Raw genomic sequence first — 72,089 nt, 5'->3', positions numbered from 1 at the left:
ACCATGCGCGACTAACTCCCGGACGAAAGGGCTGCCGATTGAGGAAGGCAGTCAAAACCATGTCAGTGCTCCCACAAACCAGATTCTCTAATCATCACATCTAAGAATATAAATATTGCTGCCTGCACCTTGCAGCTTAGAAATATTTCTCCCCACATAGCCATATCAATCATGTTCAAGCGTCGTAATATTTTCAGCTCCCAATCCTCTTCTCCCTCTGCGCACCCCAAGGCAGCCTCATAATCACCTAAAAAATAATTGAATACTGGGATTGCAGGGGAATGACAGAGGGAATCGCTCAGCAGAATTATGACTCATAGGCACCCCGAGTCCTGGATGCCTGGATACAAGATATCTATTTTTATTTTTATTTTGCAAGAAATAATAATCAATATCTTTGTTGTCTCCCAACAGGTATTATTTTACAGGGCTGCTATTGAGGATTTTCCTCTAATGAGGATTAATAATAATTCTTGCTGTTCTTTTGGTAAGTTTACTTCTTTGCAGTCTTGCCTTGCCATAGTGTTCAGCCAACAGATCTCATGGGTCAATCCTTTCTCATCAAGAGCCACATATTCCTTGCATTAGAGTTTATGTTTTATTCTGAGTTACTGAGTACCATTGAACCCTTCATTTCTTGCCCCAAATACCTTTCATTTCTTGCCCCAAATTCTTGCCTGCTTTTGACCTCTCTCTTGCCATATAGCCCAATTTCAGCACCATGATCCCACTTTGCACAATTTCAGCACCATGATCCCACTTTTATGGAATACCTGAGGTCCACTGTTCAGGAAAGTGTACTTAGGACATCTTGCTGAAGACTCAGAGTTTAATGTATTGTTGAAGGCTTTCATGGCCAGAACCACTGGGTTGCTGTAGGTTTTTCCGGGCTATATGGCCATATGGCCATGTTCTAGAGGCATTTTCTCCTGACATTTCACCTGCATCTACCTCTGAGGATGCTTGCCATAGATGCAGGTGAAAAGTCAGGAGAAAATGCCTCTAGAACATGGCCGTATAGCCTGGAAAAACCTACAACAACCCAACTCAGAGTTTAGATAACGGGGCCCGTGAGTAACATAAGGACAATGCTCTCCTAAATAACAGCATTTTTGCCCAATTATATATCCTTTCAGTCCCCAAATTTCTCATACCGGGATTGAGAAATTCAAAATCATTCTCACAAAGAGCTCTTAAGGTCAGAGAATCTGCTTTCGGTTTTATAACAGCTGCTGTGGTTCTGCTTGTTCTATCCAAGGTGCTGGACTCATTTCAGCACATTGGACAGTTCCCATGCTGTCCAATGGAGTGTCTGTGAATATGCCACCTAGTCGCCTGTTGACTTATGGCAAGCTCATGATTTCACGGGGTTTTCATATGTAATTGAATCCAGACAAGACAGAGGCACTCCTGGTCAGTCGTAAGGCTCAACAGGGTATAGGATTACAGCCTGTGTTGGATGGGGTTACACTCCCCCTGAAGACGCAGGTTCACAGCTTGGGAGTGATCCTGGACTCATCACTGAGCATGGAATCCCAGGTTTCAGCAGTAACCAGGGGAGCTTTTTCACAACTAAAGCTTGTGCGCCAGTTGCGCCCGTACCTTGGGAAGTCAGACTTGGTCATGGTAGTCCATGCTCTGGTTACATCTTGTATAGACTACTGCAATGCACTCTACATGGGGTTGCCTGTGAAGACTGTTCAGAAGCTTCAGTTGGTCCAACAAGTAGCAGCCATATTACTCATACAACCCCCTGTTACGCCAGCTCTACTGGCTGCCAGTTTGCTAAAAGCACAATTCAAAGTGCTGGCTTTAACCTATAAAGCCCTAAACTGTTCTGGCCTGGCTTACCTGTCTGAACATAGCTCCCTCCATGAACCATCTTGGAGATTAAGAACATCTGGGGAGACTCTGCTCTCGGTTCCACCTCCCTTGCAAGTGCGATTTGTGGGGACGAAAGACAGGGCCTTCTCGGTGGTGGCCCCTTGGCTATGGAACTCCCTCCTCAACGAAATTAGATCAGTGCCCTCCCTCCTGGCCTTCAGAAGGAAAGTAAAAACTTGGCTATAGGACCAAGACTTTGGGCAGTAAGCAGTACAAGGAATGATCAGGGATTATGTACAATGGTTATGATATTTGGAATGGCCTGGACTACGATTGTTAGATTGTGTGATTTTAATGTTTATATTGATATGTTATTAATGTTAAATTATGTTGTGTTTGATTATTTAATTGATAATTGCACCTTATTATTGTTATGTTAGGTTTATGTATGTGAGGCATTAACTATGCCATAATTATGAATGGAAACAATAATTTCTCATTTTCTTGGGACAAATCGATTAATCGTTGCTCAAGATATCTATTGAGCTGGTGGGGTGAGCAGGACATGGATATGGATGGCAACTATTGATCAGAAGTATAATGGTAGTATTACCAACTACTATTCCTCCTCCTCGTAAGCCAGTGAGCAAAGGTATGTCTTCAGCTGTTTCTTGAAAGTGGGGAGGGAGGGGGCCATCTTTAACTCCTTAGAAAAGCAGTATACAAGTGAAGTAAATAAATAAATGTAAGGAATACTTAGAGATGATTTTGCCAGTTTTTTCCCCGTTTAAAATAACCCAGAGCATATAGTATTAATCTGCGGTCTCCTACTGGAAATGACACCACTTAGCTCCCAATATCAGATTGGATCTGGTGCCTTTAGGGTATTTAGCTGCTCCAATAAAATCCAGTGTAGAATGGAGTCCATGACTGCATTTGCTGTCACACTCAACAATTCAATACTCTTAAGGTAGGTTTCCAGGTCACTTCCAGTTATAGCAATCATGTCATAACCACAAATGAGGATACATTGCAATTACGATATCATATGTCTAACTGTTATGCCAGTGTAGCTAACAGGATGCCAACTGCAATGTGCAGCGTTCTGACAGCTCCACATGAAAAGATGCATAGTTTCCCATCTAAGATCCTTTTTGTTGTCAAAGAATCCAGGTAGCGTTTGTCTTCTTGGCATCTTTAATTTCCATTGGCAGTTTCCCTGCGTCGAATGCCACAAATAACTCTCAGCTAAAATGTTGTGGCTTTTTCAAAATTAAAAAAAAATCATATTACACTGGAACGTTGTCAGGGCAACTGCTTGGATTTCCCTATCGGAATGAATCTTGTTTGGCAGAAGTGTTATTTCTGCATGTCACCTCCTCAAACGGGTGCAAATGAGCCACCTCTCCCTGCCCTTGGGTGCTAAGTGGCATTTACCCAGCTTTGATCCTTTTAATAAGGACTCAGGTGGATGGCACTCCTATTTATTTTCAGTGATCCATGCTGGGCAGCAGACAGTCTTGTCTTACATGTTCTTTCTTCCTCCCAATGTGCAGCATTGGTCCACAATTCGGTTTGCATTACCTAGGTGTTATAAGAAGTATTTCCTGGGCTGATTCAGAGGAGAGGTACAGTCTCCTATCTCTTTAACATTTCATATTGTCTGCTCACATAGGCCCCGTGTACACTGACATATAAAATCCAAATTATCTGCTTTGTATTGTCAGGGCCCATGGTGGCACAGTAGGCTAAAACACTAAGCTGCAGAACTTACTGATCGGAAGATCCGTGGTTTGAATCAACAGAGCAGGGTGAGTTCCCGCTGTTAGCCTCAGCTTCTGCCAACCTAGCAGTGCAAAAACATGTAAATGTGAGTAGATCAATAGGTACCACTTTGGCGGGAAGGTAATGGCACTCCATGCGGTCATGCTGACCACATGACCTTAGAGATGTCTATGGACAACGCTGGCTCTTTGGCTTAGAAATGGAAATGAGCACCACCCCCAGTGTTGGACACAACTAGACTTAACATCAATTTTACTGCCAAATTTGTTTGGTCTTGCTCACTCAGTTCATAGGCCAGACTATTACCATATGAAGTAAAGATTGAGGGACAAATAGGAGTGCATCTACATTGTATATCTAATGCAGTGTGACACCACTAGAGCTACAGATGGCTCCATGCTATAAAATCAGGAGGTTGGAGTGTTAGTGAAGCTGGGGGGAAAAAAGAAAAGAAAAATGGGTTCTCTTGGAACTAAAAAGACCAGTATCCACTAATTACAGTGATGCAAATGTATGTAAACACATAGAAGCTCAATGTATACATGCAAATACAAATGTCAATAAAACATAGAATCATTGCATTCACATTTAACAGAAACAATTTGTTTCTTTTTTGAAAGATGAAAAATTCTTCTTCACATGTGTGGAAATAGTACTTGTGCACAGTAAATGTCTTCTTTATTAATGGATATTGGTCTTTTTAGTGTTAGTGAAGCATCGGAACTCTTTGGCACAGAAGGCTAAATATCTTGTAAAACCACAGATCTCATTATTTTATCACATGGAGCCATGGAATTGAAAGTGGTGTCAAACTATATTAATTCCATGGTGTAGATGCACCCTTGGAAGTTGTTACAACAATTATAGTTAGTGCGTTTCCATCTAATTAATTTTTTTAAGGTAGGAAGCTAACTTCACAAATGTTGAGCTAGCAACCTTAGGAAGAATTCAATGAGATGGTTGAAGAGGCCCTCCTGGATGGATTCAGGACAATGGAAGTGAACAAAGCCATTGTCCCTGCAGGAACCCTCTCACTTTCCCAGTTCTCTCTTCCACCGGCTTCTCCACCAGTTCCTCCTGCCTATCGTAAGCAATGACAGAGTGGGAGGACTTGCCTAAGGCTATACAAGAAATCTGTGGCAGAGCACAGTTTGCACTGCCAGGAAAGTGCACCAGCTGGGATTTGAATGACAACTGTATCAAAATTCAGGGTGGATTTTTCCAGTGAATCTGTCATATGCAGTTTTAGCTTTGCATGAATTCTGGATACACTTCCTGCACAGAAAGGGTGTGTGCTGCTACTGTTGATCATCCTTGTCTGTTTGCTGTGACACATTTTGGCATCAATTGCTTTTGGTGAAATGGGAAGTAGAGGCAACCGTGTGTCCTCCTCTGTGTGCTTATCCTAACCATCTTTTCGGGCTCTGCTTTGGGTAATGACAGTGCTGCATTCACATAAATAAGCAACACTCTCTTTCTCTGCCTCGCTGTTGGTTGCACACATAAAGTGAGCATCTTTGTTGTTTCCCATCTCTCCTTCATATCTTTCATCCTTCCTCCTGCTGACTCTGCTTGGTGAATGAAAGGGGCCATTTCTCCCCACAAGCCTTGAGGAGATTAATGCCTGTGTCTCATAAAAGTTATACAGGAAAAGCCTTCAAAATCAACTTCCTTCTTGCTCTTCCACTGACTTCGTCAGCTTTTTTTTTTTCTACCGCAAAAGCTTTCACCACCTTTGCACCATTTATTCAATTTTTGAAATATGGTTGATAAAGGGCATAAACCCACAACAATAAAATCAAATTTAAATATAATTTTTTTAAAAAAAGAAGTCAGCACTTGAGGGATTACAGTTCTGAATCAACTGGGAGAAAAAGAAAGTACTATCAAGATGTATTGTTGAAGGCTTTCATGGCCGGAATCACTGGGTTGTTATAGGTTTTTTCGGGCTATATGGCCATGTTCTAGAGGCATTCTCTCCTGACGTTTCACCTGCATCTATGGCAAGCATCCTCAGAGGTAGTGAGGTCTGTTGGAACTTGGAAAAAAGGTTTATATATCTGTGGAATGACCAGGGTGGGACAAAGGACTCTTGTCTTCTGGAGCTAGGCGTGAATGTTTCAACTGATCATCTTGATTAGCATTTGATTGCCAGGCAGTGCCTGGAGCAATCTTTTGTTGAGAGGTAATTAAATGTCCTTGTTTGTTTCCTCTCTGTTGTTGTGCTGTTCTAATTTTAGAGTTTTTTAATACTAGTAGCCAGATTTTGTTCATTTTCATGGTTTCCTCCTCTCTGTTGAAATTGTCCACATGCCTGTCTATCAAGATGGCTAAAACTTTTGAGGCAATTGGTACAATTTTCCAAAACTTTCCATAACAGGTTTGATGATACCAAAGAAGCAGTACAGATGATCCAAAGAGATCTGGCCATGTGGAAATGTAGAATCACAGAATCATTTGTTGTTGTTGTTGTTGTTGTCAACTGACTTCAAGTCAATTTCAGCTTATGGCGACCCTGGGGATGAGAAGACCTCCAAGTCACCTATCCTCATAGCCCTGTTCAAGTCTTGCAAACTCATGGCCATTACTTCCCTGATGAAGTCTATCCGTCTGGAATGAGAGGTAGGGAAAAAAAAACACTGCTATTCTCCAATCTCAACCAATTCTACAACTGCAATGTCTCTGAAAAATGTCTTCATCAGCATCTCCTGTGAAAGAGATCTCAGTTACCTAGGCTTGGAAAGTACTTTTCTTGACACCCTAGAAAGCTGTAGAGCAGTAGTTCCCAACCTGTGATTTATGATAGCCATGTATAAATATGTGAGAGGAAGCCACAGGGAGGCGGGAGCAAGCTTGTTTTCTGCTTCCATGGAGACTAGGATGAGGAACAATGGCTTCAAACTACAAGAGAGGAGATTCCATTTGAACATGAGGAAGAACTTCCTGACTGTGAGAGCCGTTCAGCAGTGGAACTCTCTGCCCCGGAGTGTGGTGGAGGCTCCTTCTTTGGAAGCTTTTAAACAGAGGCTGGATGGCCATCTGTCAGGAGTGATTTGAATGCAATATTCCTGCTTCTTGGCAGGGGGTTAGACTGGATGGCCCATGAGGTCTCTTCCAACTCTTTGATTATGATTCTATGATTCTATGAAAGCTGTAGACCAGTAGTTCTCAACCTGTGGTTTGTGGACCACTAGTGGTCTGACTCCACAAAAATGAAAATATGGTCTGAGGCCTTACCAAGACTACACAGTTGTCTCAAAACCATGTGACAATGAGAATGACTGGTCTCATGAAACCCAGATGTTAGGAGGGAAGAGGCTGACTACCCACAAAAGATTACTACTACCACAGCAGCTCTAGATTATTAAATATGGTTTTCTGTGGGCGAGCAGATGGTGACTACTGGATGGCATATGTTCTGTATCAGAAACTAGAGCTGATGTGGTCTATCCAATAGAAATTTTTGTACCAGCACCCCAAATCACCAAACCGAACCTAAAGTTTACTAAAAACTGATCTGTAACCCTTTTGGTACTAATGTTGGAGAGCGGTCCTTGGTCAAGTGGTCCCTGGTCAAAAAAAAAGGTTGGGAACCACTGCTGTAGACAATACAAACTGAACAGGGAAGGCTGGAAATCGTGTGGCCATTAAGGTGCACTTGATTACAACTCCCATTAGCCCTAGCTGTCTGGTTTAATGCCAGAAACACAAGTGAAAGCAAATAAAAAGGCTTTACTTCAGGCAAGAATAAAATAATGCACAGTTTTCAAGTAAACACAAAACAGAAGTCTTCCCTTCAGACAACAAATTAAAGTCTTTGATGATACACATAAATCAGAAGTCTTCAAACAGACAGCAAATAAAGTCTTGGAAAAAAAACTTTACAAACAAAAGCCTTCAGAGAACAATGGCAGGGTGCTGGTAGTAGGAACTACCCCGAGAACAGGTCAGTTGTAGCTAGCAGAGCCCCTGACCTTGCTGCTAATTTATAGCTCTGAACTTCCCAGCACAGCTATCCCTAGGGCACGGTGGGATTGCTCAGTGTTTTCTCTGCTAGCCTCACTGATCTTCTTCTGCCCTCTTTCTCTCTTCGGCATTTCAGAAACACAGGTATTTTTTGTATATCTCCTGCCTCTCCTCCTTCTTCTTCCTCACCACTCAACTCCAAATCCCCAAGTGCTGCTTCTTCCATCACCTGTCCTCCTTCTCCCTCGGAATCAGAAGAGCATTCCACAACACTAGCCATCATAGCTAATGGTGAGGATTGCTGGGAGTTGTCATCCAGTAGTATCTGGAAGGCAATATAATCCCTATTCCTGGATGAAAGTGTACTTGGTTAGATGGAACAAAAGTCCAGTATGGAATAAGGCTGCTTCAGTTGGACATCTGGTGTTTAAAAATAACTCTACCAAATATGTGGATCAAAGCAGAAGGAAATGTGTAGAACTCAACAATGTGGTGATAAATTATTACGTCTGCTTTTTTTTTTGTTGTGTCAGGAGCGAACTGAGAAGCTGCAAGTCGCTTCTGGTGTGAGAGAATTGGCCGTCTGCAAGGACGTTGCCCAGGGGACGCCTGGATGTTTTGATGTTTTTACCATCCTTGTGGGAGGTTTCTCTCATGTCCCCGCATGAGGAGCTGGAGCTGATAGAGGGAGCTCATCCGCCTCTCCCCGGATTCGAACCTGCGACCTTCAGTCCTGCTGGCACAGGGGTTAGTACGTATTGAGGCTTTTAAAAGGAAACATAGAATCATAGAATCATAGAATCAAAGAGTTGGAAGAGACCTCATGGGCCATCCAGTCCAACCCCCTGCCAAGAAGCAGGAATATTGCATTCAAATCACCCCTCACAGATGGCCATCCAGCCTCTGTTTAAAAGCTTCCAAAGAACGAGCCTCCACCACACTCTGGGGCAGAGAGTTCCACTGCTGAACGGCTCTCACAGTCAGGAAGTTCTTCCTCATGTTCAGATGGAATCTCCTCTCTTGAAGTTTGAAGCCATTGTTCCGCGTCCTAGTCTCCAGGGAAGCAGAAAACAAGCTTGCTCCCTCCTCCCTGTGGCTCCCTCTCACATATTTATACATGGCTATCACATCTCCTCTCAGCCTTCTCTTCTTCAGGCTAAACATGCCCAGCTCCTCAAGCCGCTCCTCATAGGGCTTGTTCTATCATTTTAGTCGCCCTCCTATGGACACATTCTAGCAATGAGAGTTAAGCAATGAGAGTTAAGTCAACCCGAACCAACTATGTTATGGGTTGATTCTCCATGAGCACGCCTGCTATGGTAACTTCCAGGAACTAGATGTTAGGATCAGCACTGATTCTAGCTAGGATAGGATGACAGTAATTTTTACAAGCTAAACCACACAGCTGTAAATTGCCACCAATCTAATTGCCTTTCCCTATCTCTTTCACACTGCTCCTTGGAACACGGGTGGCATAAGAGGGTCCTTTGCTAGAGCACAGAGTGTACCAGCGTTTCTCAGAAAGCAAAGGCAGGAAGGGGGGCTGGTGCCAAGAGCTCCCGTACAAAGCACAAAGCCTGATATGAATCTGTAAATAAGCATTTTAATTAAAATTGACATCTGGCTTTCTTATTCTTCAACGAGCCATGATCATATTTGTTGCAAGAGATCTGAAAAGCCAAATTAAGATGGTGAGGAAATTGGTTTTCTGACTTCCTTCCAGTGAGACGCTGGGCTGCCAATTGATCTCTATTTCCTAGATATTGGTGGCACAAACACAGGCTGCGTAGTGCCCAGTGTAATGAGAACTGGCATTTGCAGCAGTTCCTTGTGACTTAGCTTGGGTGGCAAAAATATCTCACTCTTAGCCTTGGAGACTCTAAAACAGCATTTCTCAACCTGGGGGTCGAGACCCCTGGGGGGGTCACTAGGGGGTTTCAGAGGGGTTGCCAAAGACCATCAGAAAACATATATTTTTGATGGTCTTAGGAACACCAGAAGCAGATCTCTCCTTCTGTCCTTCTCTCCCTTTTTGGAAACAGATGGTGAAACCCCTGATCACCAAAAGCCCTCCTCTGCTGTGATTGGTTCTAGCTATGGGAAAGGCTGTTTCTGAAACTTCAAACAGGGAGGGGAGAGCAGGCATGCTCAGAGCATGGCAGCGTGGTGCGCATGTGCGGGCAAGGGAGAGCAGGCAAGGCTGAAAGGAGGTTTTGTGTGGGAAGACAGGAGGAAGGAGCTGACCTGATTCCATTAGGGAGGGAGTTCCATTGATGAGGGGTCACCACAGAGAAGGCCCTGTCTCTCATCCTCACCAATAGTGCTTGTGAAGGTGGTGGGGTCAAGAGCAGGGCCTCCCCTGATGAGGTGGGTCATAGGGGAAATATATTCAGACAGGTAAGCTGGGCCTGAACCATTTAGGACTTATACGCTAAAGCCAGCACTTTGATTTGTGCTCGATAGCAGGCTGGCAGCCAGTGGAGGTGGCGTAACAGGGGGGTTGTGTGCTCCCTGTACGCTGCTCCAGTGAGAAATCTGGCTGCCATCCATTGGACCATTTGAAGCTTCTGAACAGTCTTCAAAGGCAACCCCATGTAGAGTGCATTGCAGCAATCTATTTGAGAGATTGTAGGGGTTTTTTTTGGGGGGGGGGCTATATGGCCATGTTCTAGAGGCACTGGCCATATAGCCGGAAAAAACCTACAACAACCCAGTGATTCCAACCATGAAAGCCTTCGACAATACAATCTATTTGGGATGCAACAAGAGCGTGGACCACTGTGGCCAAGTCTGACTTCCCAAGCTACAGGCGCAAATGGCACACAAATTTGACACCACTTTAACTGCCATTGTTCATCACTAGGGAATCATGAGATTTGCAGTTTGATGAAAAAGCAGCCCTCTTTGGCAGAGAAGGCCAAAACCTTGAAGGCTCATCATTCCATCACATTGAGCCATACTTTGCCTCCCATCTAAGGGAGTCTGTGATATGTTAAACTTGATTACACAATAATGAATGCTCCCTCTTTGTGTTAGCTTATAAAGAAACTGGTACTTTATTCTAAAAGAATATATATATATATATATATAGAGAGAGAGAGAGAGAGAGAGAATGAGCCCACGGAAGGCAGTTTTTCTTTTCATGTTTACCTTTTCCATCCGGGCAGAGAAAAGACACTCATCATCTCCAAACCCAGATGAAAGCAGACGCTAATCAAGTACTCCCTTGTGGAAAAGGTGTTTGGTTCAATTGCCTCAGCAGCTAAGTTTGCACTGTTGATCTTCCTGAGCTGCGGAAATGATATTTGTGCCTGATTGTAGGTTAGTGAAGGTCCCAAATCACCTTTAGCAGTTGGTGCAGTTTGGGAAGACAATTGCTTTACTTTGCCATAAAAAAGTTGTTTTGCTTTAATAGATGTTCCTCTTATACCCATAAGAAGAAGAAAAGGAGGGGAAGGAAAAAAAAGAAATCCATCAGCAACTATAAGACTAACCCATTTATATTTCAGCATGTGTTTTTGTGAATAGGAGCCAGTGCAATGTTTTGAGCATTGACAACAACTCTGTAGACTAGGGTTTTGTTCCTAATTCCGCTATGGAAACCCACTGGGTGATTGTGAATGGGTGGCAGACTCTCAACCCTTCAAAAAAAAAAACATAATGGGTTTGCCTTCAGGTAGCCATAAGGTGTTGTAGTTCAGTCTGTGATTGTGTCTGATGTCAGTAGGGATGAGGGTTCTTCTGGGCCACCCTACGTCCCATCTCATAATCTAAGATCATCCGGGGAGGCCCTGATCTCTCTCCCGTCAATTGCGCAAATGCGTCTGGCGGGGACAAGAGACAGGGCCTTCTTGGCAGTGGCCCCTCGCCTATGGAACACACTCCCAAATGAGATAAGATCTGCTCCCTCCTTCCTGGCTTTTAGAAAGAAATTAAAATCATGGCTTTGGGACGAGGCCTTTGGACAGTAGATGTATGTAGAGTTTAAAGGACATGGACTGGAATGACAATACGACTGGCGAGACTGTTTTTATTATTTATTGTTTTAATGATTGCTTATGTACTGTCTAATTATGGTTTGTGCTTGACTGTGGTTTTATCATTGTGGTTGTTATGGATTGGCATTGTGTCAGTGTCCAATGTATGGCATTGAATTTTTGCCAGTTATATGTAAACCGCTAGGGGTGAGAAAAGTGGTATAGAAATTCTGTAAATAAATAAATAAATAAATAAATAAATAAATATGTCTGTTGTCAATGAGGATGAGGGTTTTGCTGGGCCTGAGTCAAGCCCAGAAGAGAGGCCCAAGGGTGTTTTTCATGAACGAAGTGTTTCTCCTGCAGATGCACAAGGTCAAATTCCTGGGAGTGGGCCACAGCAGTCTTTCTCTGAGGATAATTTTTCAGGTGCAGAATTTAATGAGAATGAACTAGACTTTTGTAAATGGAGGCGTAGTTCTCAGACTCTACGAAGGTCAATTTGTCTGCAGGAGAAGTGAGATAAGAAATCCTTATCTGGTTGTAAGAGCAAGCAAAATGCTTTCCTTTCGCTTCAGGGGCCAGGGAAGGCTTTATATTGGTTCCAGGGAAAGTTTAACTTTAGTCTCATCAATGCTAATACTTCACGACAGTCTTGTTTCTCCAAGTGAATTTCTAGTTCCATGTTTCAAGTTTTGCCAAGTTTCTGTTCTGCTCATTGGATTTTTATGCTGCCTTGTTCTATGGGTTCTGTACCTTGGATCTTGTGTTTTTACCTTGTTACCTCGAAGTGTATGGACTGATTTTTATCTTGGAACAACATTGCTTTGAACTATACTGTTGTTGCCATTTTTATTGCTTTGCTTACATATATCCTTCAATAAACTGCTTGCTGATTTTACTACAAGGGTGTGGTGTTTAAAGACAGAAGTGTACCAGTTCTGACATACAACATAAGGTTCGGAAACAATCTGAGGGCTCACAGCAGTAGCAAAAACAACAACAATTTTTGACTATCTGTCAAATTGTTCAGATTAGAGTGATATTAAAGCCTCAGGTACTAAGTATATGTATGCAGTTGTGGTGTGGCATAGAATGTAATAGGATTCAGAAAGATGCAAATCCTGACCTGCACCTTAAATCTTCAAAGGCCTGTGTGAAGTGATACATGCCTTTCAGATCTTGATAGTGATCAGTTAGTATTAATGTGTGAGAGCAAAAAGGTCAAAGTCTTTCTGGGGAGATTCTTTTCAGCATGCCTGCAGTTGTGGCTCAGGTATTAATAATACTATGCAACAAAATGGGAAAAAATCTGTTTCTGGCTTGAAAGTGTCATTTTCTGTTTAATTGTGTGGTACTTATTTTGAAAGTCATTGTTATACTCCAGAAACTTAATTTTTGTGGCTGCCACAACCTGTATTGAATTGGTTGAGACTCTATGAGATCTTCATTGAAAAACTATAGCAAAATGCGCTGCAGGATGTCCTGCGAAAACAAAGTTTTTGCAGTTTAATAAACTCTTTCCATGTTTTTTGATAGACCCAAATAGGAAATTATATTTATAACCCAGGAACAAAAATCGTGTTAAATACTGTAATGCATGTGGTGTGCTATGAAACCCTTATCTATATTTGTGTTTCTGCCAGTGGACCAGAATTTGTGAACATAACTCAGTTCAACTGCTTCTTTTTCTAGTCTTCCTGTGCAGAGCTCAGCAGTAATAAAATCCCAGTGTTTGCAAAATGTGCTTAACCTATAATATTCAGTGCCTTGGATCTTTCCTTTGAAACTTGTTCTGAAACTTGGAAGAGTTGCATTACCTTCACTGACATTGAAACTACCTGAAGCCACTGACAGCAGTGATCATCTCTGGAGGCAGACATGGTCAAAAGCCTATCAATACGCCTATTTATGAAAAGGAGACTCATCATTATGGTGAATTGTGTATACGTGTATAAAAAGGGTACATGAGGACTGGTGAACAGACTGTACATTGTGAGGAGGACAGCAGTTTGTTTTTCCTGTGTGCTTGCCTGCATCATCCGTCAGACCAAGCCACTCACAAAAACAGATGGAGAACCTCTTCTTCAATTGATCCAGTCTAGCAAAATCCATAATCAGCAATTAATGAGGCCCCTTCTACACTGCCATATAAAATCCAGATTACCTGCTTTGAACTGGATTATATGGCAGTGTAGACTCATATAATCCAGTTCAAAACAAATAAAGTGGATTATCTGCTTTGATAAATTGGATTATATGGCAGTGTAGATCCATCCTGAACCTCTTAGGGTTTTTTTCCAAAGGAAGATATGACACCCATAGATTTTTTTTTTTTGTATCAAGAGTGATGTGAGAAACTTTAAGTCGCTTCTGGTGTGAGGGAATTGGCTGTATGCAAGGACATTTCCCAGGAGATGCTCAGATGTTTTACTATCCTGTGGGAGGCTTCTCTCATGTTCCCACATGGAAAGCTGGAGATGACAGACAGGAGCTCACCTTTCTCCTTGGATTGAACTGCTGACCTTTCGGTCAGCAATCCTGCCAGCACAAGAGTTTAACCCATTGCACCACTAGGGACTGGAGGAAAGGAGCAAACTCCAGGACAAAGTTCAGGCAAATTTGGATTTTAGTTTCAATTCTCCAAAACTTAGATTTCTTATTGTGTTGTTGTTGTTGTTGTGTGCATTCAGGTTATTTCCAATCTATGGCAGCCCAGAGGCGAACCTATAATGGGACTTTCTGGAGGTGAGAGTGTGTGATTTGCTTAAGGCTATCCAGTGGGTTTCCATGATCAAGCAAGGAATTAAACCTTGCTCTTCAGAGTCGTAGTCCAAGACTCAAACTAGGTAGGAAACCTTGAGTACTAAGCTGGCTCTCTAGGTTTCCTTCCTGCTCCTTTCTGGGATTCAGAATGATTGCAAGGGGAAACTTTGTGTACCCACACACTCTCACTCAGCCGTGACAGTCCCAAGACTACGTTTGCAAAAGGCTGCTAATGGCTCGCTTAAGTTCCCAATTGCCTTGCAGGTATTTCATTCACTTCCCTGGAGTGTGATGTTCAACTTAATTTCCCCGGGGCTCTCCTTGATATTCTGTTTTTGCTTCTTCTGCTGTGATGGCATGCATTTCATGATCATTGGGTCTATCACGGCTTGCTGCTGAGCTGTCAAAATGCTGGCTAAAATCAACATTGATCCTCCAGCCTCCAGGTCCACATTTTAAAGACAGATTCTTTAATTTATTTTATTGAGACAGCAGGCTATTTATTTATATGCCACACTTGCTGGTTTCCAACCACAGTTGCCTGAACATGGGAATACAAACACAGACAACATTCATAAATTAACCAATAGTGATGTCCTAAAACCAACAGGAGTTGATTGTAAAGGATTAGGAATAGCCAGAAGACTTCTGGTTATCTTCCAATTAAACTGTCCATAATTGTCCTCATCTTCTTTCCATGTCATTCTCCTTATTTTCCTCAGTGTAGCAGAAATGTTTACTCCCCAAGTTTCATCCTTGCTACCTCTATATCCAGGCTAAAGCATTACCTAGCAGGTTTTCCTACACAGAGATTTTCATTCCACTGAAACACAGTTAACACTTGGTCTTGAAGCTACTAAGGATTGTAGAATACCTTGATGTCAATAAGCAAGGTGTCTTTATTTGCCTAACTGTAGAGCTAAATCAGTGTTTCTCAATTGGGGATCGGGACCCTTGGGGAGGTCATTAGGGGGTTTCAGAGGGGTCGCTAAAGACCATCAGAAAACATATATTTTTGATGTCTTAGGAACCCCTTTGGCAAAGAAGGCTAAAGATCTCTCCACCTGTCCTTCTCTTCCTTTTTGGAAACAGACAGCAAAGACAGCAAATCTTCTCACCAAAAGCCCTCCTCTGCTGCGATTGGCCAGCCTCTCAGCCAAGTTTTGAAGACTCCAAGCAGGGAGGGGAGAGCAGGCGTGCTTGGCATATGGTAGCATGGTGCGCATGTGCGGGCAAGGGAGAGGTCTATTTTCTTCAAACTCCACCAGTGTTCACATTTGAACATATCATGCCAAATTTGGTCCAGATCCATCATTGTTTGAGTCCACAGTGCTCTCTGGATGTAGTTGAACTACAACTCCAAAACTCAAGCTCAATGCCCACCAAACCTTTCCAGTCATTTCTGTTGGTCATGGGAGTTTTGTGTGCCATGTTTGGGTCAATTTCATCATTGGTGGAGTTCAGAATGCTCTTTGATTGTAGGTTAACTATAAATCCCAGCAACTACAACTCCCAAATGACAAAATCAATCCCCCTCAACCCCACCAGTATTCAAATTTGGGCATATCGGGTATTTGCGCCAAATTTGGTCCAGTGAATGAAAATACATCCTGTATATTAGATATTTACATTACAATTCATAATTACAGTTTTGAAGTAGCAACAAAATAATTTTATGTTTGGGGGTCACCACAACATGAGGAACTGTTTTAAGGGGTTGTGGCACTAGGAAGGTTGAGAAATACTGAGCTAGATATTATCCAAGCACACATACCTTCCATAGCCAGTAAATGCCTTGGGATGAGGAGTGCCCTTCAGTAATTTAGAGCTGGCCATTGTGACTGGAAATAAAGAACTGTGCAAGCAGATGGTTTGCTCCATTCTGGTAATGCAGGATGGCAACCTCTGTCTGCCCCACTGAGCCACTATGCCAAAGATGGGAAACATGTAATGATCCACAAGTTGGGTTGCTGTGAGTTTTCCGGGCTGGATGGCCATGTTTCAGAAGCATTGTCTCCTGACGTTTCACCCACATCTATGGCAGGCATCCTCCGAGGTTGTGAGGTCTGGAAACTAGGCAAGTGGGGTTTATATATCTGTGGAATGTGCAGTGTAGGAAAAAGAACTCTTGTCTATTGGAGGCAAGTGTGACCTCATAACCTCTGAGGATGCCTGCCACAGATGTGACCAAAACGTCAGGAGAGAATGCTTCTGGAAAATGGCCATACAGCCCGGAAAACTCACAGCATCCTGGTGATTCTGGCCTTTAAAGCCTTCGACAATCCAGAAGTTGTTAGGCATCAACTCCTAGCAGCCCTATCTGGTATAGCCTACAGTGAGGAATGTTGGGAGTGGCAATCCAACGATAACCACATTATTCCCATAAATGTATGCCAATATCTGGTGGATCTTGAAAATTGAGAAAGAAATAAAGAAGAGAAATAAAGAAGAGAGAACTAGAACATCTGCAAAGGACTTTAGGGAACTCCATATGCCCATTTTAATTGTGCGGAGAATTCCATTAATGAGGGGATAGTTGCCCTAGATCAGTTCTGGATCAGGCTGACTGTCTGTCATGGGCAAGCCTTGTTTTCAAGTCAGTTGAGTCGAGCTATAACTTATTTTTGGCACACACCTGATGCCTAACAGCCTTAATTTATGCAAGAGTTCTGTGACATTGTTGGCATTTTTGTGTTTCCTCCTTTCCAGCAAGCATTGAGTAATTATCGTCTACAATGTACAAATTTAATATCTTTTGTGTCTTGCAGCTTCGTCGTAATAACGGAGCCTTATTTGCCACACTAGCTCTATGTCCTTTTACTTGCAATCTGTTGTTTTCTTTACTTTCACATAGAGCCCCATGGAAGATCGACAGCGTTGCCCTTGATCAAACGCTGTATTGAAATGGTGGCTCACTTTTCCTGTCTCCACTCCATTTTCTAATTATCTCCCCATTTTGTAGAAACACTGTATTATGTTCCTCAACTGGTTCATTAGAGATTTTGTTCCCTATTCCCATTGTCACAAGAAGAGCATAATTTGGATCTTTAATTCCATAGAACTAAATGAAATGGAGAAAATGGGATGGTTGGCATTCCTGGAAAAAGAGTGAATCAAATGCCATTTTGCAAAAAGAAATAAGATAGCAGTTTTTAGAACAGTTCTCCTTTTGTGTGTGGGATTCATCAAACAGTATACATTTTTTGCAGATGCAATCAAACTTCACTTTATAGTCCATGTTACCAAGAGATTGACAAGAACATAAAGGGCCGGGCTTTAGCACAGCAGGCTAATCACCAAGCTGCAATAAATCTTGCCAACCAGAAGGTTGATAGTTCAAAGCCTGGGTCAGGGTGAGCTCCTGACCTTTCAGCCCAGCTTCTTCCAACCTAGCAGTTCAAAAACAAATATGTGAGTAGATGAATAGGAACTACATTAAAGCAGGGAGGTATGGCAGGAGGAGGTTTACAAACAAAAACAAATGATCTTTGGCAAGGAGAGGAAGTGACAGCACGCCCCTGTGGCCGAAACCAAGCACAGCCTCCAAAGATGCCGAAAATATGGTAAGGTCTAAATATATACCTCTATCTGTTGTCTGTCTTGTCATTGTACAACCAGCATTGAATGTTTGCCATATATGTGTTCTGTGATCTGCCCTGTGTCCTCTTCAGGGTAAGAAGGGCGGAATATAAAAACTGTAAGTAAATAAATAAAGTCATAAGTAATGCTTTCAACAGTTGGAACACATGCCAGAGTTTTGGTCCAAGCACCAAAACATAAGACCACTTTTGAAGCCACAATTTTCTCCCTTATTCTTTGATAATCCAAACCACTTCTTCTTGTTTTTCATTCAGTCAATATATATTGATCTAGATAGTTAAATTATGCCTGTGTTGTGATTTTGTTGTTGTATGCTAATATAGGCTGTGTGTATAGATAGATAAATTCAACAACCCTAAAAAGTAAATATGGGGTGTTGTGCTCACATGAGACTCACACTGCTGATCAAACATCCCTCCCAATAAAGTAATACTTCCAATCTATCTCCACTTGTTGATACAGATCGTAGAAATGTAGAATCATAGAGTTGAAAGAGACCACAAGAGCCATCCAGTCCCAACCCCTTGCCCTGCAGAAAAATACCATCAAAGCATGAATACAATCAAAACACTAAACTTTCAGTCCTCAAGCCAACCAGAACAATTCCCAATTCTTGTGATTCCAAGATAAATTGAATTGCTGTGAGTTTTTCAGGCTGTATGCTGTTCCAAAAGCATTCTCTCCTGATGCTTTGCCCACAATTATGGCAGGCATTCCTAGAGGTTGTGAAATACATATGGGCAAAACTTTAGGAGAGAATGCTTCTGGAACATGGCCATACAGCCTGGAAAACTCACAGCAACCCAATGATTCCAACCGTAAAAGCCTTCAACAACACCAAGATAAATTGTTTCTTTGGAATGGCCAAAATCTTTAGTATTACTCTGATATTCATAACAGTTTTCCCAGGAGCATCCTAGCTTTTGTCTCAGATTGCATAATGTTTCAAGGCTGGTCTTGTCTGCAACCTCTAGGCTAGTTCTTTAGCACCTGCTGCCCTTTATTGCCATTCCTACTCCACCTCCTTTGCAACGGCAACCAGCATTCAAACATAGGGAAGACATGAATCTCACATTTAAATTAGCAAATTAGAAGACACTCATTGCAGATTTCCTTGGTGTACCATTTGGATCCTTTTGCTGTAGCAGACGCACAGCTGTGCCTATAATCGTATTTGTAATGGCCTCGCTAGGAAATTGAGCTGCAAACCAGAACATTCAAATTTAGCCTCGCCCATAACTTCTGGCCATGCAGCAGAAGCCGCTAATGGCTTTCATGTCAGAACATCAGCAATTCCACTCTCAATTTTAGTCAAATTTAAACATAATGTGCAAGTCTATTGGAGAGGGAAAAGTTCACTGCTTTGGAGAGTTCCTATAAGGTAAAACCTGGAGCAAATTTCACCATCCCACCAGTGTGGAAGCCACCAATACCCACTGCGTTATGGACAAGTTGCTCTCTTTCTTAACTTCACATTCAAATGCTATGAATCGTAATATTGATCACCCTTACAAGGATATTGTTGCTACAGAGATAGTGCATATTCTTGTGAAGTTATTGGAACACACCAACAATTCTACCAATAGAAAATAGTATTATTCTTTCCTTCTGCTCTCCTGCCCCCATTTTTGCACTTTATACACATAGCCTGAAGATAATGTTATCTAATATGTTTGTCCATGAAACAAAACTTTGTGTGCACTGAACTGTCAGTAGCAAGGATTGCAAGGATCACCTCACTACCTCTGAGGATGCTTGCCATAGATGCAGGCAAAACATCAGGAGGGAATGCCTCTAGAACATGGCCACATAGCCCGAAAAAAACCTACAACAACCCAAGGATAGCATTATCTCAGCGACCCATAGGAAAACATTCAGATTTCGGAGTATCTCAGATTTCTGGATAAGGGATGCTCAGCCTGTATAAAGTATAGCTTAAATATAGCAATTGTGAATATGGAACTGCTACCAGAATTTACTATTGTGGTGCTCTTGCATTGATTATATCTCCTCTCCCAACCTACTTTATTGGGCATCAGCTATCATGGGGAGAAGGAAGTCCATCATGTTGGTGATTGGCATATGAGTACATGATGTTTCCATCTATTTTCAGGGGTTTCTTAGCTAGGTATACTAATAGGTTTCTTAGTCAGGTATATTTCTGCTTGTTTGTGGTTGTGCCTTCAAGGCGCCAGTCAACTGATGGTGACCACATGAAATTCATAGAATTTTCTTAGCAAGAAATAATCAGAGGTAGTTTTTTCCAGTTCTTTCCTTTGAAATATGGGTATATATAGTGTAGCACCTGTTTTTCATTAATTGACCTCATCCAAGTAGTATCCAAGCCAGACCCTGCTTAACTTTAAGATCAAATGAGATCTCGTGCCTTTAGGGCAGGCATAGGCAAACTTCAGCCCTCTAGATGTTTTGGACTTCAACTCTCACAATTCCTAACAGCCTACTGGATGCTAGGAATTGTGGAAGTTGACATTCAAAACAACTGAAGGGCTGAAGTTTGCCCATGCCTGCTTTAGTGAATTTTGGGGTTTTGTTAAATATAATTTTTGCCCATTGCTTCCATCTGAGTAGCTGATGTAGACTACCGGCCATGGTACGAGTTCCAGCCATATTATGAAAGATTATCAACCTCATTTCAGTTACTTTAAGGGAGAATGATCTAAACATTCAAGTTATCATGTTTCTGAAAAGGATTACCTACTCGTTATTTATTTCCATTTTGCAAGTCGCTTCTGGTTTGAGATAATCAGCCATCTACAAAGATGTTGCTCAGGGGATGCCCGGATGTGTTGCAATCCTGCAGGGAGTATTCTCTCATGTACCCTGGGCCGTGCTCTTCCCTTCAAGAAGCACTGCTAGAATATCAAGCAAAAAGTGGGTGTTAGAAACAGTATTATACAAAAGCCGACTGGCACAACTTGGGGATCACAGCCAGACAAAGTGAAGACATCTGCCCTTGTGCTTTGTTACTCTGCTGTTGAGTACGCATGTCCAGTATGAAACACATCTCACCATGCTAAAACAGTGGATGTGGTTCTTAATGAGACATGTTGCATTATCACGGGATGTCTATGCCCTACACCACTAGAGAAATTATACTGTTTAGGCGGTATTGCACCTCCTGACATCCGCTGGGAAGTAGCATCCAATAATGAAAGGACCAAGGCAGTGACATCTCCGGCCCATCCCGCTTGGATATCAGCCAGCACACCAATGCCTTAAATCAAGAAATAGTTTTCTAAGATCTACAGAGATATTTGCAGGAACACCTCAGCAAGAGAGAGTCCAGAAGTGGCAGGTTAAAATCTGGAACTTCAACCCATGACTTATACCAAATGAGAGACGCCCCCCCTGAGCACACAGACGAATGGGTGACTTGAAAGGCGCTGAACAGATTGCGCTCTGGCACCATGAGATGCAAAACTAACCTCAAGAAATGGGGCCACAAAGTGGAGTCCATGACATGTGAGTGTGGAGAAGAGCAAACCACAGACCACCTATTACAATGCAGTCTGAGCCCTACCACATGTGCAATGGAGGACTTTCTTATAGCAATACCAGAGGAACGCCAAGTGGCCATCTACTGGTCAAAGGACATTTAGTATATTGCCAAGTTTTTAAAATTTTGTGGTTTTTAAATACATTACAACTATACCCTCGGTTTGCTTCTGATATGATAAATAAATTTATTTCCATGTGCGTATCCTCCTCCAATAACTTTTAAATAAAACACATATGTGTAGAACAGTTACCTCTTTTTTAAAAAAAAGGAGCCCCAAGTCTTCGACTAATTGCAAGGCATTTTTTATTTCCAAGTAACCTGTTGCTTACAGCGCCTCTTTCCTTATTGCCAGAGCTTCCAACAAAAGTCACTTTCAGAAACTTTCCTCATTTAATTGCATCCTGCAACGAAGCTCAGAATAGAAAATTAGCACCACGGCAGGAGACGATATCATCAGGTCACAGCAGGTTTGAAAGACCTGGCAGGAACGTTTCAAGAGACGCCCACTTAATGGGTCGAAAGGAGACCTGGCAGGTGGAGCTCCGCTGGCATCAACACAGTGGGCCTGCTGGGCCCTGGTGTGGTCAGAAGAGCGGCTGTGCAGCCTGACTTTACAGTGGACAGTTCTCTCTTTTCAGTCCAAGTGGAGCTTAAAAGGAAAGGGTGACTTTTTAAGATTACAACTCCAAAAATGCACAAGCAGCATTGACACTGTGTTTAGTGGCTGCCTGATTCTTGAGAACAGTAATCCAAAAATGTAACTTTTTCAGGTTTTGGAGAAAGGACCATATGAGCTGGGTATGTTTAGCCTAAAGAAGAGAAGGCTCATGGGAGATATGATGGCCATGTATGTGCGGGGAAGTCATAGGGAGGAGGGAGCAAACTTGTTTTCTGCTGCCCTGGAGACTAGGATGCAATGGAGCAATGGCTTCAAACTACAGGAAAGGAAATTCCACCTGAACATGAGGAAGAACTTCCTGACTGTGAGAGCTGTTCTGCAGTAGAACTCTCTGTTCAGAAGTGGAACTCTCTGCTCCTGTGTGGTGAAGGCTACTTCTTTGGAGACTTTTAGGCAGAAGCTGGATGGCCATCTGTTGGGGCTGCTTTGAATGTGATTTTCCTGCTTCTTGACAGGAGGTTGGACTGAATGGCCCATAAGGTCTCTCCCAACTCTTAGGGCCTTAATAGTTATAGCACCCAAAGAATAAGGCTGGGCATTCTGGTGAGACTTATTGTGTCTGTCTTTCAATGAGGCACACTACGTCTCAGTGCATCTGCATACATCTAAATCTTTATGAACAAATGCCATGCACATAGGTATTTTGTTCGTCTTTCCTAACAGCACACAACTTTCCAACATTATGTAAGTGCTGTACCTGTCCGCTTTGTCAGTCATGTTGAGTGTTGTCTCTAGATTTTCTTTTGTTATCTATATCTTTAGTTATATTGCATGACAATCTGTAGAGACATTACAAAGGACTTTGCAAATAATCCCCTGGTAACATATGTGGCTGCAGCCTCAGATTTCTTCACTGTTTGCAAAGAATTTGATGTACACATGCACACACATATAGAAATATATGAAAAGAAATCTACTAAGAGCCATGGTCTGGAAACAAGCCCGTAGCCAGGATTTTTATATGGGGGGTGCTGAGTTTGTTTCGAAGGGAGGAGTTGAGGATCTACCCTAGCAAACCTTTTGTATCGTTACCCCAATAGCCCCATGCATATGGGATATATTGAGCATGGTGTTCAGATCATGATATGAATAAGCATAACAGTCCCCCCACCCCAGCTACATGCCTGTCTGGAAATGTCACCTTTTGGAGCTATGGATCCTAAATCTGTTCAGCATAGTTGCTGATGGCAGGAGGCTTCTGGGATGTCACAAGCCTTGACAAATACCAGCAGGCCATTAGTTAATAGTCCAACAGAGAGGCAAACAGTAGCAGACTAACACAAAAAGAGAAGCTGCATGCCCGTTTCAGGGTTGTAAACTGAATATCAGAGAATCCAGAGCACAAGGTTAAATCAGAACCCATAAGCCAAGGTCCAAGGGTAATTCCATTGTTAAGGAATACAAGATAGCAAGAGTCCATGGTTGGAGCTTCTAAAACTGATATTGCAGCCAGCAACTAGGTGCCACCCTTGAGCTACTTAAATAGTTAATTCACAGTTGTTACCATTTGCGGGATCACTTCTTAGCTAATCTTGAGGACCTGCAGAGCTGAGACTTCTCTCTGTTCAGGTCCATGAAAGCTGCAACATTTAACTCTTCCTCAGTCTACTCAAAGGCACTTACTTGTGTTCGTTCTGCAGGTTGAGATGTAGTAGCTCCTTCCATGGGTGCTACTTCAAAGCTTGGTTGAGGGAGCTGTTGAGCACTGCTGGGCTCCAGTTTGACCACTGAGCCTTCCACCAGTCTCCCTATCCTCACTTTCCAAGCTATCTGTGGCATAGGAGGCCTGTTTCCAATCTCTGCTTCCCTTCTTTGCAGGGCTTATGCAAGGTGGTGTAGGAATGATAGAAGAATCATTCTAAAGAATTCCTTTATTATGTGATCCAAAAGTATAGAAAATCAGTATTCCAGATGACGTGAATAGCCTCTTCCAACAGAGGAAGTTCTCTTCCTCTGAAGGCTGCCTTTCTCAGCCAAAGGACAATGTAAGAACATTTCCTTGGTGGCTTGTGGGCAGTGCATCCACTCTGGTTTCTATAGCTCTAGTTCCCAACCTGTGGGTCCCCAGATGTTTTGGCCTACAACAAGACAGAGATCCTCCTGGACATAGGGTTGCAGCCTGTGCTGGATGGGGTTACATTCCCCCTGAAGGCGCAGATTCACAGCTTGGGAGTGATCCTGGACTCATCGCTGAACCTGGAACCCCAGGTCTCAGAGGTGGCCAGAGGAGCTTTGCATAATTAAAACTTGTGGGCCAGCTGCGGCCGTAGGTTGGTAAGTCTGATTTGGTTACAGTGGTCCATGCTCTTGTTACATACTGAATAGATTACTACAACGCACTCTACATGGGGTTGCCTTTGAATACTGCTTGGAAGCTCCAGTTAGTCCAACGAACGGCAGCCAGGTTGCCCACCAAAGCGGGGTGCAGGGAGTGTACAACTCCCCTGCTACACCAGCTCCATCAGCTGCCTGTCTGCTACTGAGCACAATTCAAAGTGCTGGCTTTAGCCTACAAAGCCCTAAATGGTTCTGGCCCAGTTTACCTGTCTGAATATATCTCCCTCTACAAACTACCAAGGATGTTAAAATAATCTGGACAGGCTTTCTCTTGGTCCCACCACCTTCACAGGCACGACTGGTAAAGACGAGAGACAGGGCCTTCTCCGTGGTGGCTCCTTGGCTGTGGAACTCTCTTCCCAATGAAGTTAGGTCTGCTCTCTCCTTCAGTCTGCCCCCTCCTCAGAAATCCCAGCCAGTTTACCAGCTGTTAGGATATCTGGGAGTTGAAGGCCAAAACATCTCAGGACCCACAGGTTGAAAACCACTGTTCTGTGAACTTCAGTAAGTTCTGCAAGAGTTATCCAAGGTGCTGGACACCTTTTGCTTTAGTACCTTGGACAACTCCTTTAGAAAATCCAGGAGTGACTGTGCCAGTGCCTTTAAGGTGCCTGTTGACTTAAAGTGAACCCATTGGGTTTTTATAAGTAAGGAATACTCGAGGTACTTTTACTAGTTTTTTCCTCTCTGTAACATTCTTCAGCACCTAGTCTTCATTGGCAATCTTGCATTCAAGTGCTCACCAGGACTGACCCTGCTTAGCTTCCAAGATCAGACTTATCTAGTGCCTTGTGAATATCTAGGGGCCCTCAGATAAAAATCATGTTGAGTCACTACTTCAAAGCAATGGCCACCTTTCCTGTCTACTTAGATCACACATGAACAGGGGTTTGGTCAGATCCACATGTTATTTCTTTAGATATACAATGCAGTCATGCTGGCCACATGACCTTGCAGGTGTCTACAGACAACGCCGGCTCTTCGGCTTAGAAATGGAGATGAGCACCAACCCCCAGAGTCAGACACAACTGGACTTAATGTCAGGGGAAAACCTTTACTTTTACCTCATCCTTAAAAATAATATTTGGTGAAGAAGCCTACAATGAAACATGTGGAATGGGCTGTTAAAAGCATTGCACATTCTGCAATGCATTATTATACTGGAAGAAATCTGTGGGCACAAGTTTCTGCACTGACTTGGTCTAGCTGGACTCCAAGGTCGTTTTCAACACTACATTTCAAAGATTCTGTGATCTTTCTGTTGCTGGGGAGATCTATTGTATACCAAAGGCTCCATCTAGCTTGAAAGGGGTTGAAAGGCTAGTATTGAAAAGAAACTCAATTGCAAGCAGTTGTAGTCTTGCACTTATTCTCAAGAGTACTTGGAGACATTAATCTAGCTCCCAAACACCATGCACGCACACACACACACACACCTCACAGAGATATCTGTCCTTGACAAGAAAAAACAGTCGCTTCCAATTAGGACAGCTATTTTGCCCCATTTGCTGTAGTGTCTCTGGAGAAGACTAAAGGGAATGAAATAAAGGCCAAGCCATGCCCTCAGGCAATTCAAATGTATGTGTGAAACATTTTTCCCCAACAGGTAAGCTATCCTTCTCTGCAATGGTTTAGAATCCAAATTTGGGCAGCAGTTTAGTCAGAAACCTTCTATTATTGGATTCTAACAAGTCACCATTGACACCAATAAGGTATTGTCTTCTTTTGGGATGGAAGCTAGGAGAAAGTTTGCAAGCACTCAGAAGGGGTGGTCTACTGCTTCTCACCCAGAGTTTGGAAAAGTTACCTTTTTTTGGAAAGCAAATCTCAGAGTCCCCTAGACTACTGCTTCTTAAACTGTGGCTCCCGACCCCAAATGGGGTTCCTTTAGCTCAGTGTTGGGGTCCCAAAATTTTGGCAGCACTAAAGGTTTTCTGAGCACCTGAACTGAGGCGCAGCTGGCTGGGAGTCAACTGCATTAAGATCACTACTGACCAAAAGGTAATGAGTTCGAAGCCAGCCCAGGTTGGAGTAAGCTTCTGAGCAATTTGTGTAGCTTGCTGTCAACCTTTGCAGCCCAAAAGACAATTGCATCTGTCAAGTAGGAAATTTAGGTACCACTTATGCGGGTAGGCTAATTTACGATGCCATAAAAATCTCCAGCAAGCATGCAAAGAATGAGGAAGTACTTCATCAGTGGAGTCCCCGGTGGCGCAGTGGGTTAAATCCCTGTGCCAGCAGGACTGAAGACCGACAGGTCATAGGTTCAAATCCGGGGAGAGGCGGATGAGCTCCCTCTATCAACTCCAGCTCCTCATGTGGGGACATGAGAGAAGCCTCCCACAAGGATGATAAAAACATCCAATCATCCGGGCGTCTCCTGGGCAGTGTCACAAATGGACGGTGAAGCAACAGCTCCCCTGGTGGCCAAAATACCCTCATGAAAAAGCTGGAATGTTAAATAGCCTCTGTGTGTCTGTCTATATATGTTGTGTGTCTATGGCATTGAATGTTTGCCATATATATGTACATTGGAATCCACCCTGAGTCCCCTGCGGGCTGAGAAGGGTGGAATATAAATACTGTAAATAAATAAATAATAAATACATAAACATCACCTATTGGCTGTTTTAGACATTGAAACCAATCTGTTGTGCAGTGTAGTGTTTACAGTGGACTCTGTACTTCATGAAAAGGAAAATCAGACTGTTTAACAAGCCTTGCAAATGCTGGTTTCTTATTAGTAAATGTCTAAAATCATAACAGTAAATAAAGAACAACACTAAAAAACAGGGGAATTCCAGACAAGAAACAATTGGGACCAGCTAATTACCTCCCACCAAAGGATTCCCCCAGGCTGTAAGAAGCCAGACCTTGAAACTGCTAGGCGATTAAATGTTAATTAAGGTGGCCAATTGAAACATTCACACTTGCCTCAAAAAAGACACGAGTTCTTTCTCCCACCCTGGACATTCTACAAATATATAAACCCTATTTTCCTACTTTCCAACAGACCTCGCAACCTCTGAGAATGCCTGCCAGATGCAGGCGAAATGTCAGGAGAGAATGCTTCGGGAACATGGCCACACAATGCAGTAAAAGTTTGATTTCTGGATATCTATTTCATATATCTGCATACCCGGGGTCATGCAAAAAAATACTCTGGCCAAAAGGGAACCCAAGTGGAAAAGTTTAAGAAGCCCTGCCCAAAACCAGGTCTTCTTAACTTGTGAATCCCAAACCCAAATGGGGTCCCCTTTGCTCAGTTTTGGGGTCATGAGAAATTGGCAGGCTTCTGGATGCCACCCATTTACACAAATCTATCAGCAACAACCTGCAGTGTTTACAATGGACTCTGCAGAAAATGCTTCAGCTGTAATTCACAAAAAGAGGAAATCAGTTTGTTTAGCAAGCCTTACAAATGCTCAGTAAATGTTTTATTTTTATACCAGTTTTATATACCGATATATTTGGTGGCACGCAAAAAAATCTTGGGTGGAAAGGGGTCACGAGTGGGGAAAGGTTACGAAATCCTGCTTTAGACCACATGGTGGCTGTGGAATTATTGGAGTTTTCTTTTTCAAATGTTTCCTTACTCTTGGTCCAGTCACCTAAACCAATCTGTCAGTGAGTATTCTCATTTCTAACACTGCCACTCACTTATGTGCCCCTTTGTGCAATTGAATTGGCAAGTAGGGAGCTGGGCCCCAGCTCTGCAAGGACTAGACTCAATTCATAAGCTACTCCTTTTGAAGCTGGGGTCCCATCTTATTGATGGAGATAAGAGAAAATAGATGTCTCTCTGGGTACTTGTGTTCCTTCCACTGAAGAAGATTCACTCAAACAGCAAAACAATCACTGAAAGACTTCATGTAAGCCAGCAGTTATGAGTAAATGTAACAACATTACCCCCTACAGTCCAGCAAGAAGCTCACACTTCCTATAAGCTTTCACTACCATCTAGGCTGAAAGTGAAATGTTTTTTTAAAAAAAAGTGTAAAAGAGGCAAATAAATAGGATAACAAAACACCAGAACTCATTAGTGAGAGAGATTAAGATGGCTCCATCCCTGTTGACTTTTCTTCAGCTGACAAATACTTTTTCTTAATTCAGGCAAGGCCTTTGCAACTAATCTCTATCCAGAAGGGAATTCTAATTATTTTTATTCAATTATATCCCATACTAAGTCCCATACATGAGAGCAAAACAGTATATAAATTAAATGAACGAATGCATGAATGAATTAGCCAAGATGGGTAATTTTGAACAAGTTGGAGTTTCCAAATTTTGTACAAAGGCAACCCAGACTAAAGTGTATTGCAGGAGTCCAACCTTGAGGTTACCAACAGATGCATCTTCAGGTCCTCCAAATCTAGTAAGGGGCACAGCTGGTAACCTCAAGGTTGGACTCCTGCAACGCTGGTAGTAAACACTCCTGACCTGGGCTGACATTTGGAGAGAGGAATCCAGGAGCCCTTGTCCCAAGCTGCGAACACTGTCCCAAGCTGTGAACACGCCTCCATTCCCAGATTAGGACCCTTGATGGCAAGCATTTCTGTTTTGTCTGGATTGAGTTTCCATTCTTTTTTCCTCATCCAGCCCAGTACCTCCTTCAGGCATTCATTCAGAGGAGACATGCTATCCTTAGCTGAAGCTGTTTTTGAAGGCATGGAGAAATATATTTGTCATCACCATACTATAACTCCCTGACCTATGCCTATGGATGATCTCTCCCAGTGGTTTCATGTGAATATTACAGAGCATTGGGTATAGAATGGCACCCTGTGGGACATAACAGCTCCTTTTTTGTGGAGCAGCTATCCCCAAGCACCACCATCTGGAACCTGCCGGAGAGGAATGGCTGGAAGCACTGCAGCACAGTGCCTCCAATTCCCAGCCCCTTAATGCGTTCCAGAAGGATACCATGGTCAATGGTATTGAAAGCCGCTGAGAGGTCTAGAAGCACCAACAGGGACACAAACCCCTTGTCAGTGTCAAGATGGAGATCATTCACTAAGTTGTCCATTGCAGTCTCAACTCCGTATCCCGCTCTGAAGCCAGTTTGAAATGGGCCAAGCTAATGTGTGTCATCCAAGACTGCCTGGACCTGGAGGGCAAGTGTCTTCTCAATCACTTTGCCCAAAAAAGGAAGGTTATACACTGCTCTGTAGTTACTAAGGTCCAAGGGATTCAGGGAGGACTTTTCCAGCAGCGATCTAATGATTGCTTCTTTTCAACAAGATGGAAAAATTCCCTCCCTGAGAGATGCATTAATAATTTGTTGTATTTGAGATCACCTTGCATCTCCTCCCTGGACGACCAGCCAAGATGGACAAGGATCAAGAAAGCAGTTTGATATAACTGTGTAACATACACACAGTCCCAAGTACTCTGTGAATCATGACACAAGCTGAAATTGTTCTCCTTCAACTGAAGTAGTAATGAAGTTCAGATATCTGGGACCCATCAGCTGTGGTCAAATTGATGCCAAATTTCAATATTGGAAGAAAATGTTGTCAGTAGCAAGAGAGAAAGCAGGTGGTCATTGGCTCTTACATCAAGTTGTTGAGTAATATAAGAGACATAGAGTATGTCACGAACAAGGTAAACATGCCAAAAAGTGAGAGCTGGGAATGGTGTTGCTCTCAACAGGGAGTTGGCACGGTCTAATGGCATCTGCTGAGTCCCTTCAGCTGGGAAGTTGTTTTCCTCTTTAGAAGAAGACATTTCAGGGAGAGGCAAATGGCAGAGATATTTCATCACTTTAACATAGTATAATTGTACACCAGTGGAATGTCATTATGCAACATCTATAATGAATAACAATTCATCTTATTCACATGCCTCCGTCCTCTGAATCTAATTGTGCTTTCTGTATATTTTGGACATACAAGCTAAATAGATAGGGTGATAAAAGACAGCCTTGTCTGACTCCTTTTCCAATTGAAAAACATTCTGTTTCTCCATCTTATGTCCTAACAGTAGCCTCTTGTCCCATATTGGAAATTATCTATTTTGTTAAAAAATAATTATTTTGTACCCTAAGATATGCAGATGGTATCACTTTGATGGCTGAAAGTGAGGAGGAGCTGAGGAGCCTTCTAACCAAGGTGAAATAAGGAAATGCAAAAGCTGGGTTGCAGTTAAACATTAAAAAAACCAAGATGATGGCAACCAGACTGACTGATAACTGCCAAATAGAGAAAAAAAATATGGAGGCCATGACAGACTTTGAATTTCTAGGTGCAAAGATTAGTGCAGACGCAGACTGCAGCCAGGAAATCAGAAGATGTTTACTTCTTGGGAGGGGAGCAATGACCAATCTTGGTAAAATAGTGAAGAGTAGAGACCTCGCACTGGCAACAAAGATCTGCAAAGTTAAAGCAATGGTACTTCCCATAGTGACCCATGGATGTGAGAGCTGGACCATAAGGAAGGCTGAGTGAAGGAAGAGAGACACTTTTGAAGTGTGGCGCTAGAGGAAAATTCTGAGAGTGCCTTGGACTGCAAGAAGATCCAACCATCCATACTCCAAGAAATAATATCTGACCGCTCACTGGAGGGAAGGATATTAGAGGCAAAGATGAAGTCCTTTGGCCACATAATGAGAAGACAGGAAAGCTTGGAGAAGAGAATGATGCTGGGGAAAATGGAAGGAAAAAGGAAGAGGGGCCAACCAAGGGCAAGATGCCAATCCTTGGGTGGGTGGAACTCTTGATTATGAATGTATTTTCAGCTATGGTAGGAAGCATGGGCAGAATAAAAACATGTTTGGACTGGCTTGACCTTGAAGGAGCTGGGGATGGCCACGGCCGACAGGGAGCTCTGGCGTGGGTTGGTCCATGAGATGACAAAGAGTCAGAAGCAACTGAACAAATAAACAACAACTGTAGTATTTTTATCACCCAGAAGGGCCCATGAAGGGTCCCATAGACAGAAAATTGAGGCCAGGCCTGGTGCAGTAGACCAGGCATGGGCATACTTTGGCCCTCTAAGTGTTTTGGACTTCAACTTCCACAATTCCTAACAGCCAATATTTGGAATGGTGGAAGTTGAAGTCCAAAACACCCAGAGGGCTGAAGTTTTCCCATGCTTGTTGTAGATCATTCCAGGAGGAAAAAGTCACTACATGGGTCACTTCAACATCTGGTGCAAAGAAGGATCTGCAATGGTTCTTTTCTTATCTCAGCATGACCAAGTGAGTTTGCTCAATTAATTAAAACATTTGTCTACACAGCTGTAAGAATAGGAACTGGTTTTCCCCACTTGCTAAATTTCATTTACACACTAAAAGTGCATCCTTTGAAGTCTTTTATCTGGGCTGATAAGTCTAAATCAGGTGCGGCAATCATGCACCCCCCACCCCGAATGTTGTTGAACTATAGCAACTAGCATTCCCCATCTTTAGCTATACTTCTGGGAGTTGCAGTCTACTATATGAAGGGATGTCTCATCTACCATTGTTCTATATCTCTCTGATACTGCAGCTGACTTGAGGTCATTCACTCTCTAGCTTCCTGTGAAAGCATAGAATTTATTGGCACTGATCTGTTTCAAAATACCAATTTTAGGAAGCTGCTGAGCTTTAAAGTACCAGCAATTTCTCTCTCAGAAAAAAGGACAGATATTATGAACCACTTTTCCAGCTTTCCTCCTGATCTAGAGTTTAGCTTGCAATGGGTCTGGGGTTTCCATGGTCAACACATAGTCTGCTATCTAGTGACAGTTCCTTGCTATTGCATTTCAGAGTAATATACATGAACTGGAAAAGCAATGGGAGAGGATTCTACAATTAAATTAAAAGGTAAAATAGAAAAGGTTTCTAAAGTTTACATGACTTCATAAATCTGTTGGAAACAACTTGAGGTTTTAAAGAGCCGAAGTGTGGAAGAAAGCAAAACAGACAGAAAGAGTGGAGTGGTTAGCTCAGGCATGGGCAAATTTGGGCCCTCCAGGTGTTTTGGGCTTCAACTCCCACAATTCCTAACAGCCTACTGAAAAAGGATTCCCTGTAACACAATAGGTTAAACCCTTGTGCTGGTACGACTGAAGACTGACAGGCTGGACGTTCAAATCCAGGGAGAGCGCAGATGAACTCCCTCTGTCAGCTCCAGCTCTCCATGCGGGGACATAAGAGAAGCCTCTCGCAAGGATGGTAAAACATCAAAACATCCAGGCATTCCCTGGGCAATGTCCTTGCAATGGGCAGTTCTTTCACACCAGAAGCAACTTGCAGTTTCTTAAGTTGCTCCTGACATGGAAAAAAACAACCTGAGAAAACTCAGGGATCTCTAGGTTCCCCAGAACAGCTTTATAGTCATATACCTATGTTATCTAGATATACAGAAAGTTTTTATCTTAAAACATTATTTTTCCTACTTCATTACCATATATGAGCCTAATACTTGTGACTTAGAATGATATAAAACACTATTTGTCTTAACAGGACTTCAGCCACCAAGGATGGACCAAGAATTATGTCAAGATGGGGCTTGGTCTCAGTTCCATGAAGAGATGCTTTCTGGATTGGAAATTGCATCTTGCTTGTAGACTGGAGATGGGATGTTCTTCCCAATAGCTGAGGAGGCAAGCTTGTCTAGAAGACCAAGGACAAGAGACTGAAAGAGGCTTATAGCTTGGTAAGGAGGCCTAGGATGTTTTTTATGTGCCTTCAAGTCACCTGTGAACTTGGCACAGCTGGAGTATGACCATGAAGTTGCCCTGAAAGACCTAGAAATTCCTACAGGGAATATAGTAATAAAATCCTTGAGAAATGAAAATTGCAAATGTGGAGGGCTGACTGAAGTTGTTGTTTTTTTAAAAAAAAAAACCCAATTCATTCCATGATTTGGATATGGGCCAGAAATATCTCCATCTTGGCTCAGTCGCCATCAGACTCTTCTTCTTGACTGAATTTTATATTCAGCCTTTTAAAAATGCCATAATTACACAAACTTTGTGTATTCCTGCTCAGTAAGATCATTGTTCCTGCAGCGGTGTCCATCTGCTGAATTACTCCTTGACATCTCACTTGGAGAGGGAGGTGGAGATGTTTCAGGTTAGGGGGGAGAAGAGAGAGACACATCGTCTTTAAACTGCTGTCATCCCTCCCCGAGACAGGATCAAGATATCTCAACTCCATCTGCTTGACATGTCTCAGAAATGCCAATTCCACCTCTGAGCACTCCAACCATCAAGAAATCATTTTCAATACATATATATCTATATATTTTTTGGTAGGATTAGGGGGAGAGAAATGCAGAAGATGCCACAAATCAAGATAATTCCACAAACATTGATTTCTGTTTCAAAGTTTTCACTACTGGCTACAGAGGCTTAATCTTCTCGCGGACTCTCACTCTCCTTGTGGTTGAATTTAGAATTCAGATCACTAAGTTCATTTCCCTTCGTCTCTGGCCCTGGTTATATTATAAAGGGCAGTTCCTGATGATATCATTAAGCATTAGCCACAGTTGCACAGAATGTGGCATTTAGACAAAACAAAGAAACAAACACTCAAGCATAAGGAGAGCATAGATATATATATGGACATAGCTAGAAGATATTTTAAGGCAGTGCTCTCATCATGCTATTCCTCCCCCTCGCTCGAGAACTAGAGATTCAGGGAAAGTGTGGAGACCATGAATCCATATGAGGAACATCTTAAAGAACTGGGTATGTTTAGTCTGCAGAAGAGAAGGTAGAGAGGAGACATGATAGATATGTATAAATATGTGAAAGGATGTCATAAGTGTCAGAGTTTTGTATTGATTAGGTCATTTCTAAAGTGAAAAATGGGTAAGTGATTGTAAGAATCATGTCCAATCATTGTTTGCCCAGCAACAATCAAGCCACCTGTGGGAGTTGAAGTACTACTAATAGAGACTAAATACATTGTGTTACTCGAGGTTGGAAATAGGTTGGAGAAAGGATTGAAGATTGGAGAGAGAGTTTGGAGCCCAATGCCGGAGCTGGAGTTGCTGGGAAGTGTATTATTGCTACAACGTCTGAAGAGCAAGGCTGTGACGTCTTATCTGGAGATAAGGACTTTGTTTACAAGCCGTCATGTGGAAGCAGCTGAATATTGTAAGGGCACTGCTTTATTTGTAAATACCTTCATATACATTTTTCTTTGCTAAAGGACAGTTTGCTCTTCTTGGGTTTTTCCTCCTTGGACAAAATGCGTAACTTCCGCAGAAGGGGTTGAATGTTTGGAACCCCAGTTTGACAGCTGCGACAATAAGGAAGAGAGAGCAGGCTTGTTTTCTGCTGCCCTTGAAACTAGAGCAATGGGTTCAAATTACAGGAAAGGAGATTGCACCTGAACCTTAGGAAGAACTTCCTGACCGTATAAACTGTTCAACAGTGGAACTCTCTGCCTCAGAGTGTGGTGGAAGCTCCTTCCATGGAAACTAAAACAGAGTCTGGATGGCCATCTGTCAGGAATACTTTGGTTGTGCTTTTCCTGCATGGCAAGGGGTTGGACTAGATGGCCCATGTGGTCTCTTCCAACTATTATTCTATGATTCTATGAGAGAACCCTTAGGACAGGGTCATAGCTTACTGCTTGGTGGCCCAGAGACACAACTGCCAACCCATCAACCCATAAGGTCATAGTAGGAGGATATCCCCATAATAGGAGGATACCCTCGTTACAATGCCCTTGCCATGTCTCTAAGGGAGGGGATGGTAGATACCTAGAAGCTTGTTTGCATGCCCTGTTCTTCAGCAATGCCCCCCTCATTGCACCTATTATAAAGGCATGGGCAGAACACATCTATTATTATTTAGATTAAGTAATTACATCTCTAATTAAATTTAGAATGTGTTTCTCTGCTCAGGCTGAAATCCTATATACTTAATGACCTGAAAGTAATGCCCATTGACCTCTTTGCTACTTATTTATGAGTAGATGAGTTCAGCATTATGCAATGAGGAAAAGTGGTTTTTCCCCCCAGGTTTTCAGAGCATAAATCTTGTGACCCCCTCTTCCAGGATTGACCCTCACAGAGGGAATGGAGGAGTTACTTGGGAGTGGGGAACAACTTACAGAATCTCATAGCCAGTATGGTTTCTACCTATGTTATCTAGATATACAGAAAGTTTTGATCTTAAAACATTACTTTTCCAACCTCGTTATCATGTATGAGCCTAGTACTTGTGACTGAGAATGATAGAAAAAACTATTTGTCTTAAAAGGACTTCAGCCACCAAGGATGGACCAAGATATTTGTCAAGATGGGGCTTGGTCTCCGTTCCATGAAGATATGCTTTCTGTATTGTAACCTGTATCTTGCTTCTAGACTGGAGATGGGATGTTCTTCCCAATACCTGAGGAGGCAAGCTTGTCTAGAAGACTAAGGACAAGAGACTGAAAGAGGCTTATAGCTTGGTAAGGAGGCCTAGGACATGTGTATGTGCCTTCAAATCACCTCTGAACTTATGGTGACTCCATGGATTTCACGGGGGGGGGGGGGGGGGGTTAACTAAGAGGTAGTTTTGCCTGCTCCTTCCTCTACAATACAACCTACAACACCCGACATTGGCAGGTGGTCTCTTATTTAAGTACTAACCAGGAATAACCTTGCTTAGTTTCCAAGATCAGACAGAATCTGGTGCCTTTGAATTTAACGCTTAATATGTTGCTGTTGCACACCAAGGCTGGAAGCACACCTTTGAACCCACGAACACTCCAAAGTTCTTTAGCAAATAAACAGTTTATTGAATAAATGCAAGCAATATAAAAAAAGGGTGAAAAAGGCAAGTAAAGGCTTAAGTAAGAAAGTCTAAAAACAATCCAACCCGGCAGGTAGGCAAATATAATCCATAAAAGGAAACAGAGACAATTCTTAAATCCACAGTAAAATCCACGAATCCATAGTCCTTAAAACCCACAGAGGAAAATGTCCAAAGTCTCTTGAAAAGCCAAGGAACAAGGTTGCACAGATCCAAAATCCACAGAAGAATTACACAGGAAATCTTTCACCAACAGCAACTTGAACATGAGTCTTGAGCAGAGATTTCCATGAATCTTGACATGACATGCATACAAGACTTGACCAGTAACCGACGTTGCGCTCACTGAAGGCAATGCTGTAAAAGCCCTATATTTATTCAAAAAAGACCTACACAGAATGCATTCTGATTCCCTTGAGAACTCTCCTGCAAATTCCTCTTTACCCTTATCCTGACAGACCTTCAGACTCCCCTTTGCAGGTGGCGATCTTAACAGATTTTATCCCTTCTATCAAAGGTTGATTCCTCCCGGTTGCTCATTAACACATTCCTTTCACTTTCCTTATGTAGCAACCCAAGCTGGTTCCCATCAGACTGTCTGGAAACCATTCTATCTTGAGAACTAACAATCCCAGAGTCTTCCAACTCCCTTTGCTCTGTAGTTTGTTCTGTGCCCTCATTCACAATCCCCTGAGAATCTACATTAAAATCCAACATGGAAATCTCTGAAGAGTCCTGCTCTGAGGGAAATTGAACATAACCATAATCCTCATCTTGGGGCACTGCAACAACCCCAGTCGGCTGAGCTCCTACAGTTGTACTCTAACACAAGACTAATTATTCCACCCAATGAAACGAAGAACAAGATGGTGGTCTCTACCCAGTCCACATTCAGATGATTGATGGAGCTCTTGGTTCTTACTTGAGCTCTTGTCATAGAGGGGGACATGAGAGACAGGATTGCAAGACATCCGGGCATCCCCTGGGCAATGTCTTCATAGATGGCTGATTCTCTCACACCAGAAGCAACCAGAAGCGTCTTGCAGCATGCAACCAAACAGCAAACCAACCAACGGACATTTTCAGGACCAGCTATGAAAATAATCTCAATCAACATTGAAGGCATGTCAGCTGCCAAATAACACCTGCTCTATGAACAGTGCCGAGATAATAAATGTGATGTCCTGTGTGTCTAAGAAACACACAAGGGATAAACAACAGAAATGACCAAAAGATCCAGAAATGATCTTAGTAGAGGAAAGACCACATGCATAATAAGGAAGCATTGTCTGAGCCCTGCCATATGCACAATGGAGGGCCTTCTTATACCAACACCAGAGGCACTCCAAGTGGCCAGCTTCTGGTCAAAGGATATTTAATATAATGCCAAGTTTTCAAACTTTGTGGGGTTTTTTTTTGTTTTTTAAAATACATTACAACTGTATCCTTGGTTTGCTCCTGATACGATAAATAAATAATACTTGTCATAGAACAGCATATCTGACCACATCTAGGGCAAAAAAAAAACCCCACTTAGTTTAGGGAGCCTAGGATAGATTGTGTTGCATACAAATGTGTCTGTTCCTCCAATGGATTGGAGGAACGTTCAGGAGGAACAGCCAATAGTCTGTGCTATTGCTCCCAAGTTTCTCCTTCCAAAGGAAGTCACCTTACTTGGCCTAACGATAGGAACAGCTTTGCCAATCTTAAGAAATGGGGCTACAGGGTGGAATCCTAGGCATGCGAGTGCGGAGAAGAACAAACCACAGACCACCTGCTGCAATGCAACCTGAGCCCTGCCACATGCACCATGGAGGACCTTCTTGCGGCAACACCAGAGGCACTCCAAGTGGCCAGATACTGGTCAAAGGACATTTAACCAACTACCAAGTTTGCAAAATCTGTGTTTTGTTTTGTTTTGTTTTAATCTGTGTGTTTGTTTTGTTCTGTTAGAATTGTAACACAATGGTATGGTTGCTGATGACACGATAAATAAATAGCTTTGCCGCTGATAAATACCTAGTAGTATCCCTGTTCATGCTAATAGCCTCATAAAGTTGAAGCACATTCCAGGTGATAATTTTTTGCTGAGCATTCACCTTCATATTGGGTGCTAGAAACAATATCATACGAAAACTGACTGGCACAACCTGGGGATCACAACCAGACACAGTGAAAACATCTGCCCTTGAGTTTTGCTACTCTGCTGCTGAGTACGCATGCCCAGTATGGAACACATCTTACCACGCTAAAACAGTAGATATGATCAGCTCATGGTCAAAGAACATTTAATATAATGCCAAGTTTCTAAACTTTGTGTTTTTTAATATACAACTGTAGCCGTGGTTCACTCCTGATATGATAAATAAATACCTTCCTATTTACTACATAGCAGCAGACAATCTGGAATGCTTTCATCTCCATTTATTTGTGGACGTCTTGTTGCAAGATGTAAACAAGATCCAAGAAAACAAAATTAGGAAACATTCCGGATGGGTTTTTTTTCCTTTGATGTAACCTTTATTCTAAGTGTTAAATGCAACACTTTATAGCAATTACGAAGAAGCCACTGACCATATTACAAGTGTAATAGCATTAGCAAAACTGTCAATGTGTACACAGCGGCAGACGCCAAATTAATTTCCAATTCATTAGCGAAATCCTTATTTGCATGATTGAAATGTCATGCTGGATAAATGCATGTGGCTTATAATAAATCATTGAACAAAATTGCCACCTGATGAGGGGAAGAAATGGAACAAACAGATAGGGTTCATGACCTCTTTGGGGACCCAGTGGGACGGAGAGAAGGGTTTCTGCTGACTTAATGGGATTCAGATGAATTTCTTCCAAGTCAGTAAGAGATGCCTTTGAAAATGAGTTGCAAAGAAATAGCCCAAAGGCATGAATTACTGACTTCTGGTACAACCAGGATGGAAAAAAGAATTACAAAATGGTTCTGCATAGCACTTTAGGAGATGCGTCTGCTTAAAATTAGCTTGTCATGTTGCAAAACAACGGCAACTTCTTACAGACATAGCCTTTGGTTGACATGATCTGAAGGTAATATGGAAAGGATAAGAATGTCATTTCGGTTTGTATTTGATAAGATTTGATCAAAATCTGCAAACTTACAGTGGGCAATGAGGACACTGAAATACGTTAAAGATTTCCTATACCTTGGCTCAATCGTGAACCAAAAGAAATTAGATAACATCCTCAAGGACACAAATGTATTATCCAACACCAACATCAGAATCATATCTGACATAGCATTTCCAGCTTCCACGTGTGGCTGTGAAAGCTAGACAGTAAATAAAGCTGACAGGAAGAAAATCAATTCATTTGACATGTTGTGCTGGAGGAGAGTATTCCAGGCATCATAGACTGTGAAAAAGACCAATAAATGGGTCCAAGCGAAAATCAAGCCTGAGCCCTTCCTAAAGAGCAAAATGTCTAAATTGGGGGTATTGGACATTGGGCACATCATGAGACAACAAAGCACAACAATTATCAGTAAAATAGAAGGCAGAATGAACAGAAGATGATATTAGAAATGATTTGATTCTATCAAGAAAGCCTTGAGTTTGCAAGACCGAAATATGGTTCTGGTTTTTGGGGTCTCCATAAGGCAGTGGATCTCAACCTTCCTTATGCCACGACCCCTTAATACAGATCTGCATGTTGTGGTGATCCTCAACCATAAAATTATTTTCATTGCTACTTCATAACTGTTATGAATCATAATGCAAATATCAGATATGCAGGATGTATTTTTATTCACTGGACCACATTTGGCACAGATAACCGATATGCCCAAATTTGAATACTGGTGTGGTTGGAAGGGATTGATTTTGTCATTTGGGAGTTGTTGTTGCTGGGATTTATAGTTCACCTACTATCAAAGAGCATTCTGAACTCCACCAATGATGGAATTGAACCAAACTTGGTACACAGAACTCCCATGAGCAAGATTTTAAAAAAACAAAACCTCTCATGACCAACAGAAATTACTGGAAGGGTTTGATTAGCATTGACCTTGAGTTTTGGAGTTATAGTTCACTTACACCCAGAGAGCACTATGGACTCAAACAATGATGGATTTAGACCAAACTTGGCACATATCCTCAATATGCCCAAATGTGAACACTGGTGGAGTTTGGGACAAATAGACTTGACATTTGGGAGTTGTAGTTACAGGGATCTATAGTTCACCTACAATCAAAGAGCATTCTGAACTCCAACTACAATGAAATTGAACCAAACTTGGCACAGAGAACTCCTGTGACCAACAGACAATACACGAAGTGTTTGGTGGGCATTGACCTTGAGTTTTGGAGTTGTAGTTCACCTACACCCAGAGAGCACTGTGAACTCAAACAATGATGGATCTGGACCAAACTTCACACAAATACTCAATATGCCCAAATATGAACACTGGTGCAGTTTGGGAAAAATATAATTGACATTTGGGAGTTGAATTTGCTGGGATTTACAGTTCACCTACCATCAATGCGCATTCTGAACCCCAATAATAGAATTGGGCCAAATTTCCTACACAGACCCCCACGACCAACAGAAAATACTGGAAGGGTTTGGTGGGCACTGACCTTGAGCTTTGGAGTTATAGTTCACCTACATCCAGAGAGCACTGTGGACTCAAACAATGATGGATCTGGACCAAACTTCACACAAATACTCAATATGCCCAAAAGTGAACACTGGTGGAGTTTGGGAAAAATAGAATTGACATTTGGGAGTTGTAGTTGCTGGGATTTATAGTTCACCTACAATCAAAGGGCATTCTGAACCCCAATTATAGACCAGTAGAAAACATGCCCAGCACTTTCAGCCATTCCTCATAGGGCTTGTTCTCCGGGCCCTTGATCATTTACTCAAATATCTTCATATCTGAAACTATACGAAACGTAACAGGTGAAAATCGGATGCAGGTACTGTCAACTGTGTGCAACATCATTGCTGGCATCATGTTGTTATTGTTATTGTTGTTATTTGCTTAATTATTTGATTTGCTTTGTTATTTGCTTAATTATTTGATTTGCTTTGTCTATTGTTGTGTTATGTTTTTATTGTATTGTGTTCTGAGGCTTCGGCCTGTGTAAGCCGCATCGAGTCCTCCGGGAGATGCTAGCGGGGTACAAATAAAGATAATAATAATAATAATAATAATAATAATAATAATAATAATAATAATGTTGTGACCCAGGTGTAACCCTTTTTCAGAGCAGCTAGGCTTACATCACACTGCGCATAGCAATGCGCTGTCCAGCGCTGATCATTTCATTTTGTGCAATTTAGAGTCTTAGGTAAATGGAACAAAGCAGCAGCACTTGATACCTGACTTTGAAGGCACTCCCCCTCCTTCCCAAGTGGTTCAAAATCTCTCTTTCTTTCCTTTTCAAAGGATCCCTGAATTGCAGGGATGAAAAGGATTCAACAGAGGGCAACCAAGGCATTTTGCAGCAGCTCAGCCAGGAAGCCGATTATGTGGAGATAAACCACAGTACAAGCCCTGATTGCAGTAGACTTTCTTTCCCTGGCTTTTTGTCCTCTTTTTTTTTCTAGCAAAGACCTAACATCTTCTAGAATAAAAGAAGGAACAAACCAGACATTGCAGGCAGCTGAATACTTCTGCTTGTAACTTTCGAAAAAGCTTTTAGGAAGGTTCTGGGCACAGGAGGATGGATGAGTGGGAGCTTCAGGGTGAATTGGTTTTTTAAAGGCTGTGTTCCTTCATAAAGAAGCCTTGATACCTTCTAGGATAGTGGGTGGCAGTACGACTTTTTTTTAGAAGTGACTTGAGAAACTGCAAGTCGCTTCTGGTGTGAGAGAATTGTCAATATCACAAAGATTAATGCTGCTCCCTGAGTTCTTAAAACAATAAGGAATTTAAGACAATCAGATATAATCCCAAATCAATAGAAAATAACACAACTAAAAGGTAAAGGTTTCCCCTGACATTAAGTCTAGTCGTGTCTGTTGGAGTTTAGCTTGTGATCAGGGTACTCGGGATGCTGGGAATGACAATGAGGTTCAGGTATCCAATGGTGTTTCTAATGATGAGGTTGCTATTGATGTGGAGAATGACAATGGGATTCCTGTTCAAAGTGTCTTTTCTGATGAGAATGTTTCTGGAGGGTTTGGGGATGATGGTATGGTTCCTGGAAGAGGGTCTGAATTGCTACCAGAGAATTCCCATGACTTTGAGCCTGAGAATAGCTCAGCACCTGGCCCAGCTGCAGAAATTAATGAGCCAGTAGATAGAAGGCATGTTTTTAGTCAGCACAGACAAACAACCCAATCTATTCGGCATTCTGCTAGGTTGAGAGAGAGATTGATAGCAGAGTCAAGGCTGAAACGAAATCAGTTTCTGGCCACTTGGGACAATGAATGGATTAGGGGATAAAAGTGCCAAGTACAGAATCTGTAGTTCAGACGAAGCATCGTTGGAATTGAGTCAAGACATCTTTCCTGGTCCTTGGAAGTCTTGCCTTTGATAGATTCATGTGTTAAGTGCCTTTTTGATTCATGATTCAAGTTTTGGAGTTTTACCTTGGAAGTTTCTGTATTTGTTTTTCATGAACTCTGATGGACTAATTTTCTGGACTATTTGCTCCTGCTTATCTTTCTACCTAATTGGATTTACCTATTTTTATGGAGTGTTTTTTACTGCTTTTAAAATATCTTCAATAAACTGCTTGCATTTCTACTCAGCTGTGTAGTGTTTAAATTCAGAGGGCTTTCTTGACCTGGAGTGCAACAGTGTCCGACTCTGAGGGTTGCGGTCATCTCCATTTCTAAGCTGAAGAGCTGGCGTTGTCCATAGATGCCTCCTAGGTCATGTGGCTCGCATGACTGTATGGAGCACAGTTACCTTTTTGCTGGCAAGGTACCTATTGATCTATTCACATTTGAATGATTTTGAACTGCTAGGTTAGCAGAAGCTGGGCCTAACAGAGGGAGCTCACCCCACTCCCCAGATTCGAACTGCCATCCTTTTAGTCAGCAAGTTCAGCAGCTCAGCTGTTTAACCTGCTGCACCACCAGGGAGCTAACTAGACATAATAAAAATTGACTGGGATAATGCAGAAAGCACCAAAGATGGAGTAATTAATTGTCAGTATTGATGTAACTCGTAGGACAGTGTTCCAGGACACACTGAGTCCCCGTATTTTTCTCTGTTAATCAAACATAACCCAGAATAACCCAGCACTGGAGTAATTAAACCAGTAGCTTTAACTCTATTCCTATAGAGTGAGATGCTGAGAGAGATGCCTCCAAGCAAATTCCTCTTACTATTCTTTTGGATTAACATCTAATTGCTCACCCACTAGTTATAAAATTGACATGTGGCTCAAAATCTCATTCACATTTGCAAACTGCAGCAAAGGACCAAGGCAGAAAGAGAAATTTTTATAACTTTGTGGAGCTAATTTCATGCTACCAGTCACATTTTTGGAATCCCATCTTGGAAGAAAGACAGGACATCAGTTCTGGGATGCAAAGGAACTTAGACTGAGCAAAGGCCTAGCTTTTAATTGTCTAATTTGAAAGGGATGAGCCTGATCACTCCATTTTGTTCCACTTGTTTGGTGGCTTTTAAAATATCCCAATTTCTCATTTCTCTTCTCACTTTTTCCTTTGTGCCGAGCTTACTTCAGCTGTTGCAAACTGAGTTCAAACTGCAGAAGTTGTTGACGATCAACGTATTAGAGGGGAAATTATGTTTTTGATTTCTCATGTCTTTATAATGTTTTAGACTTCTTCTAGAGTGTCAAAAACACTAGGATAGACAGAGCTGGCAGGTTTACATGGACTTCTATGAAGCAACTGACATAGGCCTCATCTACACTGCCATATAATCTAGTTTCAGAGTGTAGATTAACTATTTTTAACTGGATTATGTGAGTCTATGCTCCGAATATGATGGCCACTCCCATATAATCCAGACAAAATTATATGGGAGAAGTTGTTGATAAGAGAAATTGTTGGATCAACATCTTCTGTTATAGAACTCCAATATGCTGATGATAATGTAGTCTATGCTAATTCAGAGGAAGCCCTACAAGCTAATGCAAACATTTTCTTCGCAGAAACATATGAAAAGCTTGGCCTCTCACTGAATGTTGACAAAACCAACGTGCTCTACCAGCAGGCACCAACCAATCTCCCTGCAATGCAAGCAATAAAACGTAATGGTGTAAAACTAGACAACATTCACCATTTCTGCAACCTAGGCAGCCAACTCTCCACAATAGTGAACATCAATGCTGAGCTTTGTGGGTGCAGCATTTTTTCAAATGAAGCAGAGAGTGTTTGAGGATCGGGACATTTGTAGGAATACTGAGATGCTTGTTTATAAAGCTATTGTCCTTCCAACTCTATTGTGTGCATGCAGAACATAGTGACTGCCTATGATGATGATATGATAATAATCTAGTTCAATGCAGTTAATCTGCATTCAGAAACTGGATTATACAGCAGTGTGGGTGGGGGCATAATTCCTTTTCAAATATTCCTGAGTACCAGTAGCAATCATAAGATGAAGTAATCTATAGATAAGTAACTGATTTACAAACATGAACTGTTTGGTTTTAATGCCTTGTCTTAATTCCTTGTTTTGATGTTTGACAGATTGGTCTTAAGCCAATGTTAATTATAATGTAAACCATCAGAACATCATATTACACAATAATGCTATATAAACTGTCTCCCCACACAGAAAGAAAGAGGTAGGATTTGTAACTTTTGCTTAACTTGAACTACATGTTATTGAATTTACAACAATGAAAATCTGCACCAGACTGAGCTGCCTAGGCACTTGGGGTTTCTGTATTACTGTCTATTAACCTTGTAGTCTTAGCTCCAATCTAATCAAGAAAAATCCTGAACTGTCTTACTATAAAGCAGTGGTTCTCAATCTTTTGTTTTTTTGACCAGGAACCACTTTGACCAGGGACTACTCTCCAACATTAGTACCAAAGGGTTACAAATCAGTTTTTGGTCAACTTTAGATTTGCTTTGGTTATTTGGGGTGCTGATTCAGAAAATTGCACTGGACAGACCACATCAGCTCTAGTTTCTGATACAGAACATATGCCATGCAGTAGTCATCATCTGCTCACTCACAGAATACCATATTTAATAATCTAGAGCTGATGTGGTAGTAGTAATCTTTTGTGGATAGTGAACCTCTCCGCTCCCAACATCACCGTGGTGAAGCCATGGACCATCTTTTCATTATTGTGGATTACTGGTGGTCCATAGACCACAAGCTGGGAACCACTGCTGTAAAGTTTCTTGCCATTCATCCATTTTCACCTCTTTCATTAACATATAATTAAAACTGAACGCACACTGCCTGCCCACCACTACTAAATTTGATACATGATTGGAGGAAAATTTCAGATTCTTGTTTCCAAGTGTTTTCAAAGTCTTATAAATTCTGAAAACTGTAGTCAGAAAGAAAGAAAGAAAGAAAGAAAGAAAGAAAGAAAGAAAGAAAGAAAGAAAGAAAGACAGAAAGACATTGCAAGCTTCCAAACACTATTTTATTCTTTGGTGTGGTGCTGGCACAGTTTGGGATAAGAGGCTAAAAACCTTGTAAAACAGCAGTTAAAATGGTCTCAAATTGCAGTAATTCTACAATGTAAACACACCCAGAGTGTAACATTCAAATCACTACATCTACATTATTCATTTATTATTTACTATATTTGTATACCGCTTTAAAGACGTGGATGTTTCATCATGTTTTCAATTGATGACTCCTATGACAAATGGCCTGTATCATGACTTGAATTGTCATTCAATTTGATGTCCTATATTATATTAACTGATCCTGTTAATTTGCTCTGTTTCCATGATTTTTCCTATGCCGTTATTCATTGTCATCTACCTTACTAAACCACTTTACCCTTTAACTAGTTCACGCAGTGTTTCCCCCCCCTCCCCCTCCAAAATTAGTCTGCTGTTATTGCTGCTAGCTATTTTTGTTATGTTGTTTTATGCTGTTTTTATACTGTTTTAATTGTTATTGCTTTATTTGAATTGTATTCTGCCTGGGCTTGGGTCCCATATAAGCTGCCCCAAGTCCCTTCAGGAAGATGGAGGCAGGGTAGAAAGATAAAGTTCTTCTTATTTTCTCCCCATGAGGGAACTCAATGTTGTTTCCAACATTATAAAGGCAAAATTCAATGGTGTACATACATGTGAAAACTAAAACATAATAGCTAGACAATAACATATAATTATAAATTAACCTAACCAAATCAAACATAAAATAAAATAACATTCAGACAAAAATTAAACACCGATAACACAATTTAAAAACAGTTATTAAAATCACGCCATCGAAAAATCAAATCCATAGTCGTTCCATTGGTCCGTTCACTATTCCTTAGTATCTTATTGCGCTAAGAACTTTGCTGTCCAAAATCTTGGCCACATAACCACATTTTTACTTTCTTCCTGAATGTCAGGAGGGAGGGAGCTGCTCTAATTTCACTAAGGAGGGAATTCCATATATTCAGCCTATCACACCTTAAACTCTTTTAAGTTTGTTGTTGAGAAGATACAATGGAGGGAAGAATGCCACATGCAACATTATTTTGTTTTATTTTTGAGGAATGGCAGGTTAATATTATTTGTTTGTTTGTTTGTTTGTTTGTTTGTTTGTTTCCTGCATTTGTACCTCGCCCTTTTCACCTCCGAGAGGGAAAGGCTCAGGGTGGCCTCACAGCAAGCACCATTTGGTGCCATCACAGACATAAAAACATTCAGTGAATTCATTAAAAACAATGCATTAAATAAACAGTTGATTAAAAACATGACAATTAAAATCCAAGTCCATTGTTGCTTCGAGTTAATTAAGTCTTCTCACTTGCTGCTATTCAATGGTCAAACACTTGGTCCCACAACCAGATCTTGAGTTCTCTTCTATAGGACAGGAGGGAGGTAGCCAAAGTATTTCTCTCTTTAAGAAATACTGAGGACATGGTGTCATGTCCCTGGGGAGAGAATTCCACAGATGGGGGGCCATTGCTGAGAAGGCCCCGTCCCTCGTCCCCACCAATCACGTTTGCAATGGTGGTGGGATCGAGAGCAGGGCCTCTCCAGCTGATCTTAAACTTCGTGATGGTTTATAAAAGGAGATACGTTCGGACAGGTAGTCTGGGCCAGAACTGTTTAGGCTTTAAAGGTTAAAACCAGCACTTTGAATTGTTCTTGGAAGCAGATTGGCGGCCAGTAGAACTGGCATAACAGAGGGGTTGTGTGATCCCTGTATGCCACTCCGGTGGGCAACCTGGCTGCCGACCTTTGGACTAGTTGAAGCTCCCAGGCAGTTAAAGAATGTAACAATCACTTAAACGTGTATTATAATGTAAATGCATTATTGTTATAACAGAGTATAAGTGTGAGTGTGTGTGTGATACATTGGGAACATAGGCAGGATACAAAGATAATAATTATGATGATGATGAATCTGTATTGCCAAGTTTTATTCTTTTTTATTGGCAGACAGCAGAAAACTTTTCCCTTGCAGAAAAGCTCTACATTGCTCCATAAGTAAGATGAGGAAGTGGTTTTATTTTTCAAAAACAAAACTTTAAAGTATGAAGGCAGACCAGATCACCAAGCCAACACAATAGTGGGTTCATTTCTTTAGAGCAAATATTTTGGACATGACAACATGTCCTCAGTATTCATTAAAGAGAGAAAAGAAACTTGGGAAACACTGCTCATGCATCCTTGATTCAGGGGTTGGTCCCCATCCGTCTAACTACAATGGTTGTGCTGGCAGGGAGATTCTAGAAGTTGGAATTTTGTGGGTTCATGTTTTTCATTATAAACTTGTAATAGGCAAATTAAAAAACAATATTTTCAGTACTGTCAGGTATAGCATGGCCTCATGCAGATCCTCAGGCATGTTCTCAGTCAAAGGCTAATGGTTGCACTACTGTACACAACAAGTAACAACCAAGGCCATATATGCAGGTGGGTCAAAACGTTTTGCCTCCTGTGTCATAAAAATGTTATGAATTAACATACAACACCAGAAGTTGCTACAGATCATAGCATGAACTATCCTCTACACCAGTAGTTCTCAACCTGTGGGTCCCCAGGTGTTTTGGCCTACATCTCCCAGAAATCTCAGCCAGGTCACCAGCTGTTAGGATTTCTGGAATTTGAAGGCCAAAACATCTGGGGACCCACAGGTTGAGAACCACTGCTCTACACAAAACTACCATTCAACTTAGTCCCCCCTCAATTTGTGCACATTTGCACCTTTGTTTAACCCAGTCATCCAAACCATTTTGGAAAAAATTCAGGGTTTTGCTTTGTGACCCATGAATTCAAATCTGTATTTCTTTCATGGCCAGAATCACAGGATTGTTCTGGTTTTTCGGGCTGTAGAACATGGCCATATAGCCTGAAAAACCAACAACAACACAAATTTTAAAGTTGTTCTAACATCATTCAAGTCACTGAAACTTTCAAAGTTCTTCACCCAACATCATACATTGCTGACGTTCATTACGGCGTCCCCATAAACATTCTTCAAGCGATTATGGATTTCCTTAAGTGCACAACCTTATTTTTTGCCAGAAATTCAATAATGACACTTTTTTTAGCTTAAATTTCATGGTTCTAATCCAGGGGTCCTCAAACTTTTTAAACAGAGGGCCAGGTCACAGTCCCTCAAATTGTTGGAGGGCCGAATTCTAATTTGGAAAAAAAAATGAATGAATTCCTATGCACACTGCACATATCTAATTTGTAGTGCAAAAAACACTTAAAACAATACAATAATTAAAATGAAGACTAATTTTAACAAATATAAACTTATTAGTACGTATTTCAATGGGATGTGTGGGCCTGCTTTTGGCTGATGAGATAGGGTTGTTGTTGTTGCTGCTGCTGTTGTGTGCTTTCAAGTCATTTCAGACTTAGGTTGTCCCTGAGTGAGGGCTGGGTAAATGAGCTTGGAGGGCCATATCCCACCCCGGGCCTTAGTTTGGGGACGCCTGTTCTAATCAAGAAAAGACTATATCAATAGAGTAAGATTACCTCTATTATATCATGTATAGATAGTCCAGTAGCTGTAAAAGAAACAAAAGTTAGAGTGATGGAGGCATTACTTTTTGACATATGATTTTCAAAATGTTCTCACTTGCATCCTGTAGATATCCTGCCTGCCCTCCCTACAATTTTCTTCTCTAGACTTCTCCCTTTGTACGAGGGTTGAATAAAAAGTAATGCCTCCACCTTCATAACTCCTCAACATTACAGTACTGATATGCAGCAGATACTGGCTTGTTCATTAGACTCTCCTCTACAGTTCCATTTTGGTAGGAAGCCTTAGTATTGCACGGTTGTGTTGTTAAAGTGCGACGTATGGAAGCCTTCGCCGACGGTCGGTTAATGTGACTTAAGCAATGTGCAGTCATTGAATTCTTGACAGCAGAAGGTGTCACTTCAACATCTTTAAACTTACTCGCCCAACGACGCACAGTACTCACATCAACACAATCTCCATAAACAGTTTGCATTCTCTGATGAATCTCCTTTGGGATAACACCTTCTGCTTCAAGAATTCAATGACTACACGTTGAGGGCCACATCAAGCTTATGGTTGCCTTCAAAGGGCCATAGAATCCATGGATGGAAAATCCATGGATACAGAGGTCCAACTATCACTTCTTTACATAATTCTTTAGTTTTTACCAAATTTGATTCCAAGGGTGTTAATGAATGACAACCCCCATTACTTTGTGGATTGGTGATAATGAGAATTGCAGCCCAGTAGCACTTGTGGCTCTGAAGTTGGGGGAAAGGTAAAAGACATTTTGAAGTCAAACATCATATCCACAATAAGTGTATCAAGCCCACTCTCCTGACTAAAAAGAACAAACTGGAACTTGTATCACAAGTCCCATCAGCTTGAGTCATGATGCCTAACGATGAAGAATACAGTAGTGGTAGTCCAGGATCTGGAGGACCACATAAAATGACATGAAGAGTTGAATTCAGCCCGCAGGCCTTGATGTTCTTTATCCCTTGATCAATTTTATATCCAACTAGTAATTCAAAGTAGAGTGGTACAATATTCAAAACAAGGTCTCATCCAAGGCATTTTGGTTAGTATTCACCCTTGCTGGCCTGACTGGGAGGAGCTGAAGACACTATGGGATTGGACCATTTCATCTGGTAGGTTGGTTCAAGGGTACATTTCTGGTTTAGTCAGCAGCGTGTTGGCAAGATACACAAAAACCAAACCTATTACAGGAATTGACATCAGCTGATCAAGATGAAAAGAAACATGTACATTACAATAGCTCACTCAGTTTTGCACTATTGTCAGAAGCATCCCTTTGACAGCTTAACTCTAGTTGTGACAAGCTCTGAGGCTTTGCTTTGTGAAACCCAAATATCAAGGCAATGCCAAACCGCTTCTGAGGGGACTGGAGTCCAAACAAGTACAAGCTTGCATCCTTTGTAACAATAGATGGAGTGTCCTGATTCTGCAATCCATTCTAGGCTAGTGGGAGACTAATCAGAATGCCCTGTTTCCCCCTGTTTTACTGGCAATACAGTGCAAATGTTGCTCCTAGGAGTTAACTAACTAATGAACGCTAAAAGCAACTCTGAAAGAACTAGGTAAGATCTTGAAGTGTAAATACTGTATTTCGTCTAAGATTATTTTTTTTGTGTGTGAGAAATTGCAAGTTGCTTCTGGTGTGAGAGAATTAGCCATCTGCAAGGACGTTGCCTGGGGGATGCCCAGATGTTTTGATGTTTTGCCATCCTTGTGGGAGGCTTCTCTCATGTCCCCACATGGGGAGCTGGAGCTGACAGAGGGAGCTCATCTGTGCTCTCCATGGATTCAAACCTCTGACCTTCAGTCCTGCCAGCACAAGGATTTAACCCATTGTGCCACCAGGGGCTCTTCTAAGATGCACTCTGTCTAAATTAACATCTCTAAAACCGCGGAACAACTTAGAATCATGGCCATGTCTCATGTATTTTTTTGTGGTACTAAAATTAGTATGCATCTTACAATCAGTGGTGTCTTAGAATGGAAGAAAGGAAGTATATATCAACAAACATTAAAGTCAGAATAATTGGGGCCATGGCATAGCCTGGATTTCTATATATAGGTATGACATTGGAATAGTGAAGAGTGAAGAAAACAGTCAACAAGAAAATCTACACATCTGAAAGGTGGAGAAGAGTTCTACAGATTAGTATGGGCTCCCAACATAACTAAGAAATGGGTCCTAGAACAAATCTGACCTCTGCTTTCATTGAAAGCCACTGCAATAATGCTGAAGTAGAAGTCAATATGAAAACAGAAAACTGCAATATGGGTGGATTGAATCAATCAAGGAAGCTGCAACCCTGAGTTTGCAAGATCCAAGAAGGTCAATAGAATCATAGAATAATAGAATCAAAGAGTTGGAAGAGACCTCATGAGCCATCCAGTCCAACCCCCTGCTAAGAAGCAGGAATATTGCATTCAAATTACCCCTGACAGATGGCCATCCAGCCTCTGTTTAAAAGCTTCCAAAGAAGGAGCCTCCACCACACTCCGGGGCAGAGAGTTCCACTGCTGAATGGCTCTCACAGTTCTTCCTCATGTTCAGATGGAATCTCCTCTCTTGTAGTTTGAAGCCATTGTTCCGCATCCTAGTCTCCAAGGAAGCAGAAAACAAGCTTGCTCCCTCCTCCCTGTGGCTTCCTCTCCCTGTGGCTTCCTCTCACATGGCTATCATATCTCCTCTTAGCCTTCTCTTCTTCAGGCTAAACATGCCCAGCTCCTTAAGCCACTCCTCATAGGGCTTGTTCTCCAGATCCTTGATCATTTTAGTCGCCCTCCTCTGGACACATTCCAGCTAGATGACAAAGCCTCTTTTGTAGGGTTGCCATAAGCTGATGTTGACATGACAAGAAATAACAAAGCAAGTTCGTACTTATTTAATTTATAAGGAAACTTGAATTCCAGTTTTGGGGAGAAAAAACAGGATAGAAATAATAATCATCATCACATTTGGCTCTCACAAGCTATTGGGCAACAAATAAATTTATTCGGAATCATTGAAAGATCTTAACAATTCCTATGAATCCATTAAGTGCAAGAATGTGAAACTGGCCCTATGCCAATAAAGGTGTGCCATGGAACCACATAAAGGAGCATTTAAAAAATACAAGACTCCAAATGTACACAACAATTTAATGGGGGAATTGTAAACATGATGATAGAGCTTAATGGAACACGTGTCCTAAATGCATAACACAAATTACTAACTAATAAAACACTGTTGTTTCAAAGATGGGGCAATACTAATTCAAAACTCCCAAGGCACAAAGGGTTCGAACATCCAAGTTGTTATTACAGGTTCTGAGGAGTACATAGAAGGCTCAGTACAGATTGCAATAGGCAGCAGGATATGTGTATGTGTGTGTATATATATTATCATCTTCGAGCTGCCTGTTGATTTATGGTGACCTCATAAATTTCATAAGATTTTCTTAGACAAGGAATCTTTTCTCTGAAATATAGCCTGAGGTCCCTGGTATACCTTCAACATCTTCCATTCAAGTCCTAACCAGGCCTGACCCTGTTTACCTTCCAAGAGCAGACAGAACATTTAAAATTGCTTTAAAGGGGGTTAAAATATTTTAAACTGATGGTAATAATGATATTATTCTGAGACATATAGACACATACCCCCACTATCACAAACAATAGAGGGAACATGTGGAGGAAGCTTAGAAAATATTCCCTGAAACACAAATTTAGGAGTGAAAGAGATCCCATTTCCTTAGTCTTGGTAGAATTCCCCAAAGAGGAGCTATCCTATTCCATTTGGTAAACTGAAGTCTAGAACAAAACATATATTTAAGGAGTTCTGCAAAATGAAATGTCTTTGGTCTCTCATATCTATCTATACCTCTATCTCTATCTATCTATCTATCTATCTATCTATCTATCTATCTATCTATCTAAACACAACTCAGACGAACATCCAGTTTTGGTGTTTGGTAGCCAATGTATTGCATGTTCAGGGTTGAGATCCACAACAACCCCAAAGACTATTGAAGTAAATTGAAGTCTAGAACAAAACATATATTTAATGAGTTCTGCAAAATGAAATGTCTCTGACTCTCATATCTATCTATCTATCTATCTATCTATCTATCTATCTATCATCTATCTATCTATCTATCTATCTATCTATCTATCTATCTATCTAAACACAACTCAGTCGAACATCCAGTTTTGGTGTTTGGTAGCCAATGTATTGCATGTTTAGGGTTGAGATCCACAACAACCCCAAAGACCAAACAGACACAATATATCGAAGAGAAAAAGGCCACAGCTTTATTTAGCTACAGTTGTAGACAGGCTCATATATGGGTCTGGACCCAGACATTGACCAACCTGCCTGTTGATCAATGAGCCTGCAGATCCAGCTTGCCGCCTGATCTCTTAGGAATGAAATGAGAGACCGGTCAAGCAGAGTCCCAAAAAAGATCTCAGTTACTAAAGAATGTAGTCAGGACATCTGCTCACCAGTGGACAAGACCAGCTCCAGAATCCACCAATTCCCCCAGAAAGGGACTGCAAACAAAACCAGTGCCTGGTCGACACTGTACACCTAATTCTGGATCCATTATCTATTCCAAATACCTACACAAAGTTGTGACAAGTAACTAAAGTGTACCTCTGAACTACAACCATGACAACAGGAAGGCAATGTGGAACTTGGCAACAGGCTTAAATGTATAACACTCTCCATCCAAATGGAGTGAAAACCACACATCCAGACACACCATCGAGGTGGAGGGAATTCAGCAGCCAATGAACAGTCATCCGGTCATGTTAAACTCATTTGCGGGCACTACAAATCCTTGGATGCGGCTTTCTGCATTGCAGGAGACCCTGGGAAGAAGTCACAAGGAGGAAGCCCTAGTTCTGCTCTGACCCTGGCCCATAATTTGGCCTGTTTATGCCTTCACAAGGGTCACCACCAGTTTTTGGAAAAGGCCCATTTTAAGTCTATAATTATGAGAATTCTCCAGCCAGCGCCGTCATTGGCTGTGCTGGCTGGCCAAGTTCTGAGAATCAAAGCCATCATAAATATTTTTTCTGTGCTCTGATAGTTTCCATTCACTCTGCCTTGGGCAAATCATTTGTGGTCTATTCACGCTATAACCACAGCACTGTGATTGTTTATTCATCTTCTTTTTGTGCTCTGGCAACATCCCATGGAACCCTGGGTTTGTAGTTTGGTGAGATACTAAAACTCTCTGGAAGAGGATTCCAGGGTTTCTAGTTTGGCGAGATACTAAAACTCTCTGGAAGAGGATTCTAAGGCCCGTTCTACAAAGCTGTACAAAATCCACATTGAACTGGGTTATGTGGCAGTATGGACTCAGATAACCCAGTTCAAAACAGATACGGTGGATCATCAGGCCCGTAGCCAGGATTTTGATTTGGGGGGGGGGGGGTCAGGATCTACCCTAGCAAAGTTTTTGTATCATTGTTCCAATACCCCCATGCATATGGGATATATGGTGATCAGATCATGACATGAATAAACATAACAGTTTAAATAACGTACCACTAAGGCCTTCTCGCACGGACCACCCTGAGAATTTGGGGGGGGGGGGCTGAAGCTCTTCAAGCCCCCCCCCTCCCCCCCCGGCTACGAGCCTGCTGTGGATTATCTGCCTTGATATTCTGGGTTATATGGTTGTGTGGAAGGGCCCTCTGTACTCTTCTCTAAACTGCAACTCCTAGGATTCCATAGGATGGAACCAATGCAGTTAAAGTGAGATTATAATGCTATAACTGTGTAGTGTCTCTATCATAGGAACTCAGATGTTACCTTCTCCTGCATAGCTTGCTATATCAAGAAAGGCTAGCTATACATCTAGGCATATTGCAAGATTTACTCCTTCTAAAGTTGGCACCATGTGTTTAAAACAGAGAACACTTGCAAAACTCTTTGGCATTCCTGAACCTGCCAAGTAGGGGAAAGGAGACACGCTTTCCTCGTCTTATGAAATGAATGCTCCAGAGCCAACAGTTTATCTTGTTTCTTCCCCGAGTATGTCAAATGGTCTCAAGAGAAAAAATTGTCTGCTCTGCTCTAGATTCTAGCAGGGCAATTTATAGAATACGGGTCATATTAACCTTAAGAAAAACCTTTGCTGTCCAAGAAATGTAGCTGCTGAGGCTCCTGTTTGAAAGGCGAGATTGACGGGAGGGAAGATGAAAACCTTACTCCATTCCCCCTTGTGCTATTTTCTCACTACATTCTAACCACCTCCTCCATGCACATATTCCTGCTTTCATTGTTGTATGGAAAAATACAGACCATCGTATGTATACAATGCACCCGCAGCATACTCACTCCATCAATCCAGTGACGTAGCCAGAAAAGACATCTCCCAGTATAATTATTGATGAGGAATGTTGGGAATTATAGCCTAACAACATTTAGAGAGGTGCATAGCTCCCACTGATTTAGGTCCCTTCTGCATTGCCATATAATCCAAATTATCAAAGCAGATAATCCACATTATCGGAGTCCACACTGCCATATAACCCAGTTAAAAGCAGAGAATCTGGATTTTATAGAAGGGGCCTTAGTCTATGAGTGGTGAGGAGGGCAGGCCAAATGCATGAATATACACAGACATAGAAATATAGGATTCATGCTCCTTACCTTCCCAATGTCAAGCTTGTTCAATTCAGTTTTTATTTATATTTTTAACTAGATGTACCCTACACGCGTTACTGTGGCAAACCTTCCCTTCTTCTTTCTCTCCTTTCTTCTTTCCTTTTTTTCTTTCCTTCCTTCTCTGCCTCTTTCCTACCTTCCCCTCCCTTTATCTTTTCCTTTTCTTTCTCTCCTTTCTTCCTTCTCTACCTATTTTGGACTGCAAATCCCAACAGTCCTCGATCTACCTACCTATCTATCTCTATGAAATGAATACCTACCTATCTATAATCTATCTATCTGTAGGATTGCTGAGAGCTGCAGTCCAGGAATCGGAAATTGAAAATATGCACTGTATTGTCATTTAACCTTTTTGGTTTTTAAGTCCTGTTTTTTTTGGGGGGGGGGGGGGTAAGAGTGATGGTCACTCACTGGTCTATTAAGAGTGTAGTGTCCAATTTTTGTGTCAATTCATCCATTGGTTTTTCAGTTATGTTAATCCCACAAATGAACATTACATTTTTACTGGGTTATTGTAGGTTTTTTCGGGTGAAATGGCTATGTTCTAGAAACATTCTCTCCTGACGTTTCATCTGCATCTATGGCAAGTATCCTCAGAAGTAGTGAGGTCCTCATTACTTCTGAGGATGCTTGCCATAGATGCAGGCAAAACGTCAGGAGAGAATGCCTCTAGAACATGGCCGTATAGCCCGAAAAAACCTACAACAACCCAGTGATTCCGGCCATGAAAGCCTTCGACAATACACTACATTTTTATTTATATAGATTTCCCCATATTGAGGGATACAGTAGGATTGCCCAAATTGTGCCAAGCAACATGACCTCTATGGTTGAAATAAAAGGACACTTGGAGGATTAGTTCCCCAGAACATGCAACAGTGGAGAAAGTGGCAGCAGGCCAAATATTTCAGGGAGAAAATCAAAGGAAGAAGATGAGAAATGCATTCAGCATGGAGGGTGGTGGAAAAAAGCTAGAAAAACAAAGACCTGAGGGGGAATGTGTCCCATAGGTAACTGGCAGAGGATGCCAGTGACAGCCTGCTAGATTAGTACTAATTATGGGATGTTTACATAGGAGAAACAGGAGGAACAACATGCCAGAGAAAAGCAGGAACTGCCGCAGCATACTAATCTCAGGATGTGCAAGGAACTGAAAACATTTGGTGCGGAGTAATCTGCCTGACACATTCACATATAAATTGGGAGCAAACATGATGCCGCATACACTATTCATTTGTTTCTAGCAGTCCCCGAAATGCTTTCAAAGCAGAAAATCAACATCCAGCTTTGCCTAAGATAACATGAACAAGAGGGTGGAAAGTGAGGGGTGGTTTTTGGCTTGTAGTTCAGAGGAAGATCTGGGTTGTGTTCAAAGGACGGTCTGATCATGGTGAATTTTCTGGCTGACCTTGGTTAAATGCAGAGGTGGGGGAGTTACACTTTGGACTACAGTGCCCAGAATCCCCTGACAAGCCTGGTCAGTGATTATGCTCTTTCAAAAAAAAAGTAATTTCCCAAGGGCTGATCAAAAGCCTGTCTCTCAACCTGAGTTTTCTATGTGTAAAATGGGGCAATTGGAGATGTGTTCCAAAGAGGTGGGACTAGAACAACAAGGCATTTACACCACCCAAAAAACAAAACAAAAGGGGAAGAGTGTAAAAAGAAAGGAAATGCTGACAGATCATAAGTGGATGAGGCATCTTTGACTAAGAGAACAGAGACTAGACAAACAGGTAGAAGCAGAACATTGGACAAAGAGCATAGTTTTGGAAATGTGTAGATTTTGTAACAGATTGTTTCCAGAGGAAAACTCTAAGGACAGTCATTTTATCCCTGCTCTGTGCATATCCCATCAAGCTACAGTTGGCCCTCCACGTTTGCTGGTTCAACTTTGCAGATTTTAATACAATCTCCCCTTCCCAATCTAAATTCAGCTAGACTTTCATTTACATGAAAATTGCAGTGCCAACTCTGAATTTTAACATCAGACCAGCGACCTAAGTATTGTTCTTTGAAATATAGTAACTTAATCAAACCAAACTAGATTTAGTGCAAGTTATAGCTTAATAAGTAGTGGTGTACTCCTAATAATTATTTTGAGCCATGCTTCAGCCCACATGTTTTTATTTCACAGGCTCTTTAAGTTGCAATGCTTAGTATGATAATTCTACTACATTGCTACATCCCTTGTTTATCCAACACAATTGCAGCCATACACTGTGTCTTGCCACAGGTTAATTATCTTAATAGGAATACCATACATGGTTCTTAATCTGAAGTCTATGGATGTGCCTCAAAATGTCCATAAATCAGACACAAAAGGGCTTTTATTCACTTTCTTTTCTGCCCCTTTATAATGTTCATAACACAGTGAACTTTAAGCTAAACATTTGGGTAAACCTTTTTTTTTTTTTTTTGCACTAGGAACTTCTCTATGAAGAAAGTAAGATTCTAGTGCAATAAAAGTGCAGATTCTGGGTGTATATGCTGATGTTTGCTTTTCTGAAGAGGTTGTTGTTGTTTATTCGTTCAGTCACTTCCTACTCTTCGTGACCTCATGGACCAGCCCACGCTAGAGCTCCCTGTCAGCTGTGTCCATGCCCAGCTCCTTCAAGATCAAGCCAGTCACTTCAAGGATACCATACATCTTGTCCTCGGTCGGCCCCTCTTCCTTTTTCCTTCCATTTTCCCCAGCATCATTTTCTTCGGCAAGCTTTCCTGTCTTCTCATTATGTGGGGAAAGTATTTCATCTTTACCTCTAATATCCTTCCCTCCAGTGAGCAGTCGGGCATTATTTCTGGACTACATCAGAGGAGGTAATCCATAGTTTTCCTCCAATTCTCAAATGGGATTGTGATCCAAAGAGCCTGCTGTAATAGTTGCATTATTCTAAAATCGGAGGTAGAAAATATTACTTTTTTACATGCTACAAGTCTCAAACCCAGGACTTGTAGTCCAAAAAGCAATGTTTGCAACCTTGTCCTGAAAAGACCCCCTGAGCTGCATTCCTTCCAACTAAGTATTTGTTTCTAAGCAATTGATGACACTGCTATAGAGAAGATAACTACCCCAGGATGTTTACCAAATACCTGAAGGCTTCCTCTGACCTAGGAAATGATTTGCATGTGACTAAGGCTACCATATGAATTTTAACAAGTGGTTTGGGTGCCCTCGTTTTCAGAAGGGTAAAATCAATAAGAGAAGATGAATGAGATCAGATGTGGGACACAAGTAATGATCCCAACAGCATCACTTTCCAACATTTCATAGGTACGAGCTAGGACATGCAAGGCTAAGCAACCTCAGAGTTTATGTGGTTGATGGAAACAGAGAAGGATTTTGTGTGAAAGCATTACTTGTTCTGGTACTGAAAACATTTTCCTTGTTGGTCAGATGGGCCTTACTTGATTTTGGTGGTTAGTGGGATTTGGGAGATAGTTGTGTAAATTAGTATTCACAAGCAGATGGCGAGGAATAACTAGTCCCACAGCACCAACACCTCACCCACGAGATCTAACACAGACATGAAGTACACTTAATCTTCTTTGTTAAAAATATGAAGTAGGTTTCCTACAAATACTAAAATTTTCACCACAAGGCTTAAGATCTTCAATTATAGCTCCCATGTTTCCATTGTATTGAACCATGGCAGTTAAAATGGTGTCAAACTGCATTAATTCTATAGTGTAGATGCGTCCCTGGTTTCTCTCGCCTCCTCCTGCTCCCCTCCTTTGCCTTTAGTTTCCTTCACTTGCTGAATTCAAAATATAAAAGTAGTTTGCATTCAACTGACTCAACAGGAAGGGGAAGAACCCTGCCCTTCCTAAGCTCAGTTCATAAATTCCATATTTTTTTAGACTTAAAATAGTATATTTGCATGTTCTTCCTCATTGCCATTGCCTCTTCTGGCTTAGACATATTGTGACTCTGTTTCACACACTCTGTGAAACACTGGAAAGTATATAATGAAGGGTTGATAAAGACACAAATAGCTGGAGATTGTATGGAGCTATATCTCAGAACTAACCAGAGGAGGTGGAAAAGAATGGCAGTTAAGTAGAGCGCCAATGATAAAAAATACATCCCAATGATATTCACTGCTTCAGGGGTATTAGGAACCCTATTTCTATACACAAATCATTTCCAAGGGAACCTAGGAATGACAAGTTGAGAAGCCTCGTACAAAATATTCCAATGGGAGCAGCGCAAGTGATAAATGATCTGAGAAGCAATTCACATGGGAACAAGTTGAAAGAACAAGATATCATGCATATAGTATGAAGTGGGAAATTGAATACATTAACTTCTTTTAGTTAGAATATTTACTCAGATTTATGTAAAACGTAGTTTTGTACTTGGATGAGCAATTTAGTAATAGGAAAAAACTAGAGAACGTGATCATCTTCCTTTTATGTTTTTAATGGGAGAAAAAATGTAAAAGCACATCAGTGATATCTTGCAGCCTTTTACAATCTGTGGATGTCATCTTAGTATGTTACCCAACAACTCCATCACCCCACATCAGTACTACCAAGGGACATGAATTTCTTTCATCAGCCATATTTGCTGGGAATAATGGGGATTGTACTCCGACACATTGTGAGGGTATCAGATGAGGGAAGCTGGGGAACTTTATTTCAAGAGGAGATGTGAACAGGCAAGTGCCACTGAAGCATCACAGAGCCACCAGCAACCTTCATCTAGCTCAATTTATAGTAAACTTCATTTTGCTATGCAGTCTTTAAGTGCAAAGGTAACATTGCACAATTATTTATTTATTTATTTATTTATTTATTTATTTATTTAAACTTTATTTGTACCCCAAATGCACCACTGAAGAAGTACCACATTTCAGCAGGGACACAAGGATATATATTGGCTGAAAATACATTTGCAATTCCGGTTCCATGACCATGAAGTAAATGCACACAATGTCACAAAAAATTCATGTGAATAAATTCTTATCACTGCATGTTGAATAATTGAACACAAATGTCTGGCATCAATGTCTCAGTCTAACCTATGTTGGAAAAGGGTTCACAACAGCTTTTAGCCACCTTGGATTCCATCCTGTTGAAAAGGCATTCAATCATGTTGGTGGACAGGAAAAGAGATTTAAAGATGGGCTTAAAGCTAACCTTCAAAACTGTGGCACAGACACTGGGAACTGGGAAGCCCTAGCCCTTGACTGCTGTAGTTGGAGGTGAGCTGTGACCAGCAGTGCTGTGGAATTCGAAAAGGCACGAATGGAGGGCAAAAGGGAGAAACGTGCCAAGAAGAAGGTGTGTCAAGCCAACCCTGACCAGAACCGCCTTCCACCTGGAAACCAATATCAGCACTGTGGAAGAACATGTGGATCAAGAATAGGGCTCTATAGTCCGCTGTATATCCACTGCCAAGACACTACACTTGGAAGGCTATAATACTTGGACAATGAGGAATCGCCTAAGTAAGTAAAGTAAGTATATTCAATCAATTAATTTTTGTGTCCCTGTTTTTGATACTATTGAATTTTTGCTTCACCTGCCCCCAGATAGCTCACACAACCACATAAATAGGCTACCATTTGGAAACTGCCCTGCACCCCTAACCACCTTCATCCAGGCTTGTTCAGAAGTTGGCCCTACCATTGGACAGAGTGTGTCTTCTTCAGGTAGCAGATGGCGGGATGCAGCAGCAAGGAATCACAGTAGTGAGTTGTGTGCCATCCAGTTTACCCAACAAGAATGAGACATCCCCTCCAAACTGTGGACTGTTATGGAGCACATTCCTGAACATAATTCCCATTTGCTCAGGGTACTGACCAAGCCTATTTGTGCTGTACCAGTGCCTATGCCTGAGAACGATGAGGTGTGCCTTAGAACAGTGAAAATACAAAGAGCTCTCAAAAGCTTGAACATTTTTAATTAACATTCTCCATAGACTACAGACGGTTTTACATTAATATGAAGTTTAAAGATTTTTTTTGTCTTACAAAAGTTTTAGGAAGCCAAAAAAATGGGGAGACAGAAAAAAAACTCCAGGATACAAGATTTTTCTTAAAACAAATTCAGTGTTTATTATTTAGCAATTTGCAGGATATTGACAAATAAAGCAGAATCCCTTTTTTCTGTTCACAGCTGTGTGGGGAACTGTGATAAGTTAATGATAAAGAAGTGTCCGCAGACATTTCACACAGAAAAGGACAGAACTGGGTTGTTTTTTATTTTAATTCTCCTGTTTCTCTTTTGTTTTCTGCAACCAGTCACCCACCATAATGAAAATAAAAGAACTAAAGATTGGTTTTAAAGAGAAAGGAAAATATTCATATCAACTGCCCAAAGGCATTAAGACATAACTATGCTTTTAGTTAATAAATGTCAAGTTGTCATTAAGGAAAATGAACACCTCCAGACACTGGGATGTGTACTGCTGAAGATAATTTAAAACTTGTAAATCAAGGCCTGTTGCAAAGATGAATTAAGTCATTTGTCTGCTGTGATGTAAAATGATGGCTTTGAGCACTGGATTCCAAATCTCTATTTAACAGGACACCGAGTGACTTCAGACTAGTCATTCCTTATCAACTGTTTGAGGAGGCTGACATGAAGTTAGGGAACAAACCCAAGATTAAAAGTCAAATAAATAAAATAAAAGTTGTTTTGCTTCGGACACTTTTCCCATTTTAAAGAAGCCATTTTATACTATCATGTTCTAAATGAAGATTGGGTTAGTGTGCCAGATACCAAAGCTGCAAACAAACTTTCATAACAGTAGCCAACAGGACACACACTTGCCCTGCACTTCCTAATGTACGAGGAGATTATGGCAAGCTATTTAACCTCAGCAGACTGAAATTCAAAACCAAGGTCACAACAATATCTGTTATACAACTGATTATGGCAAGCTATTTAACCTCAGTAGAATAAAAGTCAAAACCAAGGCCACAACAATATCTGTTATACAACTGATTATGGCAAGTTATTTAACCTCAGTAGACTAAAAGTCAAAAACAAGGTCACAACAATATCTGTTATAGAAATTCAATATGCTGATGATAACATAGTCTGTGTGCATTAAAAAGAATACCTACAAGCCACTCTACACACCTTTGCAGAAGCTTATAAGAAGCTCGGCCTCTCACTGAACATCAAGAAAACTAAAGCGCTCTTCCAGCAGTCACCAGCCAATCTCTCTCCAATACCAGAAATATAGCTTAATGGTGTAACATTAGAAAATGTTGACCATTTCTTATAACTTGGCAGCCACCTCTCTACAAAAGTCAACATTGACACTGAAATACAACACTGCCTGAGCTCTGTAAGTGCAGCATTTTCCCGAATAAAGCAGAGAGTGTTTGAGGACCAGGACCACCGTAGGGAGACCAAGGTACTAGTTTATAAAGCTAGTGTCTTCCCAATGCTGTTATATGCCTGCGAAATGTGGACTGTCTACAGACGTCACACTCAACTCCTAGAACAATTCCATCAGTGTTGCCTCCAGAAAATCCTGCAAATCTCTTAGGAAGATAGGTGGCGTGCTGGAAGAAGCAAAGACCACCAGCATTGAAGCGATGCTCCTACACTATCAGCTCCGCTGGACTAGACATGTTGTCCAAATGCCCAATCACTGTCTCCTAAAGCAGTTACTATACTCCCAACTCAAGAACAGGAAACATAATGTTGGTGGACAGGAAAAGAGATTTAAAGATGGGCTTAATGCCAACCTTAAAAACTGTGGCATAGACGCCGAGAACTGAGAAGTCTTGGTCCTTGGGCGCTCTAACTGGAGATCAGTTGTGATCAGCAGTGCTGCAGAATTCGAAGAGGCACAAAGAGAGGGCAAAAGCGAGAAATGTGCCAAGAGAAAGGCGCGTCAAGCCAACCCTGACCAGGACCGCCTTCCACCTGGAAACTGATGTCCTCACTGCGGGATCAAGAATAGAGCTCCATAGCATCTACATACCAACCGCCAAGAGACTACACTTGGAGGACCATCATCCTTGGGCTACGAGGGATTGCCTAAGTAATGTAGATTATCTAAATGGATATATCATAGCCAATCCAATTCATTCAAAAACTCTTGGAGTTGAGGTGCCATCATGTGTTTCAATATTTTGTTCAAAATAAAATATTGGAGATCGGCCAGTAATTATATAGCATGGGAGAATCCCTTTTCTTTATCGTTTCCTGTCTTCTTCCTGCTTCTTCTAGATTTGGTAGAATCATATTCTGTTGCAAAGGGGTATTGATCGTGCCCTCACCACTTAGTTAATCCCTCCAGTGTCCAAAAGGTTTTAGAAAGAAGGACAAAAGTGAATAGAGTTATCATCATGCCTACAAATGTTGAACAGCTTATGACACTTAAAAGTATACATGCCAATATGGATGCTGGTCTGATCTATTTATACAAATGAAGTAGCTTAGGCCAACTAATTTTCTCAGTGACACCACAGGGCAGATTTCACAACTTTTCCCCATCTAGAAAGGTGACGTTACCGATTAACCAAAGCAATGGCTATGATCTATTTATCCTTATCTAACACGGAGGTTTTACATACTCATCAGCATCCTCTTCCCAAAGAATACTATCAGACACCAGATGTGTTAAAAAGATATGTGGTTCTAGGCCAGAGATACTGAATAATCCAGAGGAGACAATATTAAAAGAAGAGGGTTTTAAAAGTTATTTGAAGAGAAAGAGAATACAGAACTGGTAGAAAAATAAGACAAGAAACAGGCAAAATTCAGAGTTAATCAGAAAAGTGGAATGCATTAAGGTAAAGGGAAAATATGCTAACAAATTTTAGACGAAACTACACTTACAAAACCAACTTTTAAAATAATCTAGAATCTGTTGCATGCAAAAGAAACATTAAATCTCAGTGGCTAAATTGAAAAAAAATTGGATGGTATTATGGAAAGCAATAGGGATGATTAAAAGTTGAGGACCTGTTTCAGGTGAAGTGTAGAATAAAAATGTCCAAAATAAATAAAAGTGAATGATAGAAAATTCAGAGGATTGATTTCACTTTATAATGACATTATTAGAAATTCACCACTCTTTCTGCCATTTCCCCTACTTATTTTTTCTTGTGCTCTTTATAACTGTAATTCCCATAAGATATGGTCCTGCCCATCTCTTCATGTATAATTGGCAGGACTGGACAAAGGCTTTGGCCAAATCCTGAATAATGAAGTTAATCGGGCTATTTGGAATGGATTGTACAAACCCTGGACTGCAATGGCTTATTGCAAATTAGTTCAAGTAGATAGAACAAGATTGTCTAAAGTCCTGAATGCCAAAGACATTTGGGGCGCCTTCCACACAGCCCTATATCCCAGAATATCAAGACAGAAAATCCCACAATATCTGCTTTGAACTGGGTTATCTGAGTCCACACTCAGATAATGTGGGATTTTCTGCCTTGATATTCTGGAATATTGGGCTGTGTGGAAGGTCCTCAGATAACCCAGTTCATAGCAGATATTGTGGGATTTCCTGTCTTTATATTCTGGGGTATAGGGCTGTATGGAAGGGCCCTGGGCGAAAACTTAACCCTGAGTTTCAAAAACAATCATATAGAGAAAATGTCATGATGTTGTTATGCAGCAGAAGCATCTATGCACTCTCAAGGCATCAAATCCCGTTGGATCTTGGAAGCTAATCAGGGTCAGCTCTAGTTGGTACTTAGAGGGGAGAACTCCAATGAATACCAGGTGCTGAAAGCTGCATTTCAGAGGAAGGAACTGGTATAGTATCCCTTGCTTAAGAAAATATAAGTTTGTTAATTTTGAACTAAGCTATATAATAACTATATGGCAGGCTATTTGAAGAGAGGTTGCTTTTTTGTTATCAGCAACCAGATAATGTGATTCAGTGACATAGCATAAGGAAATGGGAGGTGATAGGAGTGCCCCAGTTGTGAGTTTCCTCATCTGCTCCAGTGATTATTTGGCTTTCCATTAAGGCAGTAATCAGGGCTAACATTCTTTCATGATCTGCCACTACTAAGAAATATTGAGAGGGCTTTACTGAGAATTCAAACACCTCATATAATCCCTTCCCATATGCACAGTGAATAGAGAGTGCTGATGAATACATGGTCCTGATTGCGCACAAGAGAACTCAAATAATATAGCCCAGTTCCCTTCTTAGCACTGCAGTTTCCTACTTCTGATTGAAGCCACGTTTTTCTCTGGTTTGCTGAACTATTTGCAAAGTAAAGGCAACTGTTTGCCCATCTCTCTAACAGAGATTCATCCAAATGTGTTGGATTCCATTCAAAATAAATTAGTCAGCAAATAAATAGTAGCTGCTAACTGAGTAGCGTTTTGGAAAAAAGAACTAAAGAGTAGGAACCGAAACTTATAAAGCAACAAAGAAGGGGCATTTACAAGAAATCATGTATGTGCTGGATGACTGAATTCTGGGAAAACGAGAGCTAAATTTCCTAGGTTTTTTCATAGTGATTTTAAGCCCCTGTCGTGGCCAAACACACTCTCTCCAACCAAACTCTCTTACTTGGGGGTGATTTTGATGTCTGCTCAGCCCTGCCAAATGGTGAAGATTTTAAATACAGCACATGCCAGCTGTAGATATTCTCTTAGCTGCAAACCAGCATTGTGTGTCTTTAAATGTGAAACAATGCCAGATGTATTTTTAGAGTCTTGGAAAACATGTTCAAATACATGCTAGGTGGGAGTGGGGGGGGGGGGTGCTTAACATATTCACTTGACCTAAGATTGTTCATGTGATAATTATTACTTTGCAACCTGCTACCAGACGAGAGTGGATTGTGATGAAGTAAGAAATACCAGTGTTCCTAGATCAGTGGTTCCCAATCTGTGGTCTGTGGACCACCAGTGGTCCGCAAGAACGAAAATATGGTCCGCAGCCTCACCATTACGACACTGTTGCCAGGAAACCACGCGGCAACAAGAGCAACGGGTCTTGCGAAACCCTCTTATAGTACCAAGGCAACGAGGATGTCGTGAGGGGAAAGGCTGAGTACCCATGAAAGATTACTACTACCACATCAGTTCTAGATTATTAAATGTGGTTTTCTGTGGGCAAGCAGATGGCAATTACAAGATGGCATATATTCTCTATCAGAAACTAGAGCTGATGTATTCTATCCAGTGCAATTTTCTGAATCAGCACCCCAAAGAACCAAACTGAATCTAAAGTTGACCAAAAACTGATTTGTAACCCTTTTGGTACTAATGTTGGAGAGTGGTCCCTGGTCAAAAAAAGGTTGAGAACTACTGCTCTAGAAGAATGGTTCAAGTATTGTGGAGTGGGGTCAAGCTGGTTCTAAGAGATATATGGGCTGTCCCTTTTAGTGATCTTTGGCAAGCTTTCCCTTTTGCCTCATTACAACCAAGGTGAACCGAAGTGAAAAACTGTGCTGAACTTTTCAACAACACATTGAGCTGAACTTTGCTCATGAACTGGTGACACAGTGACATCAAGCTCCCCATGCTAACATGTTTTCCTCTTATTGTCTTGGGAACAAGTTTGGTAATAAAGTTCATTGTCCTTGTAAAGCAAGCATTTAAAGCCAAAATGTTGATATTCTATAAACAGTAGATTATAACTCTAATGTCTCTCCTCTTAAATGGTCAAAATCAAATCCTGATTATTCATGTTGTATCTCTTGTCCCAATTTCTGGATCATTTAAGTATTGTGGAGTGGGTGGCCAACTGAGAAATGTTTTCACTCTATCACTTTTACTGTATTTTCTGGTGTATAAGACTACTTTTTAACCCAGGGAAATCTTCTCAAAAGTTGAGGGTCATCTTATACGCCAGGTGTCATCTTATAAGATGGTTGCTGAAACTTCCGAGTCGGACTGGAGAATCTGCAGTCGCCGTATATAGTGGGGGGACCTCAAAAATGGCTGCGTTTGCATCCCCGCTATATGCGGCGACCATATGAAAGCAGCAAGAGCGACACTGTACAAGTACGGTAGAAGAAAATCCACTCACTCGGATTTGTGAAAAGAAATGACATAATGTGATCCTGATGATGAGGTGAGGGGGCACCTCACCGGGAAGGTGTAAGTGAAGGGCAGAGCAAGCTGCAGGTGTCCAAGACACCCAGGGTATGGAAAAAAGAGATAGAGCAATGTTGTGCCCAGAAAACATGCCTCTTTCACCCGTCTGGCCCACCCTTGTATCCTATTATTGTACCTCCTTTTCTGCCTCTCAGATCTCACTCCTGAGGAATGCAGTGAAGTGGCGCAGGTGCGCAGTTGCGAGATCTGAGAGTCAGAGAAGGTACGGTAATAGGAAAATTACCATACTGAAATCAAATCTGATGTTTTTTAATTTTTTATTTGATGAGCGTTGGAAGAGGGGAAGTCTTATACAGCGAGTATATACCAAACTGGATAATTTGGGGGTTGTCTTATACGCCCAGTCATCTTATACACCGGAAAACAGGGTAGTTAAAAGTAAATTGCACTGTGCTTAGATTGACATATTTTAGTAGCAAACACTGAAAAACGTACACCATATAATCCTATGTATTTGAACATGTACCAAATGGTGAACAAACAGCCATGTGGGGAACTGACCTTAATTTACAGATTTGAAATGGGAATGCAATGACATCTGAACTTGGATTGGGAAGGCTTCAGGAAATCTGAGAAAATGGGGGGATGGAGAAGTAAAATTCACAGATGGGCAGACAATCATACAAAGCACAGAGGCAATCACATTGGCTACAAAACATAATCCAAATTCCTTGGCAGGATAATACCTTGATTAAGCCAACCAGAAACCCGCCTGCAAACAAGATTTTAAGATTTCTTTATCTATTAATCAAGATGTTGCAAAAGGCAGAAAGGAAATGATAAGAAAAAACAAATAGATTTGACAGAAACAGACTTGATAGAAATGGAAGAGTCAGCAGATATTCAGATTTGGTTCTATCAGGTGATATGCTGGTATCACATTAACCATCAGTAGGCACTCTGCTTCCTGAAAACAAAAAGACAAGGGAAGGTTGGTCTCCCATCTAAAATGAAGCCCAGCTGTAAATTTAGGACTGCCACTGTTCAGTTAAAAGTCTGGATGTAATCTTAGATGTAGTGCTAAGATTTTAAAAAGTCAATAAAAACCACACTGAGGTTAGTTAAAGGGAATGAATGCCAGAGTTGAGTCTGAGGCCCCTTCTAAATTGCTATATAATATCCAGATTATCTGCTTTGAACTGGGTTGTATGGCAGTATAGACTAATATAATTTTTTATTGTGTCAGAAGCGACTTGAAAAACTGCAAGTCGCTTCTGGTGTGAGAGAATCGGCTATCTGCAGAGATGTTTCCTAAGGGACGCCCAGATGTGTTACCATCCTGTGGGAGGCTTCTCTCATGTCCCCGCATGGGAAGCTGGGGCTGACAGATGGAAGCTCACCCCATCTCGTGGATTTCAGTTCAGCTTGCACAAGGGTTTAACCCATTGCATCACGACGGCTTCTAACTAATATAATTCATTTCAAAGCAGATCATGTGGATTATCCGATTTGATAATTTGAATTATATGGCAGTGTGAGGTCTTGATTGTATAAAATGCTCTTCTTCTGATTACTAGAAAAACTGCTTCATAGGTCTTCAGTTAAGTTCTTCTGAAAGCTTTGCTTGGATTGTGTCCCTGCATGGCAGAATGGGCTTGGACTGGATGGCTCTTCCAAAAACGGGAAATGCAGCAGCATGGGCTCTTGATCCTAAATTCTCAGCACATAGGAGGAGCAAGAGTGGAGAGGATCCTTCTCCCCAGGGAGGCATATGGGGGTCTCATATGGGGATCTCTTGGTCCACATAGCCTCCCTGGATTGTTGTCGGTGTTGTATGCCTTCAAGTCGCTTCTGCTTTATGTATGGTGAACCTATCTATCAGGTTTTATAGTATTCAAAAGTATGTGACATGCCCAAATGGATTTCTGTAGCTGAGCAAGGAATCGAACCCTGGTCTCCAGAGCCATAGTCCAACAATAATGGTCAGAACACGGGTCTCAGGTTTGAGAGGTAGGCCCCTTCCACACAGCTGTATAATACCCACATTGGATGATATGGCAGTATGGACTCAGATAACACAGCTCAAAGCAGATATTGTGGATTTTCTGCCTTGGTATTCTGGGTTATATGACTGTGTGGAAGCGCCCTAGGAAGAGACCTCAAGGGCCATCTAGTCCAGTACCATTCCAACATGCCCGAACACACAATCCAAGCACTCCTGACAGATGGCCATTCAGGCTCTGTTTAAAAAAACCTCCATCACACTCAGAGGCAGAAGGTCCAACTATCAAAACCTCTTATCATCAGACAGTTCTTCCAAATGTTTAGGTGGAATCTCGTTTACTGTGTACCTTGTTCTCAGGAGCAGCACAGACCAAGCTAGCCCCATTTTCAATACGACACCCCTTCTCTCTTACAGGAACATCTAGGAGTAAGCATATCACCCCTGCCCCAAAGTTACTCCACTGTCTGCCAATTACTTATTTACTTACTTAGGCAAACCCTCATTGTCCGAGTAGGATTGACTTCCAAGACAGGCGGTGGGTACGTAGGTGACTGTGGAGCCCTATTCTTGACCTGCATGTTCTCCCGCAGTGAGGGCATTGGTATCCAGGTGGAAGGCTGTTACCTTTCCACCGGAGCGGTACCTATTGATCTACTCACATTTGCATGTTTTCAAACTGCTAGCTTGGCTGATTATATATTATGCTATTGTAGATTATCATTATTATATTATTATACTAACAATATATTATTATATTACTATAGTTATGCTTATATTGTACTATCCTAATAATATAATATATTGTATGAAAATATATCTTGTAAGCTGCTCTGAGTCCCCTTCAGGGTGAGAAGGGCGGCATATAAATGCTGTAAATAAATGAAGGAGCCCCGGTGGTGCAGTGGGTTAAAGCACTGAGCTGCGGAACTTGATTGAAAGGTTGCAGGTTTGAATCCGGAGAGCAGTGTGAGCTCCCGCTGTTAGCCCCAGCTTCTGCCAACCTAGCAGTTCATAAACATGAAAATATGAGTAGATCAATGGGTACTGCTTTGGCGGGAAGATAACGGCACTCCGGGCAGTCATGCCAGCCACATGACCTTGAAGGTGTTTATGGACAACGGCGGCTCTTCGGCTTAGAAAAGGAGATGAACACCAACCCCCAGAATCAGACACGACTGGACTTAATGTCAGGGGAAAACCTTACCTACTAATGCTTATATAATTATATAGAATCATAGAATCAAAGAGTTGGAAGAGATCTCATGGGCCATCCAGTCCAACCCCCTGCCAAGAAGCAGGAATATTGCATTCAAATCACCCTTGACAGATGGCCATCCAGCCTCTGTTTAAAAGCTTCCAAAGAAGGAGCCTCCACCACACTCCGGGGCAGAGAGTTCCACTGCTGAACGGCTCTCACAGTCAGGAAATTCTTCCTCATGTTCAGATGGAATCTCCTTTCTTGTAGTTTGAAGCCATTGTTCCACGTCCTAGTCTCCAGGGATGCAAAAAAACAAGCTTGCTCCCTCCTCCCATGACTTCCCCTCACATATTTATACATGGCTAACATATCTCCTCTCAGCCTTCTCTTCTTCAGGCTGTTTGTTTGTCGTGTCAGGAGCAACTTGAGAAACTGCAAGTCGCTTCTGGTGTGAGAGAATTGGCCGTCTGCAAGGACGTTGCACAGGGGACGCCTGGATGATTTGATGTTTTTATCATCCTTGTGGGAGGCTTCTCTCATGTCCCCGCATGAGGAGCTGGAGCTGATAGAGGGAGCTCATCCGCCTCTCCCCGAACTCGAACCTGTGACCTGTCAGTCCTAAGTCCTGCCGGCACAGGGGTTTAACCCACTGCGCCACCGGGGGCATGTTTCAGGCTAAACATGCCCAGCTCCTTAAGCCACTCCTCATAGGGCTTGCTAATATATTAGCAATGTACAATTGGGAGGCTTCTCTCATGTCCCCGCATGAGGAGCTGGAGCTGATAGAGGGAGCTCATCTGCCTCTCCCCGGATTCGAACCTGTGACCTGTCAGTCGTGAGTCCTGCCGACACAGGGGTTTAACCCACTGCGCCACCGGGGGCATGTTTCAGGCTAAACATGTCCAGCTCCTTAAGCCGCTC

The sequence above is a fragment of the Anolis sagrei genome, chromosome 6, assembly GCF_037176765.1.
Source record: "Anolis sagrei isolate rAnoSag1 chromosome 6, rAnoSag1.mat, whole genome shotgun sequence".
Taxonomy (NCBI): Eukaryota; Metazoa; Chordata; class Lepidosauria; order Squamata; family Dactyloidae; genus Anolis; species Anolis sagrei.
The sequence above is the reverse complement of the archived record's forward strand: the minus strand, read 5'-3'. Positions refer to the sequence as shown.